The 63,512-nt window shown below is 32.0% G+C and overlaps 2 protein-coding genes across 2 annotated transcripts; both read right to left on the bottom strand.

The window, feature by feature from the left end:
- Positions 1-11,916: 11,916 nt before the first annotated feature.
- On the bottom strand, positions 11,917-27,526 carry LOC139517832 (acid-sensing ion channel 5-like). Its single transcript, XM_071309285.1, has 8 exons — positions 27,270-27,526; positions 26,455-26,998; positions 26,139-26,237; positions 24,787-24,931; positions 22,600-22,656; positions 21,304-21,460; positions 13,051-13,145; positions 11,917-12,538 (listed from the first exon to the last, which is right to left on the bottom strand). Exons 1-8 carry the CDS (start codon positions 27,449-27,451, stop codon positions 12,366-12,368), a joined length of 1,452 nt encoding a protein of 483 aa, XP_071165386.1. The 5' UTR covers positions 27,452-27,526; the 3' UTR covers positions 11,917-12,365.
- A 15,174-nt stretch (positions 27,527-42,700) lies between these two features.
- Positions 42,701-56,084, bottom strand: LOC139517831 (uncharacterized). Its single transcript, XM_071309283.1, has 4 exons — positions 55,600-56,084; positions 51,439-51,672; positions 47,945-48,079; positions 42,701-44,220 (listed from the first exon to the last, which is right to left on the bottom strand). Exons 1-4 carry the CDS (start codon positions 55,949-55,951, stop codon positions 43,706-43,708), a joined length of 1,236 nt encoding a protein of 411 aa, XP_071165384.1. The 5' UTR covers positions 55,952-56,084; the 3' UTR covers positions 42,701-43,705.
- Between the last annotated feature and the right edge of the window lie 7,428 nt (positions 56,085-63,512).

Here is a 63,512-nt window from a genome sequence, read left to right as displayed (position 1 = left end):
TCGATGATGTAAATACTCAAAAATTAAAAAACCTTTGTTTCCAAAAAGAAATATGTCTTCATTATAGAAAGGATAATATATTTAATTAATTTATTATATTTATCTTACACTTGAAATATCTTTTCTCAGAACTTAAAACCGTCCCTTTCGCAATAGTTGATACTCTTCATGTAAATAGTTCTATCTATTTTAGGACAATGATACAAAATACTGAACCAACCTTTTTCAATTTGCTTTTCTATAAGCTATTTTGATCTCTTGGTGTTTCGTTTATTACGTGAATTGACTAAATCTAGGATGATCGATTCATGAAATAAGAAGATTTGATATGATCGCCAATGTGAAAACTATCCACCAAAGTTCAAAGGATGAAAATGTAAGCAAATAAAGCCACCATACAGTCTTCAGAAAAAGGGAGAAGGTTTGGTACCATTAAAACGTTTAATCCCGCTGCAAATGTTTGCACCTATCCTAAGTCAGGAATCTGATGTACAGGAGTTGTCGTTTGTACGTGTTTCCCGATACTCGTTTTTTATACAGATTAGACCGTTGGTTTTCCCGTTTGAATGGTTTTACACTAGTAATTTTGGGACCATTTATAGCCTGTTGTTCGTCGTGAGCCAAGGCTCCGTGTTGAAGGCCGTAAATTGACCTATAATGGTTTACTTTTATAAATTGTTATTTGGATGGAGAGTTGTCTCATTGGCACTTACACTACATCTTCCTAATATATATTTAAAAATAAAAAGAAACCTTGTTGTATCAAAACTGATTAAAAACCTAGCAATAATTCAACTTTTGTGAAGTCGCGTGGAATTCCATTTCATTGACAACAGTTATAAAACGTATATTTCACAACTCTAACGTTGACAAAAACGCCCGGACGAAATGTAAAAATCGATAGACATGAACAAACGACAACTATTGAACTTAAGGCTTAATAACATGGGACAAATACATAGAGAATAAGACGGTATAAAGATACCAAAGGAAAATACCGACTCATTAATCAATAGAAACTGACAAGACCATGGAAAAAAACGGAAAAGAATCAAAAACAAACAACAGTATACAAAACACAACATATAAAAAAGAAGATGTGGTATGATTGCCAATGCGACAACTGTCCACAAGTGACCAAAAGTTAAAAATTTACATATTTAATATTTACATATAACCGGTGTTTTGGAAAACGTTCGAGTTGTGAAATATACATTTTATAACTGTTGTCAATAACATGGAATTCCAGGCGACTTCACAAAAGTTGAATTCTAGCTAGGTTTTTAATCATTTTTGATACACAAGGAAATACCTGTACAACACCAGGAATAGGGAAGTAGTTTTCCACTTGTTTGAGCTTTTGAATTTTGCCGTTTTATTAGGGACTCTCCGTTTTGAATTTCCTTGCAGTTTTGATATTTTTGTTAAATTACTTTTTATACACTTCATATAATGATTGGGAGCATTTAACGTACTTGATCGAGTATACTTAAAGGTATTCTTTACTTTCTAAACGAGATTAAAGAGTTCATCTAAGCGGGATTACGTGCACAATTCTAGATAATTCTTCGATTAGACATTCAAAATTATACATATACAATAGTTCTTACAAAGAAACTCGAAAACTAGAATAGGAAAATATAATTAAATCCTTTAAGACCAAAAATTATTCACTTCAATAAAATTGTCGTATTTAAATTTAAACACTTTATTGAAAGTACATTGTATCATTATATATATATTAGTAATCAATGTATTTAAAAAACATTATTAACTTGTCACCGGGTTGATTGGAAAGGAAATATATGTATAAGGATAAAACATTGGTTAAAGTTTAAAAGTTCAACGTTTTCAAATATTTCCTCAAAACACCGGTACCTTTTAATTATTTTTAATATATTTATCGAAATAGTTTAAGACAAATTTTATTGAGTAAATATTAATTAACAAGACTGCATGGTTACCACATTGGACTGCAAAATCGAAAATTGCATACAAAACAACAATGACAAGGTAAACTTTCACTATTTGATGCGTTATATGTATTCGTCAAGTTTGATGTATGAATAATCAAATAGAAACAGTCAAAGAACAACCTATTTTTTTTCTTATTATGACGTTTTAATGTTTTCACACAAGAAACAATACACAAAAGGGGGAACGAATATACGTTTAGTTGAAGAGAATAAACCGCATTATACCGCACAATACAAATTTTCACACAAAACCTGATACGAAATTTAAATCAAAACCAAGTTTGTCTCATATATTTCTGTATGTCATGAGTCACACAATACCACCGGTTGATCAAGATTTGTTTTTCTTTTTATATCCTACGTATGAGTGGCCGTTCGTGTCATTGGCGGTATGAACATACCATATGAAATATTCCACTCGTTGGTATTTACTTTCAACGCTGTAGTTTTTAATATCAACACGTTGGTTTTCATTATCAACACGTTGGTTTTTACTTTCAAAGCTTTGTTTTTACTATAAACGCGTTGGTTTTCACTTTCAACGCGTTGGTTTTTACTTTCAACGCGTTGATTCGTAAGTCATAAGTTTTGCACTTTTGTCAACCAATCATAATGTTTGTTACAAAATATTTTCTAACTATTCGGATAGCCTCCGGAATTTTCTTGAGATTGGCGGTAAAGTATAAATCCAACCCAGCACCCCAACTCCATAGAACACTAGGTGTTTCGAACATCCATTTATACCAAATAGAATTAACTAATTGAACATTGCAATGTCCATTTCTAGAAGCCCAAGGCATTGCATAGTGACACTTATTATAACAATACTGTTATGTTTATTAGAGGCTCGACACCTGCTGATCTGTTTGAACAAGCTTATGACAGTTTTGACAAATTCAACTTTAAATTGGATGCTCCGCCAATAAATGTATTAATATATCTATTGAGATTCATTTTAGAAAATAATGTATTTGAATTTGAAAAAAGAATATAAACAATTATTAGGTACGGTAATCGGTGCAGTACCTTCATTAGAAATCTGTGACAAATATGTACTTATGTTAGAAATAATGAATCAAATCATTTCTGCATTTCAACAGAAAAACAAAATAGTCTATCATGGCAGATATAGAGACAATGGATTTATGATATATGATGGAACATCAGATGAAATTATAGATTTGTGTCGTCTAGCAAATAAGTCCCTTTGTTTAAGTTCACCTATGAAATCTCAAACGATAAAATGTCGTTCTTAGATGTTGGTGGAATTAAAGGTCAAAGATTTACAAAAAATGGCATTCTTGACCTTAAACTACATCTAAACAAAATAAATCGTATATCTATCTGCACAGAAATAGCTATCACTCACTGCATGTATTCAGAGGAGTTTTTAGAGGTGAAGCAATACGGCAAATTAGAAATATAAGTGACCATAACAAATTAGTAAAACAATCTTACTAATTTCAAAAAGAAATTATTAGATAGGGGTTATGATAACAACGAAATAAATAATAGTATTACTGATGCTTTATTAATTGACCGTACTGAATTATTACAAGAAAACAAATCAAAAGAAAAACGACATATTCCGTTAGTTTTAATAACTAAGTATAACCCATATATACGTATTACTAAGATAAAGACACATATCAAGAAACACTGGCATTTATTACAGTGTGACGAAGATTGTGCAAAATTATTCGATGCATCACTAATAATTGCGTATAGCAAACATAAAAGTGTTGGAGATATACTTAGTAGATATAGGAAGATGTAGTATGAGTGCCAATGAGACAACTCTCTATCCAAAAAACAATTAGTCATAAGTTACCATACGGACCCCTGATGATGGCAGATCTGTCATAATAACTAGGTATATTGAGATAGAATTAACATCAATTCTCTGTATGCATCAACCAACAGCTGGCCACATAAAAAAAAAGAATGTGAAAGAAAAACTACCTCTAACATCAAAGTTAGTTGTATTATTCATAAAAATCAGTTTAAATCTTAATCATCCCAGTCCTTCTTGTCGGTTGCTAAGGAACATCAATTTCCTTAGCAACCAAGGAAAATATACCTCAAAATGACCAAATTTCAATTATGAACAGCTCATTTATTATGGCAGATAGCTTTACATAGTTTATCATTAAATGAACATTAAATGAACAACAGAATATGTTTTATAAAAAGTAAATCATATACGGTAAAATACAGTATAAAATATCAGAGCTAATAGCTATTTTAGGTACTGTGGATCTTAAGCAAAATGAGTAAAATTCGACCAAATTTGGATTTGCAGAAATATAGCCAAAAACATGACTCACTACACTTAAAGATTAGGTATTTAGCTAATCATTAATGAAAAAATATCTCTGGGTAAACATATTTTAAATCAATGGCGGATAACTCAAATTGGGTCATATTAGGGGTGTAAACTGTTCATGTAGGCCAATTTTTCATATGTTTGCTATCATACCAGACAATTTCAAACATATCAACCAACTTACATGTTATATTGATGTTGGTGTTTGTTGAATATGTTTGTTCAAATGACTGACATAAAAAAACTCCAAGAAAACCTTAAAAAAGAGAGAGAGGGGGGGGGGGGGTAGTGACAAATTATTATTATTTTTTTTTTTTTGCATTGGTATAAGAGACCATTTCAATCATTTAAACTGCTAACTGACACATTTTTCGAATAAAAACAGTTTTTTGTAAGAGGCACTTACATCAAAGAATTTTGGTATGGATACTTCAAATGATTTTCTTTAAATACAGAGATAAACAAAATGGGTTCATTACTAAGTTCGTTATATTTATGGAAAATTTGGGCTTTATGTTAAAAATTTGGGATTTTGAGAATCAATTTATTTTACAGGGTATACTTTGAGTAATTAAGTAAAAACTCTTTTGAAACAAGACTGAACATATAACTTGTTAATTTTTTTTCTTCAATTCAATTTAAAGTAAAGGTCAGAGGACAAAATACTACATCTTTGTTGAAAAACCGTAATTTTGGGATGAAGTGTACTTTAGGCAGATGCTAATTTGCTACTGGTGTTCTTTCGTATTCATACTTTATTTATTTTTAAAAGAAAAAAGGTTTTGGTATTTTCTTTTAAGTGTTTTTTTGTTTGTTATATATATAGACAATTGATAATTGCCTTTATAGATACTTATCGTCTTTGGCCAAACATGATAAGTTCCGCATGTATTCAAGTTATTTTTAATAAATGTGTTAACTTTAAATTGCTTGAACTTTAAATCATTTTGTATTGCAGGTTTGAGTCAATACCCATTTAGTTCCACATCAATATATGTATCATACACATGATACAGTTGTAAAAATATTCTTAAACAATATATTTTATAAACAAGAATAAGAACTAGAGGCTCTTAAGAGCCTGTTTCGCTCACCTTGTGTACATATCAAACAAAGGACACAGATGGATTCATGACAAAATTGTGTTTTGGTGATGGTGATGTGTTTGTAGATCTTACTTTACTGAACATTCTTGCTAGTTACAATTTTCTCCATCTATAATAAACTTGGCCCTTTAGTAACAGAGGAAAATATTTTGTAAAAATTTACAAAAATAGGTAGGGCCAATTTGTCCGGATTTTTTTTCACAGGAGGGCCAATTTCAAAAAGTGCCAACAGTAAAATTTACAATAAAAAAAAATGCTTTTTGATCAATATCTCGATATACATATATTATGATATGTGTGATAAATATTTAGTTTAACCCTCAAAAAGGATGAGAGTTCAATATGCGGAATTTAGGGTGTTTTTAGGTTGGAAAAACAGGGAATCCCCCAAGAAGAACATTTCAAACAAAAAAAAAACAGTAATTTTTTTCGTGACAATTTATACTACATTTTCTCTCAAACATGAAATTGGTTTAGTGTGTCCTTATTATATAAAAACAAACATAAAACACAAAAAAAACCAAAAAAACTTTCTAATGGAAAAAAATGTAACATCTCTAAATTGTATCGATATAGCTCCTTATTAAGAATATTATGGTCAAGTACCGCGGTGGCTCAATCAGTAGAGCATAGAAGTACAAATGAAAGATTGATTTCAAGCTAGGGTTCGAATCTAGTTAAGACATTTTGCATTTTTGTGTTGTTATATTAGATTTTAATCTTTCTTTAATTTTTTTCGGATGTTTGTTTAATTTATAGAGGCATTCTGGTTCATTTTGACTATATAGTATAAATCATTTTATTAAAAAAAAAAAACGCTTATTGCGTGCATTCCTATGACTGTCCATACTCTTGACTTAATTTATATTCATGTAGTTTAAACATATTAATTTATAGTGCATTGGGAAACAAGTTTTGCAACTTATATTAATCCCTTTCCACTTTAGATTCATGTGTTTACATTGATAACATATATGCAAAGAGCAACTGCAGAAGTACCCGTGCCTGTTCATAACCTTTCTTAATTCTTACTACCGTCCCTACACCGGTACCTAAGTCATCAGAAAATACGACAACACCACAGAACAAATCAATTACACTAAAAAATCGTGATTGCCAGTAGGTAAAACATCAAGAAGCTGTTGCATCTGTATTACAACGAAGGGGTCGATTTGTTAAAATGCCAGAAAAGGCCATGTAACAAGTGTTAGTAACAAGGATTTCTGCGTTTTCGGTAAAATCTGGTGTAAAAAATGCCAAAAATCGACAAAAATCGGCATGATTTTTGTGTTAAGTGGACCACCTTAAGAATCAAAAAACTGTTTTTATTCGAAAAATGTGTCAGTTAGCAGTTTAAATGATTGAAATGGTCTCTTATACCAATGCAAATAACAAAAAATGTTATGGTTTATCTTATTTTTACCATAAAATGAGATGTTAGCCATTTCTCCTTGCTATACTAATACATGCATATGATGTCACGTTGTTTCCATGGCAACCAGACTATACAGATTTTTTTTATTTATTTTTTTTCAATTTCACTGTTAGTTTGGACCATTTCAACTTATAAAAAAGTAATCGAAAACAAATAAACTGGCCATAATTTTTCATATTTGGTCGATTTTTACAGAGAATTGATGTTAAAATATAACTATATCAATATATGTACATACATGAATAATTTTCGTATTTGATGATACATAAAAATTATGCATCTGAAAATGACCATCCCAAGCATAACTGCATAAAATAGTGTCGGGTCCTATCATGCAATATGGCATGCGTGGGTGCAGTGGTGTTTCATAATAACAAAAAAAAATCACTCCCGGTCTCCCCTACGTGTAGCCATGTATCAAGTCAGTAAGTATCTTCAACATCGGCGACTATCTTTTCCCGCCAAACTTAACAACAATCTGAAGTCCGTCCGAATGGTTAATTAGATTGTACTTTGGTAAAAAGATTTTGATTGGTAGACATAAGGGAAAAACTAACGGTATAGAATTGAAAACCAACGCGTTGAAAGTAAAGACCAACGCGTTAAAATGAAAACCAACGCGTTAAAGTAAATCCAACGCGTTGAAAGTAAAAACACGCGTTGAATTTAAAAACCAACGCGTTATACGTGAAAACCAACTCGTTTTTAATTGAAACCAACGCTTTGACAATGAAAAAACATTGCGTTGAATAATTTCATACGGTATGTTCATACCGCCAATAACACGAACGGACACTCATGCATATGCTATAAAAAGAAAAACAAACTTGATCTACCAATAGTGTGGTGTGACTCACGACATACAGAACAAATGTTTGGTCAGAATTATGCCACACATATACATCTGATAAAAGCCAACGTCATTCTGATTGTGTCCATAACTAGTTAAGACTTCCAACTTACCCATTAAGTACTCCTCACTCACTTGCATTCTTGACTCTGTTAAACAAGGTTTGAAAATGACAACAAAATACAATTTCTTTCATTAGTTTCATTGATGAAATTTATAAAGAAAATTATGCAGGTCCGTGTTGACCTAATCATGTAAATAAACACATGAATAGGAATAGAGAGAAAAAACAATAAAAAGTCAAAAAACAAAAGAACCAAAATCAAGGTAAAATTCAGGTCCCTTTACAAATGGCAAAATCAAAAACTCAAACACATCAATCGATTATCTGGTTTCATAGGAAGCTATGTCCCTTGTATGACGGTGGCGTAAAATGGTATTATGTTGACAACAATGTGTAAGCAAAAAACACAGAGGTACAAATCTCAAACATTTTGGTACAGCATTCAGTATTCTGTTATTATCTTAAACACTATAAATCAAACACCTATGTCAACAAAGTAAAACAAAAAGGCATGTAGACACTTTTTGTACAAAGCACATAGACAAAAACGAAGGGAAAAGAATACAAAAATTACCAAAACACAATAATATGATATCGAGATGTAAAAATACCGAGCAACGCCAACAGGAAATCACCAAAAAATGGCGAGAGTAGTATACCGCTGTTCAAAAGTCATCAATCGATTTCGAGAACAAATCCAGTTTACAAACTAAAACCGAGGGAAACACAAGAACTATGAGAGAAAAAATGGAAAACAGGGACTACACTGAAGTTGAACAAAAAACAAAGCCAAAATTCATAGAAACAAACTATTTAATAACAAATGCCATATTTTTGACTTGGTACAGGACATTTTAAGAAAACAATAGGTGGACCGAATCTTGTTTTATGGCAAGCCGAACCTACCGCTTATATGGTAATGTTCAAACAAAATTCTAATATAACAATACTATCTGGCAGAAATACAGCATAAACAAACGCAAAGACAGAGAACAAAATATATTATGCTCAGCACAACAAACATAACTGTAAATAACACCTTCAATCAACGACTATAAACTATAAGACATAACAGATTATCCAACCGAAATCACAACAGAATCATTAATAATAAATACACAAATACTGGATGTTTGAAATACCGAAACATGTCGTATAGCAATTTCAAATTTAACTCTCGGTAAAACAGTCATATTCGGGAATAACTCACGTTCGGTAGCAGACATACGACAATAGACGTTAAATCACAAATGATGGACAGTACAGTCAAGGTAAAAAGTACACAAAGACAAATAAAATTAACACGTTACTGAGACGTTCAAGAATGTCAGTATCAATAATCTATACTTCAAGACTATCTCGTATTATTTGTAAAGCTGATGATGGATATTTGCCAACCATGTCTTAGAATCTTCCGGTGACTTAAAAAAAAGGGGCGATACGTTATTTGACGTAACCCCGGTTTATTTACTTTCTGTTCGGACAAAGGTGACATTTTGAAAAGTCTTAGTCGCTGCAACCACTTGAAAACTGGATCAGTTTGGACATATATATTTCATATGTAGGTGAAGTGTGTATATTGCTGCTTAAAGGCATACGTATAGCACAGCATATGTCACAATTGCATTAATTAAGCACTCATAAATGTTAAAACTTTAAAACATGAATATCTTAATGTTTCAATGTAACATCGGTTCTTCCCTTTCGTTTTTCATATTTTAAAAACAACTACGTTTACAACTTATTTCATAAAATTGAGAATGGAAATGGGGAATGTGTCAAAGAGACAACAACCCGACCAAATAAAAAACAACAGCAGAGGGTCACCAACAGGTCTTCAATGTAGCGAGAAATTCCCGCACCCGGAGGCGTCCTTCAGCTGGCCCCTAAACAAATATATACTAGTCCAGTGATAATGAACGCCATACTAATTTCCAAATTGTACACAAGAAACTAAAATTAAAATAATACAAGACTAACAAAGGCCAGAGGCTCTTGACTTGGGACAGGCGCAAAAATGCGGCGGGGTTAAACATGTTTGTGAGATCTCAACCCTCCCCCTATACCTCTAACCAATGTAGTAAAGTAAACGCATAACAATACGCACATTAAAATTCAGTTCAAGAGAAATCCGAGTCTGATGTCAGAAGATGTAACCAAAGAAAATAAACAAAATGACAATAATACATAAATAACAACAGACTACTAGCAGTTAACTGACATGCCAGCTCCAGACTTCAATTAAACTGACTGAAAGATTATGCTTTCATCATATGAACATCAGGAACAATCCTTCCCGTTAGGGGTTTAGTATCATACCATCATAACATATATGAGAAGAACATAATCCGTGTCATGCCAACAACTGTTTTTAAAAAATAATGTGTTTAGTTCCTATGCAAAGACCTTATCAGTGAATCAATATTAACGCCAAAATATGCAATCTTTAATTACTTGACAACAGTATCGTAATTATATCCCTTCTTAATAAGTCTATTCAAAGGTTTTGTAAGTTTCTGAGGTGAATACTGACACCTTTGTGCTTTATAAAGAATATTACCATAAAAAATTGGATGTGAAATACCTGAACGTATTAGAAGTCTGCATGTTGAGCTATATTTACGAATGATGTCTTTATACCGATGATAAAATTTAGTAAATGTTTTGACTAGTTTGTGATATCGAAAACCCTGGTGTAATATTCATGTACTTTTTTCAAATTTATTTTTCAGATATTTTTTCCCATTATTCCAAGTCATCTTAATTAATGTATGTAATGACGGTTATTGTCTATAACTTTTGGTGTTGGCTTGTGAGGAGTAGATAATGTATAAAGTGTAAGTATTCCTAGAAGAAATACAACCAAACAAAAAAATCCTACTCTTGAAAAGTTAAAATGCAATTAGTAAAATAGTCATTCACAAAGAAACTTTAATAATGTAAAGTATTTACTAAAAATGTTATAAAGGAAAATCCATAAGATCGTCTTATTTGTTTCATTGGGATAAGTAATTCAGTGTAAAATGTTGTTGTCCTAAGTTGTTTTACATCAAGCTTTTGTCTTGCTCGCATTTTTTACTAATGTGTGATTGTTTTATGTACAATATTGACATTATAATGCTAAGTTAACCACAATCAATATGGGGAAAATAAAAACAGAATTCTAATCTTTTTTTTAATCTATAGCGTTTGAATTAATGAGTATTTTGTTTTTAAGTTTTCGATTCTCTATTTATAACGTTAATCAGTCATGGAATAATTGAATTATTTTCCTTTTTATTGAGTTCAAATTCTGAAACGGAAATACATCAGTTCGTTTTCCATGTCATTTGTGTTTTAATTGAACCTACTATTTTACAATCCTCTTAATGTAAACATCATAAAATAATTGATACCTTGACAGATATTGTTCTGCATTAAACAAATTAATTGTTTTGAAAGCATAGTATTCCAGGATGTTATGGGTTTTAACTATTTAATTGATCCCCCTTTAAGGATTAGTCTCCAATCAATCTTGTCAAATCTTTTGTGTTTACCTGATTTTGCAGAAATGACCGATGTGTAGCATTCTAATTACCCTATCAATCGAAACAATAATAAATCAAAAAAACAACATGAGAATAAAGGGGAAATCAAAGTCAAAATAGGTCGTTAAAACGGAGTATCTGTTCTATTCATTAAAAGAATATGACCTTAACATAAATGGATTTATATACTTGGAACCTATGATAATTATTGGTAGTCTATGGCCATGGGCATTTGCGCTGATAATTGATGTCGGCGAAAAAAAGATAAAACGTGATTATTGTTCTTAGTATAACATTTTACTTTCACTGTTTTTTTAAACGAAAATCGTAGAAATGAATACATTTTCCGATCCATAACTGTACCAATACAAGCGTCATACCATTAAGGTTTTGGTTTTTAGGTAAATAAAAAGCGTTTGTTTTAGGAAGTTAAAATATTATTATTATTATTATTATTATTTTAATTTTTATTCCCAGGTATCTTAGTTAATAAAACAGATACAGCTTGCTATCCTTTGCTATCCATTTAAAAATATCACTTTTGAATCTAAGGGACATATCAACTAAATACATAAGTAAAAAAATACTTATAAAACATATAGCAGATAAAAAATATGTACTTCCAAATGTAATAGTAATAGAATAGATAAACTTTATTTTATAGTCTGATTTTATGTCGTACTGTAAACCACTGTCCCAAGTTTGTTGACGTGTTAGGTGTTAGCTGACATGCTAAGTCAATCACTTTTGTATGTGCCTCGCACTAGTCAGGATCCTTTAATGTAGAGCTTGTCGTTGTTTGCTGCATATCATATATTTTATTCGTTTATTGTTCCTGACATAAACCAGGCCTTTAGTTTTCTCCTTTGACTTGTTTCAAATTTGTCATTTGCAGATCTTTTAAACTTATTTGTATATTGATATAAAATATTTATAGAAGCAAACGCTTACTAATGTTGCATATTTTTGCACGGACAAATCCATGACATGATATACTTCTGCAAGTGTTGGCAAATTGTGTAAAGATGAATATTTGAACAAAACAAGTGACAATATGTCTTTTTAATATCATTTACTGAAATTAGTATTTGGTCTGTTTAAATTTTTCCACATTTGTTTTTCTTTGTTCATCTCTTCCTCTGTTCTTAACCCGATGAATGAAAGACCAAATAAGAAATATGATAAACTCCAAAAGTTCTGTAATTGTCAAAATACTGGCTCCAAGAAACAGTCCTAGTTGTCCTCCTAAGTTTGCTGCAAAAAAAATAATTAACATGATTTGAATTGATATCACAATATCTACTTTAAATCAGAACATCGTTTTTTTTTGTTTCTTTTTCAATAGTTTAGTTAAATAAGTAAATTGATAATTATCGAGAGTATCATCTGCTTCGAACCTACTGTTTTGACTTTTTACTCTTTTTAAATATTCAGAATTTGTATATTTAATAAAAAAAAATAGCTTTCATTTTTATGATTCACAATAATATTTTGTAATTAGATAATTCCGTTTCAAGTTATCATGTAAAACAAGAACAGCAAAAACGGAGGTACAACCAGCACTACTTACTACTTACTCAGCATCAGAATCAAACTCCAGCTCGAATTGCTCAGTCAGAATATTTCTGAGTATGTTTTTTTTCACCTTTTAGTCCTTTAATTTTTTGTCTTGTTTTATATATGTTTTATGTTGTCACATACACGGGAAGCAATGTCATTGCAATTTTTTAAGCCTTAAATGGTTCGAGGTATATCGTAGACCTTACCAAATATGTCTCCAGCATTTTCATATTTCGCAACCTGTTCATTGATTGTGATCGACAAATCTTTGAAATAAATCCGGATGAGTGCAAAATTTGTCCTGAAAGGAAAATCAATAGAAAATAATAATGCATAGACGAAGACAGAAAATCGGCTATCCAAAAAGGTATTGTACTGTCGGATTAATTCAAAGTATAACACAAAGAAAAACGATCCACTGGTAGCAAAGAAAAATGATGGACATGAAATCAACATTCCACACAATGTCCAGTTGTTGTTATATTTGGTAGATACAGATTTCACAGGAGGTTTACTACATGTAGTATAAAGTCTTTATTACAAACATATGCTGAAAACATATTATGAATAAATAATGCATTTTAAATATAGTTTCTTTCATGAATAAAACGTGTAGTTCACATTTATGTACATTTATCGATATTACGTTTGTTATTAGATGTTATAAAAGTAAGAAAATAATCGGATAACATAAAACAAAGATTCATGACACAAACAGTTATTATAATTATGTCAGGAAACCAGGAAAACAGGATGGTAAGAAATCATGGTAGTAAATGTTAAGTGCTACCGTCCACCTTATGTCATTGGTTGTATTAATGATATGGTTAGATAATTACAGCATTGGACTGAATAATCACAGATGCCTTGTCATTCTGTTTTGCAGCAAAACATGATGACATTCTATAAGAACACAACATCTATCAAATATATGTATCATTAAGAATTAATAATATTCATTGTAATAAATTGTTTGTAATTATACTGCTCTCTTAGGGCGTCCTTGATTGACAATACAAATATTGTATTGTATTTTATGTTCTAATTGTGACCAGGTGGAATAAGGCTCATATAAATCGAATTGCAGAAAGTTCAGATATTTTAATAAATATAATATAGAAGGCAACGACAGATCTGAAATATACAGATAATGACAAATAAATACAACTTTACATATAAATGCATATGAATATATCATTTTGTAGCAAATAATGAATATTATGTTTAATTACACAATTGCAAATAAATAATAATGCAAAACACAGTTAAATGACAACTCTGAATGTAAACAATTTGTTAATCAATGCTAATGAAAACTGTTCACTAAAGTAAGTTGACCATACTACTATATAAAATACTATATAACATTGAAAGTTAATTACAGGTATTAAAATAAGAAAATATAAAGTTTGAAATACAATTAGCAAAGTAAATGAAACTAAATAAAATATTTAAGTCAAAAACATTTAACCATAAACTAATTTGAAAAACCCTTAAATGTAAATACCTTATAATGCTGGCTACGGCTCTTGATGTTGTTTCTGGTGTTACTTATTCTGCATTGACAATATAGTTAAAAAGTACAATATATATAGTCAATAGGTGAACTGTTAAACTAGATAAAACCAGATAAAACAACTATTAAGTAAGGTAGTTTGTCCAATAGCCAGTGGTGAGTGAATATCAAAGAGTCCAAATAGAGTATTTTGGATTCATTGAACCATATAATACAAAATATGTTCAATATAGTAAGATCATTATAATATAGGGTAAAATAGATATAAACTAAGTACAAAGTTGGGAATAATATCAAATAGATAATATGTATATAAATGAACTTGTCCACATACTCCCCAGCTAAGTATTAATCGTCTCGATAATGCAAATATCTATATCCACATACTCCCTTTACTATCATAATAAGTAACACAAAAAATAAGTCACAAAAATAGGACACAAAAATTAGAGACAAAAATAAGACACACAAAATAAGGCATAACTATGTACAACAAATGTCCTGAATAAATTTACTTAGAAAAAATAGAATTTGGAAGTCTATTTGGATTTGTATGTTTCCCTGCAGTTGCCCTAGTTGTTCGTCTTGGTATAAACTTATCATCTGAACTGTCGGATTCACTGCTGTTATCATCCACAGATTGTTGTATATTGCATTTAATGACATCACGACGATTCAAAGTTCTTGAAACACCAGCGCCATCATTAGGTTCTACAGAGACGGTGTTTTCTGACAAACGCACTACACGATAAACAGTTGAGCTCCAAGTGTCTTGTATCTTATTTCTTCCATGTACACCACGGTTTCTAATATACACCTTGTCACTGACACAAATTTCAGGATTAAAACGTTGTTCATCATGTTTATTCTTGCGGTATTCAGCACGATCTTTTGTCTGCTCCCCAGCTTTTTCGTAAGCATATCGTAAACGATTCTGATGCGCAATAATCCATTCGTCTAACGATTGATCAGTTTCATCAGTCTGATTTGTTCCCAGTAAAAAGTCAATTGGCAATTTAGGACTACGACCAAACAATAAATAATAAGGACTATAACCTGTTGTTGAGTTCTGTGACACATTGTATGAAAAGACAAGTTCCGGTAAATACTTTGGCCAATGTTTCTTCTTATCTGGCGAAAGTGATTTCAGAAGATTGTGTAGTGTTCTATTAAAGCGTTCACATTGTGCGTTTCCTTCGGGATGATAAGGTGTAGTTCGAGATCTACTAATTTGGTACAGTTTACAAAGCTGACAGATAACATCAGATTCAAAGTTCCGACCTTGATCGGAGTGTAGACGCTCTGGTACTCCATACACACAAAACCATTCAGTCAACAATACATTCGTAACAGTGTCTGCTTTCTGATCTTTCGTAGGTACTGCACGAGTAAACTTTGTAAAAATATCCGTCATAACTAATACATTTTCTTTTCCGTGTGCTGGTTCAAGAACAGTAAAATCAATTGCAAGTATTTGTAACGGCCTGCTAGCTATCAAATGACCCATTGCTGGTCTTATGGCAGGTTGTGGCATCTTTGAAACAATGCAACGTTCACATGATTTACAATAATCCTTGATATGTCTAAACATTCCCGGCCAATAACACCTGATTCTTATACTACAGAAAGTGCGCTCAATTCCTTGATGCCCTAATTTATCATGACAGTTCTTCAATACTTTGTCCCGTAACACGGCTGGTAAAATTAATTGTTTCAATTGTCCCTGATTTGGATCAATGATTACCCTATAAACTAAACCATCTACAACTTCAATACGGTCCCACTGACGTAATAATGTTACTAACGGCCTATCAAATTTCCGTTGCTCCGATCTCAATGGTTTACGTTTAGTGTTCCATATTTCAATAAATTTACCGACCACTGTATCCCGTTCTTGTAAATCTTTAACTTCCTGTCTATCTAAAGTAGGTAATGTAACGAATGCTTCCTCTGTATAAACTGATTTCCTTGACACAGACTGTATATCTGATGCTAAGTCATTTGGTACAACAGTTCCTGCAGCAAATGTTTGAAGTAGATTTTTAACATCCTCAGATTTTGAAAGTTCAATTTTATCGTGCATACGTGATAACGCGTCGGCATTGTTATTATGTTTGGCTTGTCTATATTTTACCTCAAAATTAAAAACGGCTAATTTTGACAACCATCTCTGTTCATGTGCACTAAGTTTCGATGTTTGTAAATAGCACAACGGATTATTGTCTGTAAACACTGTAAATTTGGATCCAAGTAAATAATCTCTAAATTTTTCTGTAATTGCCCAAGTTAAAGCTAGGAGTTCTAATTTTCTGGAACTATAATTATCCATATTGCGCTCATTTGGCCTTAAAGCACGACTAGCATACGCAACAACACGCAATTGTCCATCGATATATTGTGATAAAACAGCACCTAATCCTTGCATACTTGCATCAGTTTCTAAAATAAACGGTTCATCAAACTTCGCATAACTCAATATTGGAGCAGTAACTAAGTGTTCTTTCAGAGTATCGAAAGCAGTCTGACAATCAGTAGTCCATTCCTTACCAAATAATTTTCGTGGATGAGGTGTAAATTTTTGAGCCAATTTGTGTAAAGGTCCTGCAATTTTACTAAATCCCTGTGTAAATCGACGGTAATATCCTGCTAAACCCAAGAAAGATTTTAACTTCTTAACGGTTGTAGGGATTTCAAAATCTTGAACTGCACTGATTTTATCTGGATCTGTATGAATTCCTTCATCTGAAACGACGTGACCCAAATAGCGAACTTCTCGTTTAAAAAAATGACATTTGGAAGGCTTCAGTTTTAAACCATGTTCTCGTAATCTCTTGAAAACAACTTCTAAACGCTTCAAATGTTCTTCAATATTTGCAGAATACACAATAATGTCATCTAAAAAGACTAACAAAATGTTAAAAATCTCATCTCGAAAACATTGTTGCATTAAACGTTGAAATGTTGCAGGTGCATTGCATAATCCGAACGGCATTCGTAGATATTCGTAAAGTCCAAACGGTGTTGTAAAAGCAGTTTTCTCTATATCATCTTCATGCATCGCCACGACATTGTAACCACTAGTTAAATCCATTGTTGAAAACAATTTAGCTCCACTCAAAGCATCGAAGGATTCCTCAACACGAGGTAATGGATAAGCATCTTTGTAAGACTTCTGGTTCATTTTTCTAAAGTCCACGCACATGCGCAGAGAATTGTCTTTCTTTCTCACTAGAACAATGGGTGAAGCGTATGGACTTGTGCTTTCACGAATAATCTTGTTTTCAACTAGCTTCTGTATATGTTGCTTGACCTCTTCATACTGGTTAGGCGGAATTCGTCTATACGGTTGAACAATCGGTTCATCATCTACTGTGCGAATTTTATGTTTTACTGTCTTTGTATATCCAACATCAGTATCACTTTTCGAAAAAATGTCACTATAGTTATAAAATAATGTTTTTATTTCATCTCTCTGCTTGCTTGTTGTTGACAAATGACTAATATCTACAGGCATTTCAAAATCTTCTATCTTTGACAAATTCACATCAGTTTCTGCACAATAAGCAATATCATGAATATAAATTTCCTCTGTATGTCCAGTTCGTATAAATTCAACATGTCCTTGATCATGGTTTTCTACATCACCTTTCAATAAAATACCAACTCTAGTTCTTGGAGCAAGCCATATATCATCATCTCCAATATTAGCAACTCTAAAAGTTAATCGTCCATTTCGAACAGTAACAAAAGTATGTACAACAATAAAAGTAGAAGGCAAGTGTCCACTAGTGTGTAAAGGTTCAACAACAGCATCATACAATCTTGGTAAATTCGGCCCAGTTCCATTTAAAATAATCACAGAATTTGCAGGAATACGAACTGGTGAATTAGAACAAAGTTTAACAAATCCAATAGTATTACAATGTTCATTTTTGTCACAAGCTTTAAAAAGTTCTCTAAGTTTAAAATTTTCGGCTATTTCGGTAACTTGTTCTGAATACTGGTTCCCATAATCTTCTTGCAAAAGTTTCTTACATAAGCTAATAACGTTCATTCCCAAAAGTCCAGGGACATTTTCTTTTCTTATACGGGTATAACTGTCAATAGGATCCTTCACAATCAAAACACCTCTGTTTGGCAAACGTTGGCCCATAATGTCAATATCAACTTCAACATATCCTATATACGGTATACAAGTTCCATTTGCACCTTTCAGATTAAACGTAATATCAGTTTGTAGATCAGTACACCTCTTTAGAAAACGGTTATAAAACGACTCTGTAACTGTTGTAACAGTTGACCCAGTATCTACTAGACAGTTAACTTTAAATCCTGCAACGTAAGCACTAACGGTTGGACATTTACCCACTAAACGGTCAGCTTGAATTGAGTCCATATGGTTATCATCTACAATGGGACTCTTCACAGTAGATTCTACCCGTTTCCCGACTTCTTGGAATTCACAACTGGACAGTCTGCAATCTTGTGACCTGGCTCATTGCATCTAAAACATAACAAAGTACGTCGTTGTGGCTCAAACCTATTGTATCTACTGTTATAACTTGTTGGCTGTTGCTTTGTATTAACGATCTTTGTTAATGTTTCAATCTGTTCACTTTGTTTTTGGACAATACCCAATAACTGATTGAATTTATCGGATTGTTCACTACTACTGTCAGTTTTATCCTTACTAGCGCAAACATCAGTTGTAGGTTCTTCTGGTACAGTATCGGTTGTTTCATTTTTCGTTTTTGTGTTGTATCTTTTATCTTTATATTCTTCCTCCTCGGACCACATAATAGCTTCTTCACGTAAATCCAAAAATGGTATATGAGATTGTGCACGAACTATTTGCTTCAGATGTTTTCTTAAGTAACTGTCTTGTACATTTTGTGAAAATTGGTCGCACAATGTTTTCTCTTTATTAGGCATCCAAGTAGAATCTTTATTTGTAATTTTACTCATTAAATCCATTAACACATACGAATATTCCCTGAGTGATTCATTTGGCTTTTGCACACGGTCCAAAAAATTCTTCTGTAGTTTAGTAATGTTATCCTTTACACCAAAGGCATCTTGTAAAATTTCTAAAATTTGATCTGGACTTTGTCGAACAAGATGAGAACGGTATTTCACTTCATCTTTGGCAGAACCTTCAAGTTGTAAATATATAAAATCCGCTCGTTCTTGACGGGACATCTCACGTGCATGTAACACAGTATTAACATCTTCAATCCAATCTTCAACTTGAAAATTATACCCAGTAAACTTTGGAACTTTTCTATCTTTCTGCACATATACAACATTCTTTTCGTTAGATGGTGGTCTTTTTACTTCATTTTCAACACTAGGTTTCCAAGATAGTTCTTTAATTCTATTCTGCAATTCAGTCACTTGCTTTTGTAAAGACTTACAAGTAGGATTACTTGCCATTATGAACTTTCAAAACTATTGAAAATTACCACAAAAATATATACAAAAATTGCAAAAATACACAATATATAACTCCACTCTATATTCACAAAAAGTGAATCAATGCATAATTATAATCCAGCATGAATAATACACATAATCCAAAATGAATAAATCACATAATCCAGATTGAAAAAATACTAAACATATTTCATCATATGTCACCATGTCTCACAATATCACATATATTCCAAAAACACATATATTCCAAATACAAAAAAACAGTTACTTCATTGGTAAACGGTTTCGGCACTGTTTTACATCTCCGTCAATGTTCGTCTTCAATCGTAAACTCAGACAATGTTCGGATAAGTCCGTATATATTCCGATAACACAAATAATCTCCGTCACTGGTCGGCTCTTCCCGTGGATTTCCGGTCTGGTAGAAACTCCGTCAAAGTTCGTTCATCTCCGTGGATAGTCCGATGACACACACATTAACTTCGTAAATGTTCGGCTTCCTCCGTGGATACCCCTCTCAGCCGTCTGGTGGAATGCCAGCAGTCATTGCCTTCTGGTTTGTCGACGACGCCATTTGTGACCAGGTGGAATAAGGCTCATATAAATCGAATTGCAGAAAGTTCAGATATTTTAATAAATATAATATAGAAGGCAACGACAGATCTGAAATATACAGATAATGACAAATAAATACAACTTTACATATAAATGCATATGAATATATCATTTTGTAGCAAATAATGAATATTATGTTTAATTACACAATTGCAAATAAATAATAATGCAAAACACAGTTAAATGACAACTCTGAATGTAAACAATTTGTTAATCAATGCTAATGAAAACTGTTCACTAAAGTAAGTTGACCATACTACTATATAAAATACTATATAACATTGAAAGTTAATTACAGGTATTAAAATAAGAAAATATAAAGTTTGAAATACAATTAGCAAAGTAAATGAAACTAAATAAAATATTTAAGTCAAAAACATTTAACCATAAACTAATTTGAAAAACCCTTAAATGTAAATACCTTATAATGCTGGCTACGGCTCTTGATGTTGTTTCTGGTGTTACTTATTCTGCATTGACAATATAGTTAAAAAGTACAATATATATAGTCAATAGGTGAACTGTTAAACTAGATAAAACCAGATAAAACAACTATTAAGTAAGGTAGTTTGTCCAATAGCCAGTGGTGAGTGAATATCAAAGAGTCCAAATAGAGTATTTTGGATTCATTGAACCATATAATACAAAATATGTTCAATATAGTAAGATCATTATAATATAGGGTAAAATAGATATAAACTAAGTACAAAGTTGGGAATAATATCAAATAGATAATATGTATATAAATGAACTTGTCCACATAATAAATTGTATTATCGAGTAGAATTACTTTAATGTTCAACATTTAAATTTATTTGTATAATCAAAAGATAATGAATTCTTTGACTTTTTGTATTGGACGGTTTGGATATTGTACTGGTTTGTAAATATCTACCTGATCAACCCTTCGGGGAAACCAGTTAGTGCAGAAAGTTGTGATACAAAGAATTCGGATGGATATGTTCCAGTTGAGAATGAATATTCATATGTTGTATAATGGCATACTTGGGGACAATCGCATGTTTCCTTATGGTATGTTAGCAGTAGGTGCCCTGAAAAAGTTGATTCAATGATACAATGAACACTATAAGATAGAAAACAGCTAGCCTCAGTGATTAATATATTTTATTTTAAATCGGTTGGGAATAAGCTTCTCTTATTGGATAAAAAGGGGCCACATGACATTCATTATTCTTCAGTAATAAATTCCATCGGTCATTAACAGAACAAAACGGACAAGAAATTATAGAGAACTTGATTTAGTATTCATATACTGAAAAATTGCACTAAAATGAATAGCAGTATTACTACGACTGGTCTTCACTATTTGCCATACAAATCTCGAGTTTGGACATTTTGAGTTTATGAGAATTTCAAAAAAATATGTTTCCTCAATGAAATATACATAATAGTTTTTGAAGAACTGGCCATAATCGTGATATAATGACTGCCCGTAGGACAGTGGTATTGACTCTGACAGCGATAATGACCTCGTGTTCGGCTCAGTCATTAACACTATCTTAGTCAATACCACTGTCCTGTGGGCAGTCCATATATTACGATCACGACCAGTTTTTCAAGAACTATTATGTAAATAAAACACTTGCATTGATAAGTTATCATTTAACATGTAGTATTTCCTCTTTCTGGTATTATTAACTTCTGGGTCTTTTTATATAAATTGTATTTTGTATAACAGGCCTGTTAACAGCATATTATTTTCCCCGTTGCACTTCAATTTTAGGAAAGTGTCTACTTTGACGATTCGGTTATGGCGATAACTATAGATTATCGTTGATTATCCCAACGAGATTGATTTTCTCGTTTGAGCCGGCCGTACAGCGAAAGTTGGAAAAGCAATCGAGTTGATATGACCAATGATAATTTGTTTATCTCTATTTTATCTATGACGATGTTGCCAATTTCATGTCAATTTCATTAGCAACGCCACGTGCTTCTTAGTTTTAACGATAATTATTCATATTACCCGACTCCGCTGAGAAAGGAAATCATGAGTCAGCAAGATCAAATGAGAATTTCGTAAAATAACGATAAACATAGATACATAGAAACTCGGGGGTACAGAGTTCATGGAGTAAAATAGAAGTAAAATGAATCGTTTAATGACATACATAAAAACGCAATGATACACATTAAATGGGTGATAAAACAAAGCAAAGTATTTACTTACAGAATGTAGGATTTGAGCATGTCTGGTAATCGTGGTAAGAACAATATGGGCCATTTCCTGTAAAATTTAATGATAACAGTATTGATCTAAAAGAGCGCTCAGTTTGACAAAATATAACCTGATTCATTACAGTTCTACTGATGGTGCAAGACAAATTAAATTATACATTAATGACAAATTAATGTTATTCGCAAATTCATATGTTTTGAAAAAAAGGCAATTTCTTGGCAATTGTTAAGACTGTATTTGAATGAATGCGATAAAGAACGTAGAATATCAATATTGTTTACTGCTTTGCTGTAATGTTGTAAAGTTTTGAAAAAATACTTGAAGACAAAAAAATATTTTTTTAAACGAGATAAAAAAAAAGAAATGTTAGCTTCTCCATACATTAACCAAAGACCAAAGTAGAGTGAATTTAAGTTTTAATGATTAGGATGCAACTAAAGAACATACATCCCATGATGTTATAACAAACACTAAAACACACAAGCTGGATAATATTTTGAGTCAAATTGATAAAAATCAAACGAATTAGAAGTCACACAAATTACCGTTCTAAAAAAAATAGATAATAACTTTCAGCTTATGCCTGCATTTTTATTTTAATCAAGAAGAAATTTTTCGTCTTTAATTTCATTTAAACGACGTTTTTATGCATAGTTAAGAAATTGTATTTGACATAAACGCATCTTATATATTCCGTTAAAGGGGCACTAGCAACGAGATAGATAAAAATAATCCAATGTATGACTTGTTATGTTCAATTATTAATGAAAGTGAAATTGTGAAATTATAAATCGTTTTTAGTAGTATTTTGTCAAATTAGACTGTTAAACATGTTTAATGAATTATTCACTTGCAAGTGAATAATTCGACGTATCTATGTGAACTTCAACTGAACCTCTCACATAGAGATGGATAAAGCATGTAGTGTAAGTGTTCGGCTATTTAAAGGAAAAGAATGTCATCATTGAAAGGTAAACAAAGGTAAATCATTTTATTGACGATTAGATCCACAAAAGAACATTATCATACAAGGAAAAACGATGATTGTTATATGATATCAATTTATAACAGGAAATTTAACAGACCTAGAAAAATCCAATTGCTTTGTTTTTATTTCTATATGTATGTCTATATCGCTTATATGACAATCAAAAATATTCGGAGGTCAACTCGATCCTTAATGAGATGGCGTTAGGAATAATATACACACGAACCGAAGTTACATATCAACGAGCCCATGCCCTGTAAATTAATTGTTTGAGACGTTTTGTAAATTGTATAAATGTTTTACATGGTTATAAATAATATATATATATATATAAATATAAATTGGTGAACATTAATTTGACAGCTAGTGCCCCTTTAATTCAATTTAATCTAATATACCGAAATGTATTGACTACGTAAACAAATATTCTCAAAAAGAGAAAAGTGTTATTAAAAGTTGAATCGGAGAAACGTGACTTAAATATCTTTTATTTCAATATTCATACTATCAAAAGATAACATTTACTTGCTGAGCTAAGTGTTTTTTTCTAATTCAAATCCGTTGTCGTATGCTAAATTAAATGACATTTTCCAATTCATATCCGTTCAAAATGTGGATGGTATTGCGCATATGGCACTTGAATGAAACATCTACATTTGTAAGATAAAGAACCGTAGTAACAACGCAATCTAGAATTCTTGAATTTCCAAAATTCTGTGCCATACTAAGTATTAGAGTCGTATACGCTGAAACGATAATACAGTTTAAAACCGAACATTGACTTGACTTTCGACGACTTAATAATTGTCGTCGATGGGACTGATATTCTAGAATGGTTAGCTTATCCTCCAGGTTTTGTATATCTTTTTGAGATCCTTTATCCATCAAGCACCATCAGTTTGTAAACTGTTTGAGATAGCTTTATGACATTTAGTGGATCTTAGATAATTCGTTGTACAGAAAATTTAGATTAAGATCTAGAAAAGAAGGTAATAAAAGATCCTTGATATTATTTTCAATTGACTGCACATTTAAAATATAAAACTCTGTTTGTACCAAAACCAAAATAGGACATTAACAAAAAAGCAAAGGTCAATCAAAAGTTAAATATTATTTAGTAGAAGTGCGCTCCGGACGCATAGAATTTAAGACGATTGTTATCAATATTTGTTTTGTACGGTTATGTTTACCTTTTGACAAAAAATCTGTGCATCCACATTTATGCTGAATTATTTCATTCCAACATGTCTGATAACATCTAGAGGAGCTGTAATCGGGTTTGTTCACGCATGTCTTGTTTCCAAAAGCCGTATATGGCGCAGGTAAAAACTTATACTTGAAACAAAGAAATCTGCATTATTCCTGACTTGACTTTTAATATAGAAATGAGGAAAATTATATAAATTTGAAGTATCCTCCTTACTGTAGTTCATTCTGAAAGTTTGTGTGCATATATATAGCTTTATCTTTTCCTAGAAGTTGGCACAAGTCATGTAAACTGTATTTTATGACAAACATTAAATTTTCAATAGTCAAATTATCATGCAAAGCTCAAATAATACACTGATTCAAGTTAAAAAAGCTCAGATTTCGGAATCAGGATTGTTCTCCTGATACAAAAACTGTTACTCTAAACACTTGTATTTGGTTTAAATGACAAATGTGTAGACTGATACGAGTGTTTCTTTTTGTCTCGTATTCCAAGAGCTTTGAATATCAGAATTATTCTGATCTGTAAATTATCCGATTTGTTTAATTTCATATTTCTGATTGTTGCATTTTGTCTGAATGTCGACTCGCATGGCGGTGGAGAAAAAATAGTAGGAGAGGTTTACCCTATTTAAGCATCTGTTTCTTTCGAATTTCATGCGATTTCATCAGTGTTTTTGTGTTACTCTGATTTGTATTTCATTGATGCATATGTGTGATTGCATACCGTTAAAATGGCGACAACTATTATTTAACCTTAATTGACTGTTAATATAAACCGTAGCAGTTAAGGATGCAAAAACCATGAATAACTGCGGTATGTTAAAAAACAAAAATAATCCATACCGTTTTTAAGCTATCAAATTCCCCCAAACATAGAATAGTTCTGTTTTAACCAAAATAAAGTGCGTCATAACAGAAATTCCTCTTTAAACTTTGTTATATAAATTTTTACAATAATTGTTTCTGGAAAATATGTTATCCATTTGTTATAACTATTATTTACGTTTTTAAGATTTGAAATTCTTTTTTCCGATTTTACAAGGTCGGCACTTTCCAATACTTAGATATTTATCAAAGCTCTATAAACGGATAACATTAAGCACATCGGAATTATCTCGGGCTGTTCAACAGATTATTTACAATGCAAACATGTTTGACATCGAGTGACTAATAGAATTGAGAATTGAACTGGAGAATGTGTCAAAGAGACAACAACCCGACCAAATACTTATTTACAATTGAAAGTTTTCATTTCTATGATTAAACTAAAAAATGTAATTCTACTTTGAAAAGCAATTATTAATCCTTTGTTATAATTAAATGTACACACATCTTTCCTTCGTATTTCAATGAAAGCTTCCGAAGCAGGTTTAATAACAAGTCCTTCATTTGTCATGATTGGTTCTACTCGATGGTCATGGACAGCTATCTAAACAATAAAGTATTTCTTATGTAACATATGTGATATAGAAATGGCTTACAAGTACCGATTCATATAATTGAAATTGCAGTTTTACTGAAAAATATATGTATGAATATCTGTTATTTTTCTTTTTTTTTAGATAAAATTCGTAGCCGCCTTTATCATTTCATTCATATAATATTCTGAAGTTTTATTCTTCGGTTTAAGTACTGAAATTACTTACCTTTACTCCTGATGAAAGGGAATGACTGAAATAGTCAAAATAAGTCATAACGTTAACGTACAATTGTAGGTTAAATATAGCTCCATACATAGCTGTGTATTGGGAACCATCCGAGTTGAATCTCAAACATAATCCCATGTCGGTGTACACAGGTGAAAATGCATCCTTCAGTTGTACATTGTCAAATAGTGAAAGGTAAACTGATTCCCATATATTTTTTGAGTGATTAAAAAGGTCTTCTTTGGTTTTTGCTTCAAAATATCCTTCCTCTTTATAGAATGGGTCGCTCCAGTTGACTTTTTGACTAAACGTATACAAAGCACTTGTAGTCATATAAAGGTTATTAGTTTTGACATCCTTTTTCATTCCTTCACTTGAACGCGGACTCATATTACAAATAGTTACCGTCGGGAAAGATAACTTTTCTTCAAGTTGAATGTAGGTATTTGAAATAGTTGGGTAGCTGTAGTAATTCTTCAGTTCCGCAATAACTGTGTAAATCAGAAATACAGCGCATATGAGCCAAACTATTATCCAACAAATACTGTAAAAAAAAAACCAACATTGAGTTTGCAATAAACGCACTTGATGTTTTAATAATTTTTTTTTTTAACTTATCAATTGTTTAGATCAGAGTATATATATAGACCCTATATAAAAGTTTATATATATCAGAATTTACTTGCAGTAAACCTCTAAAAGAAGATGATGTTCCTATGCTTAATCCTTGAATCATAAATATGCTCAAACATTTTACAATGCTAAACTTAACAATAAATACGAAACTTTTGAAATGAACTTAATTTCTTTGTTACCTTCGTATCAACTGTCGTGGGTTTTGTCGCTCAAAAGTAATCTTATTCAATCCATGAAATCCAGTTGTCTGTGTAAAGTTTGTCCATATGTCTTTTTCAGAACAAGAGTCTTCATCATTGTGTTTTTTGTCTTCTTTTCCCACCATTTGTGCACCTGTTTCGTTCATGATAGCTATTTTCATTTCAATTTGACTAATTTAGAAAAGTAATACTACGTCAAAATTGTTAATGAAATTAAGCTCTATAATCAAAGTAAGGTAAATAGAATGATGAATTGAATGCTTTCTCTATGTTAAAAAAAAGAGTTGTTTGATATTTGAGTATTTACGCTATCGATTCTGGTATCCCTATACAAATAGTTAGTATTGTTAGAACAATTATAGAATTCTTTCGTGTTTATTCTTTTTTTTCTTTCAAAATCGTTTCAATCATTTGATCAAAAGATTAATGTTTGTTATTGACTGGAGTAATTATTAGAATGATCAAGTTTGGCACTATTCTAGCATTTCAATTTCTACATTGGTGGCTATACTTTAAATTAGTCTGTCATTCAGGTTATTATTCATTTACAACTTTAAACTAGTATTACTTTTCTAGATTGTAGCCAAATTTAATTAGAAAAACATCCTACTAATGAAGATGTCAATAAACGAAGTTCATACTTAGGGTCAGAAACTGAATACATTTGACTAAACCTAGACCGATATGGATGAGAATCAGTGTCTCATTTAGTCGAATCTTATTTTATGGACAATAACTTCAATGAGAAGTCTTTGGTCAGTTTTGTATGTATATCACGTTATGTTGGTCATTTTGGCATTCGAACTTTCCTCTTTATCTATAGTATTTCAAGGTAATGGCGAAAAGTGTGAAATTATGTTAGAAATGTAGTGGCAGAATAAGTTTTGTTTGATTTCCCCGACAATTTCCAGGCTAGTGTTTTGATGTCAGTCTAGTCAGCCAAACATCTGTTTCGTCTATTTTTACACGTTGTAGTCATGTTTTTCATTTGTGAAAAAGAACACTAGGATAGTTTGTATAAGAGATGTGATTTATCATTTCTGTCAAGTTTCAAGTGTTTTGGGTATGTGCTTACAGAGAAGAATTCGCTAATAATTGTATATGTCCATAAGGATAATTTAACTTGTAAAAAGACATAATAACGGAATTTAAAATTTGAAAAAAAAACCAATGCAAAAAGGATTAAGAAGACCTCTACCCTGTACGCTTTATGCTTATTGAACCTGGACCAAAGAATCAGGGAGGTGAAACGAAATGGTGAAGTTTAAACCATTCCTTCGTATTTTACGGTTGATTGACCGTTATGGAATAACCGTTTAACAGATGATATCGGATATGTTCCTTATGTCGTAACTATAATCCACTTCCCATTTCACCACGAATTTGACCTACATAATTAGACGATTTACTGGGTATGCCACAACATGAGCAACACGACGGGTTTCACTTGTGGTGCAGGATCTGCTTACCCTTCCGGAACACCTAAGATCATCCCTGTTTTTGGTTAGGTTTGTGTTGTTTAGTATTTAGTTTCCTATGTCCTGTCTTTAGCACTATTATTTCTCTGTTTGTCTTTTTATTTTTTAGCCATGGCGTTATCAATCTATTTTCGATCTATGAGTTTGACTGTCCCTTGGGTATCTTTCGCTCCTCTCTTAGCATTTATTGTCATTGTCTCTAAAAATCAAAGAGCTGAAAGCTCTGAAGAAAAATGACGCCACTGTCTCTAATATTGGGATAGTTTTTATGCAAGTCTTGATTTCACATACCGGAATTAGTTTAACAATGCAACATGTATCGTAAGCATATAATTGATATTCGTATATGTGTGTGTGTGTGTGTGAAGTGAAGGTGACAACTGGCTGGTTTTTTTAAGACAAATGAATAGGTCAAAACTACCTGAATTGTACAAATAAATACCGTAGAAAGGCTTGTATATTTCTCACTGGTACATAGTCTGAATCCGGGTCCGTTCGCGCCCACTCATGTTCACCCCCTTTCACTTTCACACCCTACATGTTCGCATCCAATCTTAATTGGTTTTGTGTTTAATAACTCTGTAAGCAAGTGTTTTCTTATAAGTATAATTGTTGTCATTGTCTCAAAATAAAGTGAGACAGCATTTTTTTTGTGTTGAATAAATCTTAATCATGTTTTGCATAGCGTATTGTTAAAAATAATAATAATCCTTTCTAAATAAAGTGGTATTTTGTCAACGTTTTATTTTGTGTTGAATAACTCTTAATCATGTTTTGGTAAGTGTATTGCTATAACTTTGTTTCATTGACTTGTTTCAAAATGAAGTGAGATTCTGACTATGTTTTTTTCTGTGTGTTGAATAAATTTTATCATGTTTTGTTTATATTAGTGGATTGCTATATTTTGGTTTCTATGTTTTATTGTTTCGTTGTTTCAGATCAAAAAGGGACCAAGCTGATAAAAACAATTATCTTTTATGTTTTTCCTTTAAAATCTTCAATGTTTTACTCATACCAAGCTATAAATACATTCAGTATTTACACCAAAGCAATTTAAAACAACAACCATGATTTTCCAATTATTCAACTTGAATTTGAATTAAAATTGGGCGCGAATGAGTAGAGTGCGAACAGACCTTGGGTGCGAATGTGCGAACATGTAGGGTGCGAAAATGTATTGGGCGCAAACAGACCTGATACCACATAGTCTGAACCCCCTTCTCCCACAAAATATTAAGTAAATAATCTTTTTGTTACTGTTATCAAAGGTCTAATGAAACTCAGATAATTTCAGACATTTGTCAAAGAATTCTAGTCAAACCGGCACCTAGTTAAATTGGCACCTGGACAAATCAGCACCTGGTTAAAATCGACACCTGATACAGTCAATTCGTCACCCATGTTAAATATATATTTTTAACAGTATTTTAAGCAAAAAGAGTAAAAATAAGAAAGGGGTTGCCAGAATTTTTTCAGTATTTAAGCAAAAAGTGTTAAATACTAATTTTCACATTTTTGGGTGTTCATGTACATTTTGTATATATTTATTTTTCTCAACTAAATGACTTTTTTGGTGTATTTTTAATGATATATATATATATATATGAGTAGTCCAAATAATTATTACGTCTGGCAAGGCTTTTTTAATTTTATTCTGGAACACCTTCCTATGACCGCAAGGCTATGTTAATTTTTTTTCTGGGACGCCTTCCTACGAACGTCTTAGTAGTAGGAAGGCGTCCCAGAAAAAAAATTAAATAGCCTTGCCAGACGTCATAATTATTTGGAGTAATACATGAGATATTGGATATTTTTCTGCATTATTTTAACCAGTTGAGCATTTTACAGGATTGTTGGTTTAATGCTGTTTAAACTTTACTGAAAAAAAAACACCTTAAATTTGCTAATTATTTGGCATGAAAGTTTGATTTATTGAAAGGGACTCATAGTTTTCCATTTTATTTTAATAATTGTCTAATTGTTAAAACAACAGCTTTGGTAAGGACTTCGTTGTTTACCTTTATACACAACAACATATTCACTTTCGTTTCGTTGTTTACCTAAATACACAACAACATATTCACTATGTACTTGGTAACAGTAATTAACTAATTGAATAGAAAATATTATAACAAATATTATTGGATGCCGAATTGACGTCAAATAGGTGCCGATTTGACTAGATGCCAATTTAACCAGGTGCCGACTTGACTTGTACGTTTCAATTCCTCTGCGATCGTTTGCGGTATTTTCTTGAGAAAACCTATTTTCCATCATCAAAGAGAAGAAGAATCTGCTTTAAAATGATTCTGGAACGCTTCATGATTGTTAAAATAAGTTTAATTCACTCAAAAAACAATTTTAAAACTTGCGATGTTTAAACAGGAAGTTTCAAAAGCACGTGTAAAAGAAGAAATTAACCGGTGAGAGAGGAAATCCGTACATGACAGTTATCACTATCGTACGACTTTGAAAGTAAAACAGTTCAATCCTTTTGTAAAACAGTCTTTAATATACCTATCACATTAATGTTTGAAGGGTCTTAACCTTATTCAAACCATATAAGTCGGTACGAAACACCAAAACGAAATGAACAATAACCGATTACGTTTTGTAGTTTACAAATTCTAAACTGGTTCCCGTCAAACTACAACACTTTGTTCGAGTGTAGTGGAATACAAGCAGAAACCAGTTAGTTTGTAAAATAGTAAATATGAAACCGAGTGTAAACTGGTTCCTGGCTGATTACTACACAATGATCATGCATAATGATAACACAAGCAGATTCCAGTTTGTATGGAAAATAGTAAAAACGAAACCAAGCGCGGTAGGCAGAGAAATGTAATGAAGTTCAGGTCGGCAGTAATGGAACAATGACTGCGTCATTTTCCAAAAAACCTGTAAAATGTTGTTTTTTGGAGCATTTCCTCTCAAACATAGTTCTACAATTTTTCAACTCCTCTAATGATTATGTATTGACTTGATAAAACAAAATTACGGATGGAAGGTATGCAAAAGATGACTGGATGGATACTTTCAAATCATATTAAGGTATGATGTTTACAAACATCTCTTAATACAGCAATATTGCAGATGTTTATTTACAATGCAGTTCATTGAAATGATTAACATTTTACTAGACATAATTTGCTAAATGTGTGATCTAAGAATACGGCTTCAATAGTTGGTATAACAATTTCATATTGTTTTTAAAACAATGATAAGGTGTAATACTACCTTTGTTATAAGTAGTTTTTTTTAATTTGCAAGATAACCAATCAAATTTGCACCCCCTTTTGTCCTATGTACAGGCTGTAGTAACCATGTTACCTCAAGTTTCAAAATATTCCTTAGAAACCTCGATTGCGAGATATATGTTCATAATGTTTTTCTGCAATGAAATGTAGGAATAATTTCCAACAATTGTCACTTTCAATTGAATATTTTCCCGACCCTTTTTTTGTATTCAAATGAACGTGACGTACAAAGATTTGGTGGTATTATTACACCTTCAATATTTCCAGTTTAAAGTAAACATAACTTGTAACTCTTTTATTACAATGTATCCTGCAATCAGCCAACTATTGTACATGTAAATGTTTGCCTTGTTTGTACATGTCCAACTAAAAGTCTCCTGTTACCCGCTACATGTTGAGCAAGCCAGTAATATGGATATTTCTTATTGAGCATCAATTCATTTTGGAGACCTCTTCGCGGTACGCGTTTCATTTATGTCATTGTATTTGAAAAAATATTTGAATTTCAATAATTAACGCTCAATGTTTAGATTGCAGGCAATATAAGTACGTTGTCGGAAATATAAAATGTATTTGTAAAATTCAACATTGTTATGTCATTGACGATTATTTTATTGGTATTAATATTGATTAAGTTATCAGTAAATTAAAAGCAAACTAAATATTATTGTTATATACATATACACATTCATGGATCTACAAACTGTCGATACTTGTATCTTGGCATTGCACAAGGTCATGCATAAACTAAAGAATGATGAAAAGCCTAGGTGATACCAGGAGCTTCGGAAGATTGAGCAGATCCTGCTCCACAAGTGATGCTTGTCATGTTGAACATTGCAATTACACAATTTAGTGATGTAACATTTGGATAATTCGACGGTTTTGTGGTCACAAGTAAAAACAAAATATTGTGTTGATGCTGTTATTAAGCCACTTTTTAGCTTTGGATAGACGTTTAGTTATATAATTTTTCTTCATACAAGTTTCTATAAGACCATTCACAACTATGGATAAGTTATGAAGACTCTAAATGTCAACTAGTATTAACACACTTTTAACTGAAAAAAGGGACTTTCTATAGTCACAAAAAACAGACAGACAAACACAAGAATTGAAACATTGAATGTCATCTCAATTTTATTATTATACTTAATCATCAACAATTATTTTTTACTTTTTAAAAATGTTTGTGTCAGTCGTTTCAGCTCATGAAATTTAAAACAAAATGTTATTCTAATGTACGTCTGATAATCACAGTGAATGAAAATCACTGATGGTAAGGCCCAAAGAGTTGTTTGCATAGTTTAAAATCATATTCTCATGTGTCATTGGGGAAAATACAAGCTTGTCTCCTTTAATCGTCTTGCATGACTTGTAAATGGTTGCTTTTGGGAGTATTTCTATGTTTAAACATAAATGGATAAATATTAAATAACAAAAATACAAAACTCCTAGGAAATTAAACTCAAAATGGAAAGTCAGTAATCAAAATCTCAAACATATCAAACAAATGGATAACCACTGTCAGATTCCTGACTCTATACAGGCATGTTCTTATATAACAAATGGGGAATTAAATCTGGTTTTATAGCTAGCCAAACCTCTCACTTGTATGACAGTCGTATAAAATTCCATTATATTGACAACGATGTGTGAACAAAACAAACAGCATAATACATGAAAAACGTCAAAAATAGGAGTACAGCAGTCTAAATTGTGTTCTTATCTTAATCACTATAAAAACAAACAATTGAGTAACAAACAAAAAAAATCACAAAAAAACATATATAAAAAATTATAAAGCACAGTAGCGAAAACGAAAGACAAAACTACAAAAAATCACTATAGCGCAATAACACAATGTTTGGATTTAAAAGTACAGCGCAAATGCATATATGTAAAAATGAAACAAAAAAAGGCATATTTATACAAAGCATATTAGCAAAACTGAAAGACAAGAATACAATTATTTTACCCCCATAGAACAATAACACAATGACGGGATGTAAAAGTAAAAAGCCACGTCAATGGATATCACATAAAACAGACTAAACAATAAAAGTATCATTAAAAAAAAAAGAATATCATAACAAGTTATATAGATGATAAACAACGTCAGTACCCAGAATCTTTACTCCAAGACCATCATGTATTGTTTGTGAAGTTGGTACAGAATATTTACTAACAGGGTCTTGGTACCTTCCGAGAAAAAGTAATAAATGTTCTTTGACATACCATTGGTTCATCAAATTTCTACTCAGACACGGGTGAGATTTTAAAAAGTAGCAACTGCAATCTATATACCAGTTGAGAAAAATATATATCTCATATGCAGGTGAGGTTGGTGTATTGCTACTGAGGTGGTGGAAATTGAAAATTTGAAAATTAAAATCGTCTCGTTTGTCATAGATTATGGTATTGAGATAACCGCGTATGTCAAAATCGAGGTACAAGTCTAATAAAATTCTTCGCTGAGCTTCAGCATATGAAAAAATATATGAACCCCCTTAAAAATTTGGTACCCCTATACTTTTAACCCCCCCCCCCCCTTTTGGAGTAATTACCCCAAAACTCTATTTCAGCCTTCTCTTTGTTGTATGGAGCCTGATAGTGCAATTTTAGAGAGATTCATACTCATAACACTAGTTATCGTCCGGTAACGAGCAAAATGCTTGTGTTTTGCTCATAATTCCTTAACGTTTGGGGCAATCACCACCAAACTCAATTCCAGCTTTTCCTTTGTAATATGGTTCCTTGTGGTACATTTTCAGAGAGATCCATACACTTACACACAAGTTATTGTCCAGAAACTACAAACATGCTTGTTGTTGCCCCTAATTCCTAAACTGTTGGTACCATAACCCCCTAAAATCAATCCCAACCTTCCGTTTATGGTATCGGACCTTCTGGTAAAATATCTTAGAAATCAATTTACTTAAACTAGTTATTGTTCGAAAACTAAATGTGTCTTCAAACAACACCAACGCTGATGCCACCATCGACATCATGAAATTATACTACGCAAAATTGGTTTTTGTGGTTGTATGAAAATAAGGCACATGAAGCCGTGTCTGTTGTTTCTTTTATTTATAATCTTGAGGGATATATCAATGGCTGTACCAAATAAAGGCAACAGTAGTATACCGCTGTTCAAACTCATAAATCCATGGACAATAAACAAAATCGGGGTAACAAACTAAAACTGAGGGAAACGCATTAAATATAAGAGGACAACGACACAACACTGCAATGTAACACACACAGAAACGGACCAAGTCAGGAATATGACAGTTGTTATCCATTCGTTTGATGTGTTTGAGCTTTTGATTTTGCCATTTAATTAGGGACTTTTAGTTTTGAATTTTCATCGGAGTATTTTTGTGATTTAACTTTTTAATGGAATCCAATCAGAAAAGTTTGGATTGTTAATGGGAAGAACATCATCAATATACCTGAATGTGAAATTAAATTATCTGGCTTCCTTGATCTTCTTGTTTTTGACAAGCGTCTGACGGAACTAAGACTCATACGAAAATAAGAACAGGTCGGCAAGGAGAAGACAGTTCCAATAATTAGTTTAAAATATCTACCTCTAAATTCATTTAAGGTGGTATGGGTGTCTTCCTCCATCTTGGATTGTAAAAAACAGAGAATCAAAGGTCCAGATTTTCCATCAAGATAGCAAAATTTTATGCAGGAATGCAGATGTTTAATGTACATTTTCATTTAAAAGTACCAATTTATAAGAATATAACTTCTAAATATTGATATTTTTGCAAATGTTAATTATTTTTGGTTGTTTTTTGTTTTTTTTTTAAATTGACATTTTAACGGGAGGTAACTCTAAAAAAGTGCATTTTCTGAAGGATTCTGTATGGAATTTTCCTATTTTGTATTTTAGTCAGAAAAAACGTACGGTGACCCTATCTTTTCTTTTCATATTCTCAAAGCAGTGTCTGAAAGCTATCTTTTCCTGAAGTATTTAACAATTCTATCATTTTGCTTAGTTTCTAATCACAAAATGGTGTTTTTTCCTGTATAATCCATACAAAATGTGTCATTTTGTCCCGTCCTGTAGCTTGAGAAAATGCGCGGTGACCTATCATTTTTATTATATTTTTCAACATATATCAATAGATACAACGTTTTGGCAAAGTATGAACAAATTCTATCATTTTTATTTTAGACTCCCATACCACCTTAATATGTTGTCAACAAAAACCTCAAGCATACTGATCACTTGTTCCTCTGTATAAATGGTTTTACCTTTTGGTTCACTATTAACAAAATATGCCGCATTGTATCCCAAAATAATAAATTTATACTAAATAATATATATATGCTTCCATTTTTATGTCTTTTTCTATTTCATTTTAGGATAATTTGTCTATTTTTGATAAATAGTACAAAGTAAAATTACAAAAATACTTAACTTCGAGGAAAATCTAATCGGAAAGTCCATAATCACATGGCAAAATCAAAAAACAAAACACATCAAAAACGAATGGACAAGAACTGTCATATTCGTGACTTGATACAGGCATTTTCAAATGTAGAAACTTGTGGATTAAATCTGGTTTTATAGCACTAACCCTCTCACGTTGATGGCAGTCTCGGAAAATTCCGTTATATTTACAATGATGCGTGAACTAAACAGACATAATACATAGTCAAAATATGGGTACAGCAGTCATCATCGTGTAACAATTTTGAAAGGAACAATTTAACAGAACATAAAAACATCTATCTATAAACACATTCATTGATTCGCGTGTCTGACGTCAGAAAATTTTATACGTCACATATATTTGTCGTTCAATGTATATACAAATAATTTTACAATTTCACAAAGGCAATGTTAGCATACAGGGTTAAAAAATCAAAAGTATGAATTGACTATTTTTGATAAATAGTTTAAAGTAAAATCACAAAAATACTAAACTGAAATCTAATCGGATAGTCCATAAAAAGTATGACACTGAAGCTGAATGATTAAATCTTATTTCCATAACATTACAACAAAAAAAAAGATTGTATCCAGTTGTAAAGAGATGGAACATTTCTCAAAACTGATACAAATCGTTTTGAGCAATTCCAATTTTAAGAAGGGGCGCTAATTTTTAATATCTTCTTTTTTTCACTTAAATAATTTTGACATGATTGTGAACAGAAATCTTTTATATAAATAGTATTTATTAATTTTCGGAAAAATACATGTTCTTATATGTATGTTCAAATACCTTACACTATTAAATAGCAACATAATGTGGGAAACACAAATAAATAAGATACAAGAAAAACCCCGAATAATATTCATGTTCATTGTTACAAGCAAATTAATGATAATTATAACTTAAATTAAGCTAAAATATTGACTCTATCAGATGATAAAAACACAGATTTGACAAGTTAAAAAGGCCCCGCTTGCCTTTCTATACATAATGTGTTTTCTTTCCTGATCGTTGCAACCGTTTAATTCGAAATAGTTAATAATGAAGACATTATTTACGAAATAACTGCATTTAGTGTAGGTCAATTAAGGTTGGCATTTCCAATAAATACTCCCACCATTGAGTGATATATTGTTTATCATAATGTTATTGTATCAGTAGTTGTAATCTTACTTGTCAAAACTAAGGATTGGAATGAAAGCATTTAAATAAAGTGTAGGAACTGTGATATCAATACACATCTTGTACACAATGTTATTCAATAAGTTACACAGCATGAGATACTAATAAAATAATGTTCATATTGCAACCCGCTGCTTAAATTTAAAAATAACTTTTTCGCATTAATTTATGAATTTTAATAAATTTTGATTTGTAAAGGACATATTTGCAAGTGTATATGTAAAACAAAGTAGCTGTTCAAACTATCATTCTTAATTCAAGAGAAAATGACGAAAGTTGGCAGTTGGTGGTTTCTACAAGTCATTAAAACACATGATTAGTTTCCTGATAAGTCTTCAAATCAGTAGTGATCAAATAGATCCAGCATGGCTACATTAGGGACCCGTCGTCATCTATTAAAATACAAATGACTTGGATGTACCTTATTTCGAACGGGATAGCACATCCAAATTTTTAAGGTGATATTGATTTTGCTGTCAGTAAATATAATTCGTACCATAGAATAATTAAATATAAACCACAATTCCACATGGAAAATTGAAAACCTGTTTTCGTCCAAGTCTGCCACTTAGTTAATGCGGGGTTCACACATTGCCGATTATTGCTCCCGTTTGAGATCAGACAGCGATACGACACGAAAAGTGAAAAAGTCGGATTAGTATCCTCAATTATCTGGAATGTCCTATTATTGTCTGAACGCAGTCGTTTTAGTTCGTAACAGATTCCTACTGGTCGGGAAGGGTCCGAATAGTTCGGCAAAGCACCCCGACAGTTAGGTGCGTCCCGTAACATTCGGGGAAACTCAGCCGATTTTTTCTAGTCGGATTACAATCGTGCCTATGTCGTGACAGATTCTGCTGTATCGGATCGAATTCCTAACAATGTTCTGTGTATTCGGGACGGTGTCCTGTGGAACGGGAATGAACTGGAGAAGTCCCGACAATAACAGAATACAATACGACTGAGACCAGACAAAGCCGTTTGCAATGCCATAGAGCGGATCGTGATAGGATTACGTTCCGACAGTACCTGATCATCCCGATTATGCCGACAGTTTTCGAACGGATAACTTCCGTCAGCGTCGGTTCACTGTCTTGTCACTATCTGATCTCTGTCGGATTACATTCGGTAGAATCGGGACGCAGTCGTGACAGACTCGCTCGAATTTTACCTGGCAAAAGATACAAATCGAATTTCCATCCACGATTCACAGGATCTTGATCAGACTTTTGACAAATTTTAATCGGGAATGGTCCTGTCAAGGACGGCAGTAAAAATCGTGAATGTGTGACCCCAGCTTAAGCCAAGATATAAAAAAAGGTAAAAGACACATAAGGTCATTCAAACTGACAAGTTCAAAATTAACTGATAACGCCTGGTTAAAACAAATTCTGACAAGCAACATATGACACAAAACACAACATAGAAAACCAAAAATTTGGCAACAAGAACTTCAGTAAATCCCGGGAACGATCCCACGTTTTCTTGAACGGTAATCCGATCCTGCGTCAGATGTGGCACCGTTGAATTGATCATGTCAGTTCATACCTGGTGGCAAATATAATTCAGTAGGTCACATTTGGAAACTAGAGGCTCTAAAGAGCCTGTGTCGCTCACCTTGGTCTATGTGCATATTAAACAAAGGACACAAATGGATTCATGACAAAATTGTATTTTGGTGATGGTGATGTGTTTGAAGTTCTTACTTTACTGAATGATTTTGCTTCTTACAATTATATCTATAATGAACTTTGCTTATTAGTAACAGAGAACTATATTTGGTAAAAATTTACATAAATTTACCAAATTAATGAAAATTGTTAAAAATTGACTATCAAGGGCAATAACTCCTTAAGGGGTCAATTGACCATTTAGGTCATGTTGACTTATTTGTAGATCTTACTTTGCTGAACATTATTGCTGTTTACAGTTTATCGCTATCTATAATAGTATTCAAGATAACCAAAAACGGCAAAATTTCTTTAAAAATTACCAATTGGAGGGCAGCAACCCAACAACCAGTTGTCCAATTCATCTGAAAAATTCAGGGCAGATAGATATTGACTTGATTAACAATTTAACTTCTTGTCAGATTTGCTCTAGATGCTTTGGTTTCATAGTTATAAGCCAGAAACTGCATTTTACCCCTATGTTCTATTTTTAGCCGTGGCGGCCATCTTGGTTGAATGGCCAGGTCATCGGACACATTTTTCAAACTAGATACCCCAAAGATGATTGTGGCCTAGTAGTTTCAGTGGAGATTTTGTAAAAGATTACTTAGATTTATGAAAAATGGTTAAAAATTGACTATAAAGGGCAATAGCTCCTAAAGGGGTCAACTGACCATTTTGGTCATGTTGACTTATTTGTAGATCTTACTTTGCTGAACATTATTGCTGTTTACAATTTATCTCTATCTATAATAATATTCAAGATAATAACAAAAAACAGCAAAATTTCCTCAAAATTACCAATTCAGGGGCAGCAACCCAACAACCGATTGACCGATTCATCTGAAAATTTCAGGGCAGATGGATCTTGACCTGATAAACATTTATATCCCCATGTCAGATTTCCTCAAAATGCTTTGATTTTTGAGTTATAAGTCAAAAACTGCATTTTACCCCTATGTTCTATTTTTAGCGGTGGCGGCCATCTTGGTTGGTTGACCAGGTCACGCCACACATTTTTTAAACAAGATACGCCAAAGATGATTGTGGCCAAGTTTGAATTAATTTGGCCCAGTAGTTTCAGAGGAGAAGCTTTTTGTAAAAGATTACTTTAATTTACGAAAAATGGTTAAAAATTGACTATAAAGGGCAATAACTCCTAAACGGGTCAACTGACCATTTTGGTCATGTTGACTTATTTGTAGATCTTACTTTGCTGAACATTATTGCTGTTTACAGTTTATCTCTATCTATAATAATATTCAAGATAATAACCAAAAACAGCAAAATTTCCTCAAAATTACCAATTCAGGGGCAGCAACCCAACAACCCATTGACCGATTCATCTGAAAATTTCAGGGAAGATAGATCTTGACCTGATAAACATTTTTATCTCGTCAGATTTCCTCAAAATGCTTTGGTTTTTTAGTTATAAGCCAAAAACTGCATTTTACCCCTATGTTCTATTTTTAGCGGTGGCGGCCATCTTGGTTGGTTGACCAGGTCACGCCACACATTTTTTAAACTAGATACCCCAAAGATGATTGTGGCCTAGTTTGAATTAATTTGGCCCAGTAGTTTCAGAGGAGAAGATTTTTGTAAAAGATTACTTTAATTTATGAAAAATGGTTAAAAATTGACTATAAAGGGCAATAACTCCTAAACGGGTCAACTGACCATTTTGGTCATGTGACTTATTTGTAGATCTTACTTTGCTGAACATTATTGCTGTTTACAGTTTATCTCTATCTATAATAATATTCAAGATAATAACCAAAAACAGCAAAATTTCCTCAAAATTACCAATTCAGGGGCAGCAACCCAACAACCGATTGACCGATTCATCTGAAAATTTCACAGCAGATAGATCTTGACCTGATAAACATTTTTACCCCATGTCAGATTTGCTCTAAATGCTTTGGTTTTTGAGTTATAAGCCAAAAACTGCATTTTACCCCTATGTTCTATTTTTAGCCGTGGCGGCCATCTTGGTTGGTTGACCGGGTCACGCCACACATTTTTTAAACTAGATACCCCAATGATGATTGTGGCCAAGTTTGCTTTGATTTGGCCCAGTAGTTTCAGAGGAGAAGATTTTTGTAAAAGTTAACGACGACGACGACGGACGACGGACGACGGACGACGGACGACGGACGCCAAGTGATGAGAAAAGCTCACTTGGCCCTTCGGGCCAGGTGAGCTAAAAAGTGAACGGGATTGCAGTTACATTTGGAAGATATCCGTTGTCATCTGTGAAACGGATATTTTATAACGGTTATCCAACTCGTGATGACGTCTGTAAATTTTACGAAGGGAGCATTTCAACTTTACCACGTGGAACTCAGGTTTAATAACTAGGCTGACAAATATCTAAAATGGACTACTCACATCTAAAATGTAGCAAAGAGAGACAATTAGACGATCGGCTTTCTAAGAAGAAATCTAAGTTTCGGCCCAAAAGATTGTAAAAGGACCGCATATATATCATTAGTAAAATCGACGATGTAATATGGTGCCATAGTATGCAATCCGTATACACAACATGATGTACATCAATTGGAAAAGATACAACGTAGAGCAGCAAGATTCATAACAGGCGACTACAGGTCTAGAGAAGAGGGATCGGTCACTAAACTGCCAGCCGAGTTAGAACTAGACAATCTACAACCAAGAAGAACAAGTCAACGGGTGGTATTTCAATACAAAGTGGTTGCGTGTTTGGTCCCAGCTATTAATCCCGAAGATTTTCTGGTAAAAAGTAAACCAAAGAAAGAGAAAATCAAACCTAAAACATTTGATAATTTTGAAAGTGACTATATAGTGAAAAATTCAATGAAGAACAATACGAAGGCACCAGACACTATTCCTTAAAACATCGATCCATATAAAAACTCTTTCGATGTCAAGAGCATACTAAATTGGAACCATCTCGTTGAACTGGAAGACAGTATTGGATGCACAAATACAGTTGAGAGCTTCAAGACTGCTCTCCAACATCGTCAATCGGTGTATCTCTCTCCCGTTGAGTAAAAGTAAGAATTGCTATAGTCAACGTACTCATACAGATACAGAATAGCTCATGTAATATATCCCTGGATTATTGTATCAACTGGAGGATATATACTCCGTATGCAGGAGATGCTGGAATGTTGCTTCATAGAAACAGAAAATTCTCAATTGGGAAGTTGAACTCATCTCTTTTGTTGTAAAGTTTAGTTTTCAACCGAAAAACCCCACTTAAAACCTTATTCCTGATTTAATTCAAATAAGCAAGTATATTTTTTTAGTTTTACTGGCGTAATGTATGTAGACTTGTGTTTTGGACTGAAATAATAATCAAGTGTATTTTGGCAAGATAAAGTGAATAACTGAATTTTATATAATATAATGCTGAACAACAATTAAGTATTTTAATGATTGCGTGGGAACATGATAAATTCAAATGTGAAACTTCCGAATGTTTTATACAAGGATCCCACAATATTAAACTGCTCAATGCATGAAACATGTATATTGCAAACATTTTGTACATTGAACATGATAATTTTGAATGTTTAAAACAAGAACCACAATTATTTCATTCAACAAATGGTTTATACATTAAACAAACATACTTCAATTTTTTACTTACATCAGATTAACTCAATGTTTGTTTTTTCTAAGTAAAACATGAAAACTGCAAATGTAGAATATCTACTTCATACAAACTTCAAATGTTTTGAACATGAAGCATGCATATTTATTTGTTTTGCTCATTGTTAAAGGCTGTACAATAATCAATAGTTTTAAATGTCTGTGTCATTTGGTTTCTTGTGGAGAGTTGTCTCATTGGCAATCATACTATATCTTCTCATATTTTATGTTTAAATGTTGTGTAGGTTCATCACACAAGCTTCACCTGTCTTTACATGAAATATGCATTCTTCAAATGTTTTGTACAAGGAACAAACATACTGCAGGTGTTGTGTAGGTACAAAATATGACCATATAAAAAAAACTCAGAGGAAATTTCTGAACAGAATGTGAATATATCAATTTTTTTCTAAATGCAAGGTGTATTTTCCAAAGATATTGTACAAAATCGTCGTTTCTTCAAATGTTTATTTTTAGATATATCCTCCATAGGTAAAATGATTTATACAGGGAACCTACATCCTTAATATGTAGGTACATCCTTAATATGTAGGTACATGTACATAAATCCTACATATGTCAAAGTTCTGTACATGGATCCTGGTAATATACTCTTAGTGTTTTGTATACAAACATGTATACCTCAACTGTTTAGTTCAAAGAACTCAATAACCACGACCTTGGCATCAAGTAATAGCAGAGAAATAATGCATACACAATAATAAAAACGCTTAGCAATTCTTATTTTCTTAATTTCAACTTCGGAAAAACAAAGTCAACTTCACGAAGAGAATGTACAAGGTTTATATGTGGTGTTGCACCAAATGATTGAACTCCAATCTCTAACTTGTTCTTGTATATATCCAAATTTTCAATATCTAACTGGTTTGAAAAGTCTGCTTTTATTTCACTCACATCATCAAATAGTTCGTCAACTCCATTACAAAATAATTTGTAATGCAAAACCATCCAAAGTGCAATAATTGACACACCTTGTAATTTACAATCTGACTGAGATATCAATGGAAACTCTGAGGACCACACTAAAACATCATGAACAGGTTCATACATTACGATATAAAACTCATTTGGACTAATGATAATGTGTGGTATGAATCCTGTAGAACTTGGATTTGTTATCTGGTATGCTAAGGCAAACACAACTGTTTCTGCAGTGGCTTTATCCTGAACCTTATTTAAATACGATTCTAAAACGCAATCACATAAAATGTTGTCATCATCCTCTTCATTCCCATCTGTAATTTATAAATATGAATACATGTGAGTGCTACAATAGTTATAATGCACAAAACTAGTTGACTCAATTTTAATTATGCAGTTAAGCTGCATTGTGCGAGCACCCTAGATTTGTGTTCTACCCAATAAATCCTGAAATACTTGCCATTGTTATTATCTAGCTTGTTACTATGTTATATATAACTAATTGAACACTTTTTTAATACTTTTTATTCTGGATTACAAAAAAAATGACCAGAAAAACCTTAAATGATCGTCGATTTATCCAAAAGTTTTAAAGTTACACATAGGAAGTAGTGCTTATTAAAAATCCTTGTGTAGTTCATTATGACTCGTGCTTTTAGCTAAGATGTCAAAGAACAATTGTATGAAATATTTAATCGCCGAAAATCTCTTAAGACAAGCAGTTTAGATTTCCAAAATGACAAAAGTCGTAGGAATATTGTTTGTCATCAATACGTAGTACAACTACGTCAGTAGTCTATTATATAATTCAACTGTTCATGCTGTTGGCGGCAATTTCAAATTAGAAAAAGAAATTTTCGTAGCTTTTCAATTTGGAGGCAGGTGTGCAAATTAGCGGTGGTCCGAGACCTTCCACTTTTGCAAGCGGAATTTCGACTAGGATAGTTGGTTTCTAGCTACGCCCGACGTAGTCGCCTTACATTTGAAAGAAAATAAGAAATTACTTTGCAAACCTTTTCGGCACCATGTTCACCAAAGTCTCCAAATTAAACGAGCTAAAAACTTATTTTTATCATTATTATTCGTGACGGCGATGTTCATTTTCTTCAACCGCTAGCTTTATACAGAAAATCGCCGACAAATATTGTATAAATTCGAGTAAAATCGTATCTGATTGACAAAAACAACATTGTAAACACATAACAATGGCGGCCGTGAAGACAAAATTTTACAAAATCGGATCCGATTCCGGAAGCGGATAAGGATAATTCCGGGTTTGACGATCATTTACAAAATAAATCCAAGCAGGTGAAAAAATACATCTATGCATGGTAAATGAATATAAACACTAGTATTGTAAACCAAAAGATATATGTAAAAGAAAGAAAAAGCTAAAAAATATTTTATTCAGAAACTAAAAATTACTTTTTGATAAATTTTAATTTAAAATGATCCAATACAACGTGACAGCTGGGAACAGTATATCTAACAATATACATGTTCATGGTCACAGTCTAAATTTTCTTTATAAATGATAAATGATGATAATGCATGTGAGATGCTTTTAAAGTGTAAACATATTACTGCAATTTCGAGGGGTTATTTGTTTTTTCTCAATTTTGAAGGGTCAATTAAAGTAGCTGAAAGTTTTCACAAATAATGCAACTATATTATATATACCTTAATGTAAGTAAATCATATGATATATAGGTGTCATTCTTTGGGCCACTCTACCCCCTCCTGTTTGATAACTTGGAAACGGTCGAGCTCCCCACCCCTAAACCATATGAGGGGCAGATCCAGGATTTTAGGTAAGGAGGGGCGCAAACTTAAATTTTCGCCGAGCTGTTCACAGCTTATTAAAAAAAAATTGAGGTAAAATTATCGGAAATTTCTTTATTAAGCTGAGAACAACCCATGCTTGCAAATTTAAGGGGGGTGCAAGCCCGCAACCCCCCCTGTCCGAATCCGCCCCTGCATATATTCAAGTATAGGACAATATAATAAATAAAAAATGAAATATAGGGGGAGTCCCTGGAGATACCCCACCCCCTCCTGTTTGAGAACTTGGAAACGGTCGAGATCCACACCCCTTAACCATATATATTTATGTTTGTGACAATATGAAAAATCAAATGAAATATAGGAAGAGTCGCTAGGGGTCACCCCACCCCTCCTGTTTTAGAATTTAAAAATGGTCGAGATCCCCATCCCTAAACCATATATATTCATGTATGGGACAATATAACAAATCAGATGAAAGATAGGGGGAGTCCCTGAGGTCACTGTTCACCCTCCTGTTTGAGAACTTGGAAATGGTCAAGATCCTTACCCCTAAACCATATATATTACTCATGTATGGGACAATATAACAAATCAAATGAAATATAAGGGAAGTCCCTTGGGTCACCCTACCCTTCCTGTTTGAGAACTTGGAAACCAATGAGATCCCCACCCCTAAACCATATATATTCATGTATGGGACAATATAACAAATAACAAATGTAGGGGAAGTCCCTAGGGTCACCCTACCCCCAGTGGCGGATCAAGAAATTTTCATAAGTGGGGCCCGCTCCAGTCACGCTTCAGTGATTCCCTATATAAGCCCCCTTCCCCCTAAATCCCCTGCCTACCCCTACCTGTTTGAGAACTTGAAAACCGTTGAGATCCCCATCCCTAAATTATATATATTCATATGTATGGGACAAAATAACAAATCATTTACATTTACTATGGGCAAGTCAGTCAGACCTCATCTTTGATCCCTGTTGTAGTGAACATTTGTCTGATTCGTGTCTCATAACTTTTGTACTATAGAACACAAACTCAGTTTTCTTTCCAGGGAAACCAGTCCATTCATACTATTACATGTTCATACTACGTCAAATTGAACTTCTAGCAGTCAAATAAAACCAAGGTTAACTACCAAGTAGAACAACTGCAATCATTGGGAACTTGTACCACTGCAGACTCACCATAAAAAATATACATTGATATATGCATTGCTTTTGAAACCTTGATAACATATAAACTATTTGCCTTAATAAATACATCATTAGATAAACATGAATGTACTATACATGAATGTTTAATGTTGAGGCAACATTGCCACAGTTTTCATAATTACGGTTGTCTTGGTTTTTGGTTAACTGCCTTCAGCGCTTACAGCGCTTTGATTTATTGTTATTAGTAATGCAAGCATGAAAAGCCTGAGAAATATTATTTTATCTTACAATAATATAAATTGACAACAATTTATTTCATCTTATTCATAGATAAATTACAAAAATATGAAAATAGTTGACGAACCTATAAATCACTGTAAAGATAGATTTGAAGAAAATACCAATAAAAAGCCTTCTATATGTCGACCTATTAGTACATTGTTTATACCTTCCTTAGGACTCAGGATATGAATATTATAAATACCAGTGAAGAAATAAGCCATTACTTCTTAAACGTAAAATATATTTGGGCCAATCTTTTTTTTAAGTGGCTTTACTGTTAAGTTCGTGTTCACCTTAGAACATACTGTAAACGTTTATCCAATTATAAAAAGTCTTAAATAAACAATTTACAATGCATCTAGGTTTTATTATATGCATCAGCATTTCGTGTGTATTTTAGTCTAGGCGCTATCTTATTTACTATTGATATGACCTACCAAGACTACTGACAGTCACATAACCAGATATAAACATAAACATGATATTATCATGACTATAGATATAAATAGATAGTGAACTCTTGAAATAGGATTTTTCTAGGTCTTTTTTATTTCAAATTATAGGTTTAGGTAAAGTTTGGTTACATTTGGCCAAGTAGTTTCTGAGGAGCAGATTTTTGAAAAATTTAGCAAATAATGACAGACAATGGACGCAAATTGATGAGAAAAGCTCACTTGGTCCCTTTGGGCAAGGTGAGCTGAAAATGAGGTTTGTAAAATCAAAATGGTTTACCCTTGTCTCACTTTCAATTTTGACATTCTTTTCCTTTTAAGTCATGTCAGTGTGATCTTAAGTTTTAAAAAACTTTTACCTGAGATTTTCATTTTTTTATTCCGAGATGGTCCATCATCATTTAATGCCAAATATACACTGGCAGTTGATTCTGGTTTCTGATCTGAGAATGTCATCATAATGTCTATGAATCCATGCCATACATCTGCATGTCCTATAATAATAAAGTCATTTTAAATTCAACAACTATTTTTACGAATCAAGATAGATGGCAAGTAAAGGGGGAAAACTATTTTTGTAATTTGGAAAAAAAAACATTACACAGAAACAAAAATTCCGAAAACTTATTCTGGAGGACGAATCTGAAATAACAGATTCATGTATTATTAGAAATGAACAAAAACAATTTTATAAAAAAATTGTATACTAGTTCTAACTCATTGTTACTTGAATCTTACAGGAGCACATTTTTTCAGCATGACAATCCTTTTATTTCAAAACCTATCGAGGAAGAGATGGAATCATGTGAAGGCCCTTTATCAGTACAGAAATGTCTGTCTTCTCTTAAACATATGAAGAACTCTAAATCACCTGGTATAGATGGATTCACTGTTGAGTTTTATAAAAATATATTAAATATTAAATTACCACTAGTAAGATGTTTAAATGAGGCTTTAGAATATGGAAAGTTCTCTATCACTCAAAGACAGGGACTCATTACCTGTATACTAAAGGAGGGTAAGTGAAAATTTCATTTAAAGAACTGGCGACCTATCACACTGCTGTGTGTAGACTATAATATAGTATAAAGGTAAGCATATAGGTGAATGTACCAGATTTATTTATGATCTGATGGAAAAGATGGAAGAAGACAACATTCCTGGACTTTTACTTTCAATTTTGAAAAAGCTTTCAACACAGTCAAATGGTCTTTTATATATGAGGCTTTGCAGTTTTATGGCTTTTACCATACATTTATAAGTTGGATTAAGACATGCTACTGTGATGTCTCTAGTGCAGTGTTAAATAACGGTTATAATTCAGATTTCTTTTCATTAAAAAGGGGGGTCCGTCAAGGGGATCCTCTGTCTCCTTATCTATTTATTCTAGTGCTAGAATTACTAAGTGCAGCTATTAAAAATGACCCTGATGTTGCGCGTGTAACAATTAATTACTCTGAATTTTTGTTGAGTCAATATGCTGGTGATTCTTCCGTAGTCCTGGATGGTGACCCAAAATCCCTAAATCAGTGTTTATACTTGTTTGATAAATTTTCAGAATGTGCTGGACTTAGGTGTAATGTTGATAAAACCGAAGCCGTATGGATTGGGTCAAAAAAGGGTAGTATGGAAAAACTTTTGACAGAAAAAAACCTTGTTTGGAACCATTCTGGGAGGTTTAAACTATTAGGTATATGGTTTGAGCTTGCTAAAATGGATAAAACTCTATGTAATTTTACAGCCAAGATAAACAGTATCAAGGCATTACTCAATACTTTGGCATATAGAGAACTAACGTATATTGGAAGGGTTGTAGTTATTAAAAATTAAGCACTTCCCATTTTGGTTTAAGTTGACTGTCCTTCCTAATCCCCCAGGAGGGGTTTTGAAGGAGATTCAGAATATACTTTTTAACTTTTTATGAAAAGGTAAACCTGATAAAGTGAAAAGGGCAGTGATAATGTCCGAACACTGTGATGATGGTCTTAAGATGCCTAATATTTATTATTTTTGCTATAGTGTAAAAATGTCTTGGCTGTATAAATTATAAGATCCCCAAAATTACTCTCCTTGGAAAGTCTTGCTACTTAGTTATATACATACTTAAAAATTATGGCATTCTCCTGCCTTTCAGTGCAAAAGAAGTCATTTTAGGTGTGTCTGAGGATTTTGTTAACAGTAAAACAGTTAATAATATTTTGTTGTTACTGAAATATTATATATACAAATGTAGATGTAAGAACATATCCCCCCACAAAATATGGTGGGGTAGAATATTTAAAATATTGGATTAATATAGAAAAATACTCTGTATGTTTCTTAACCCCTGTACAAAAAGTAAAAATGGATCAGAAATAGCAATTGTTAGAAGCAGCTTTTATTTAATTTATTTGATTAATTAACAAAATATTTGTAATATTTATATCTATATCTAATTATATCTTTATGACTTCATTGATTTATCAAGTATAACTTTATTTTTTATATAAATGTGTATCGAATACTGTAGTATGTAATTTCACATATTTCATCATCAAAAATAAAATAATTACAAAAAAAAGATAGAACAAGCATTTTGTGAGTATTGCATGGCATTCCATAGTCCCCTACCGCTTAAAAATTCATTGAAATGGAACGAAGTTCTAACGTGATCTATAACTTTTCAGGGTGTAAACTACATAAAATAACAAACAAATCTACCACTTAATTCTTCAAATAAATAACTGAAGAAAAGAAAAAAATCCAAGATGTCAATTATCTTTTTATTACAATGTCTTTTACAAATGTTTTAAAAAATGATTATTTCCCTCTGAACATAAATCTTGTAATAAATTAATATTTCATTAAAATTTAATTCTAGGGAAAGTTTAAAAAAGAGTTATTTCCCTTTGAACATAAAAAATCTAGTAATTAATAAGTAGTTCATCAAAAATATAATTCTAGGGAAAGGGTTTTAAAAGAAAAAGGCTAACATTTGTGAAAAACTTGACCTGTAACTTGTCATGATAATACAATACACCAAATATCAATCAATATCTTCAAGCATGAAGAAAAAACAGTCTGGAAAACTGATTTGTCAAGACTGACAGATGGACAGACAAACAAAATGCAAACCTAAAGTCCCCTTTTACTTAACTTGTAGATAGGGGACTAAAAAAAACAGATACAAATACGTGTCCTCAAGTGCTTTCGATTGTTAATTTTGATCAGAAATTCTCAAAGAAATTCTCAAAGCCATTTCTAATTCACAAAGAAAGTTTTATGTTGAAAAGGGACCTAAAAAGAATAAAAACAAAAACATTGATTGAGACATTAAGTGAAGTAATGTGATGTTTGGTCATTGGATATTTCTTTCTATTAGAATTCTTCGATTAGATATAATCTTTTTTAGGCAAAACATTAAAGAACTCAGATTCTCAATGCTCTTCATGAAATGAAACACATGAAACATGAAAACTTAATTAAAAGCCTATTTCTACATATACAATATGTATTCAATGGCGTTGTACATAAATGACATATAAAATACAAAAATACTATACAAAAATACAATATGTATGTTCTATACCAAAAATTGAAAATATACACTGTGATACACAAGAAAAAAGTCAGAAAAGTTCAAAATAATTTTCGAAATACAATGTTTTCAACCGACATTTAAAAGTATCCAAAGATTTAGAATTTTTTACATTTGTACCTAGTTCATTCCACAATTTCCTACTTTGGCCTTTTTAAATTTTGTAATTCAAATCTCTGATGATTCTTTCCTGAAAGATATATGTGTCCAAGTACAATATGTATAGCCTGGTAGGGAATGAGTTTACAGAGAACTAGATGAAATGCTACTATTTACCTATTCCAGTGGCACCATAACAGATTTCTGTGTCACAGCCACACTTGCATTTGTTATTTATTTTTTCTTGACAATTGTTGTCTTTGTTTTTTATCGTTGAATCCACCACATATTGTTGTCCTGGAGAGAGCTTCCCAAACAAGTGTTCTGCTAATGCCTTTACCAGTACACTTTCTTTATTTTCTGTACTATTCATCTTTTCCAAAGCATTCTGTATGTTTTTCTCATGAATTTCTAGAAGCCAAAAGAAAGAAATATTCAGCTCAGTCAATACATTATTATCTCAGTAGGGAACAATTATGGTTCATAAATTTTATTCACGCCCTGTCCTGTCTGTCAAAATATCAACTGAATACTGATATTCTTACATGTATAAGATTGAGTTATTTATCAATCCTCTTACTGAAAAGCAACTTATTTTCGAGACTTTCACTAGTAGGATAATAACGCAAATTTAAAATCATAGAATGTATATATATGTAGGACTCTAAAGTGCGATGGTACTCTAAAGTGTGATGGTAACGCTAAAGTGCGATGGTCTACGCTAAAGTACGATGGTGTCTCACGCTAAAGTGCAATGGTTGTTTGTTTCTCTAAAGTACGATGGTATATCACGCCAAAGTTCGATGGACCAATAGGGTAAGGTTCTAGGGCTTTATAAAATAACGTTTAAGAACATTCAATGTAAAAATACATGTAGTCCTTTTGTATAATCTAGTATTATACGGTATACCATATGTGAAAGGCATTAAGTTTCAACAATAGTTTGAAGTGAATTATTCTAAAAGACTGACGTAATAATTGCTAAAAATCAAGGTTGGCAAAAAAGCGGTCAATACTAGTATTGACCATGCCAGTGGTAAATACCGGTATTTACCGGGAAATACTGGCAAATACTGGGAAATACCGGCAAATACTGGTCGATTGAAATTTTGAGTGGACATTACTATAAAAACCACTATCTACTTGGTCAATTATAATTACAATTAATAATTAATTTATATAGAAAGTGTTCAAACCATTTTTAATGCTTTCATTTCTAATTCTATTGTTAATTCAAACAGGTATCTACATTGATTAATGTGTACATAATATTATAGTAAAAGATAAAATCTTTTTGTTCATGCTTCAAATTTTCATTTCCAGCATGAAGAAGGTTTTTTTTTTTATCTCACAGTTAGATAGCTATAAACAGGAAATAATTTATTGTTTAAGGGAGTCTTCATATATCAATTTTATTACTTTCAACCCATGTACTGTCAACTTTTATTGGAGGCTGTTGTTTTAGTAATTAAATTTTCACACCTAGCAATGCCAGGTGATAGCTATAGGTAAAAAGACCCATGTAACTTCATTTACCTGTAGTTTTATTTACCTTTAATTTTAATTACCTGTAAAATCATACATTTTGAATAAAAATATATTGATTTAAACATGTTGAAATAAAATATAAATTTGTATATATATATATCTTAAGTATGCAATATCATAATTCTTAAAAACTTAATTTTAAATCAGAAGTAAGAATAAGTGTTATAAATGAATAAAACATATCAAATTCATTACCTTTATAAGCTGACACATTATATTTGACTTTTTATCAAGATTTTACTTCATTTAATAGTAGAAACAACCATGAAAATTTCAATTGACCAGTATTTGCCAGTATTGACCACTTGGGGAGTATTGTCCGGGGCGGTAAATACCGGTAAATACCACTGGTAAATACCGGGGGTGGTATTTACCGCCCAACCTTGCTAAAAATGTAATTTTAGGTGGCACAGAATGCTATATTTCTTGTACTAGTCAATGATTTTTTTTACAATTTGGGCATTTTTACAAATATTGTGATAATTGGTGTAGCTTGCCGTTCACACGTAGTCTATCACTTATTGGAACACCTCCCCTTACGATCGTCCTTATAGTTGAAGATACAAAATGTAATTATTATCAGAATATGTAACATTTATTTGTTTGATTTATGAGAGAGAAAGTGATGTTTGCCGAGCTCAATTTAAGCCTTTTTTGTAGCGACTACACATCCATGTTATATATTATCCTGCAATGTGCATGCTAATGTTTTAGCCGACAATTTATAATTAACACATGAAAACATGTCCCTTTATTTTGCCGACTTTGCTTTTCAATAAGAGTGACAACATTTTAACTGAGACCGCACAATAAACTGCAACTAAAACAATGATTTAAATGCATCCGTTCGCTTCCAATAAAAGCAGGATCGACAGGGAATATAGTAAAACGGTCGACAGCAGGATAAAAGTTCTTCTTCAAACCACCAAAATGAAACACCTTTGCTTTAGCCGACAAAGCACGGTTTGGTTTAAATTAATTTAAGTCATGACATTTGGTTTAAAAGTTGTCAATCAAATGTCTGTAGTTTATTGACCTTTATTTTCCGGTGTGTTCATTTTTAGTTTGTATAAACGACTGTTAACGTCATAATCCAACTACATTTCTAACGTCTTTACTTTCGCGGACCATCGCACTTTAGCGTATGGAAGCATCGCACTTTAGCAAATACCATCGCACTTTAGCGTGACCATCGTACTTTAGCATCCCCATCGCACTTTAGAGTCCTACATATATATGTAAAACCTGAATCTTTCCCCATCCAACTTATAATATCAACATGATCAATGATCAAGTGAATTAGAAATTCACGAAATTAAATAGCCGCATAGTCATGAAAGTGGACTAGAAAGGGTAAAACGTGAAATAAAGTATCCTTGAAATAAATTGGTTTACAGTATTTAGTAGATGTGACTATCTTTTCATTCTTTTCCAACTGATCTGGAAATTGTTATTCTAACTGCTTCTACACCATTGTACATTGTTGTACACTTAACAGTTATAACCTATAGATTTTGTATACTGACTAAGATGGTTAAGTATTTAAGTATTGTAAATTCAGAAATTATTGCGAAAAATCTGACATTTTTGTTTACTTTCTGATGCATTTTTAAATGAAATTACCTGCACCTACGATCATACATGTACTTGTCATACATTGGGCGCAAAACAAAAAAATCGGGAAAATCCAACATTTTCTTTACTTTCTGCAAATTAAAATGTACATGAATTATGGGGCTCTTTTAAATGAAATACTTAGAAGAAAATCATACGTGAGGCACAACAGCGACTTGTGCAAGCTTCCATTTCATTGGATAAAACTGTAACGTGATCAATTTCCAATATTAGTTCAAGGTCTTCAAGCTGTCAATCATTTTATTTATATTTACTATGTGTCTTACTCATTTACATATTTATCTAAAACAAACTCATTCTTCGGATTTGTTTGTTTAAATATGGTAACTTGTCATTCTCGTAAGAACCATGGTATATAAAGTACTTAATATTCAGAAATGCATTTGCATACAATTCGTTTGAGGTTACATGTAATACGTTTTACGAAAAAAAACCATAAATTTAATGAATACATGTATATTGTGAAAGATGATAATAAACTGCTTGGCTGAGCATAGCTGGATATTTTGCAGAGGTCAAACCCTGAATAGTTGGGCCAAAAATGGACACAATATTCAAGCTTGATACAGGTCTAAATTTAATATAATTATATGTGTACGAATTGAATTTGATGTGGTTCATTGGTGATTTTTTTTTATATAGACTAGACCATTTGAATGGATTTACACAATTGTACACTAGTCCCTTTTCAGGCTCTTTATAGCTTGCTGTTCCTGTTACCTAACTTGAAAAGGCTGCCTTTTGAAGATGGTCTTTTGACCTAAAATGTGGCCAAGTGGTCTGAGTGGTTACTACTGCAATCACTAGCCAGTCAACACTGAGGTTGTGAATTAGAACCCAATTTGTGTGGGTGTACTTGACTCCAATCTTAATTGACTAGGATTGTCAGTTTTCCTATCAAAGATAGGTGGTTTTCTCAGAGCACTCTGACTTCCTTCACCAATAAAAACTGGCCGTCACTATCTAGCCTAAATGCAGTGCTTAAAAGTGGTGTTTAAACACCAAAAATCAAAATTATTTAATTTATATTTATCTAGTCCTGATACAACATTTTACAAACTACTTAATAGAATATATAACTCACAAAAACATGGGTTGCTGAATAAACCAGGTGTTGAAGTGACTTGAATAAGACATACATTCATAGGTATCTACCTTTTTCAGCAAAGAATTTGATCAAGGTTTTCAGTGCTGTCATTCGTTCATCAACATGATCAAAACAAGTTGATTTTTTACTATCAAGTTTAGACTGCAGAAAACTGTATCCTGATTCAAATAGCTGAGACATCAATATTCCATACCACTGGCTTTCATTTTGGTCTACTTTCCTCTTTAGATCGCATGTTGCACCAGAAAAAGAATGGCATTCATTTCCATTACAGTTACTACCAAACTTGAAAAATCTAAAGAGAGTGGATTTCGAAAGAAACTGTTGAAACGGAACTTTATCAAAAAGAAATTGCTCTTTCTTGTTGCTGCATGAAGGCTTTGATGTTTTATGAGCCATTTGTAAATTTTGTTCAGATTCAAAAAATCTTGCTTCACGAAGGGGGTTACAAGTAAGGGGAATGTTTACACCAATATTATGCTGGAAATATGTTCTTTCTTCTATATCTTCCTCCAATTGATGGAGAATGAAGTAAGACAACTCGCCCCAGAGACGAATCGCCCTACACCAAATCGACTGATTTATGAAAAGGGTAAAATTTCGATGTCTTTATCATGTTCATAATAAAAGTCTGCCAACTCGCCCCACTTACGAGAAAAATATCTATTGTAAGCCATATTACATAATAATATTTGTGTATTCATGGTTTGTTGTTGTTCTTCTTCTATACGTAAATCCTTCCAATTATGGAACACCTCCTGAGAACGGATATCATCCAGACGGGAGTTAATTAAAATTTATACACTAAAAAGTTTCCCCAAATAACTTAAAAATTTTAAATTCACTGTACACGGATAAAATCTAAAATATTTAAGGACTGATAAAATAATTTACGCAATAAAAGGTAAAAATATCTAGGCCCTATCAATAATTGTTTCTATTACTGGCATTTTATCTAGTACATTTTGTCCGAGACTACTATAACACATGTGTTATAGTACAGTAGTCTCAGTTTTTGTGTAGTCATATCAGTGTTTGTCATAATTGTAATTTGACTTATTATGCAAACCGAGCATCTGAGAATAAAATTATGTAAACACCCTCTATTCTTGACTTATCTTGTAAAACAGTAATTATATTTACCACAGAAAAAGGCGCCATAAACAGTTACTATAGTCTGGGTTTTCTGCTATTCATAAAATCATACTTCACAGAAATGTTAATACTTACTTCTTTCTGATTTAAAAAAAAAGAAAAGAGTTAAAAAACAAAATTCAATTCTAAGGTTTTCATAAGTATTAATTTTAATCATAAGTGGGGCGAGTTGTTAGTCTTTTATTAAGTACAGACCAAATAACGACTCTCCCTCTTTTTATAATAAAGTAAAAGATTTTTTTTGTAACTACACACAGGTTATTCTTATCTATCTAAATATAAATAATCCACGAGCAAGAGAAAAGGTCTTTGATCCCTTTCGAGAATACTACCAAGACATCTTATATCTCAGAGTTTCTATCAAAATGTAAAAGAAGTAGAAATCCAAAACAGCTACACATGCTACAGATCTGATCATTCACCAATAGTTTTATACTTAAAAATAACTTGATTTCAATATATTGGGAAGGACTTGTGGAAATTTAATAATAGTTTATTGTATGGTATAGAATATGTTAAATCTGTTAAAGAAAAATAGAACAAGTAAACGATCAATATGCAACTTTGGTACCAATAGAGACTCACTATACCAGGAAGGGTAGGTTGCTTAGAAATTCAATTCACAATATATGATCACTTGTTCTTAAAAACATTAATGACATAAATTAGGTGTAAAACAATTTCCTTGGCCTCATACAAAAAGAAAGAAAAATAGATAAATTGGAAAATGCTTAAGTAAACGAAATTCAAAAATAAGAAGAAAGTTTTCTAACAACAGAAGCTCTTGAAGATCTAAATCAAACGGAATCTGAATTACAAATTTTAAGACAAGAAAAAATGCGTGGTCATTATGTACGCTCAAAAATACAATGGGTAGAAGAACTTGTGGAGAAAGATTTTTCACAACTTAGAAACTAAGAACTTTGTTAATTCAATAATGAAGGCTGTTTAATAAACAATCAAGAATATATTTTACTGGAAGCTAAATACTTATATAACGATTTATTTAAAAAAAAAAGAAAAGAAAAGAAACAATAGACAATTTTGATCTCAATAAGGAAATTCATTTTCAGATGATCCTAAGTTAACAACTGAAATGAGGAATACCCTTGAGGGAAAAAAATCCTATTCAGAATTAAGGTAGATGGAGTGTCTAAATTATAACCCAAAGAATCTTTTTATTAATTTGCCAAAATGTAGTTCACAAATGGTTTATATCCTGCTTGTTTAAGAAAATTAATAAAAAGAATGGGTCACGGGACTTATTTTCACACTACAGGTTGTGCAAAATTGTCAGATTTTGTATAGATTATGCATGGAAAACCCAATTTTCCGCCATAAAACGAAAACTACACCATAGAATTTTGAGATAAAATATGAGAAGATAGCTCCAATATTATGCTTTCAGATAAGAAAAAGAAAAAAACGAGGTCATCGGGCTTGTTTTCTTGCTACATAATAAAATGGGTAAATTCCTAACGCACTCTATTGTAAAAGTAACACTTTTTGAATTATCTGCCCTTGCATTTGAGTTGCCTCCCCTTTTTTGGCAAAGTCGGAAAAAGTTGAATCAAACAAAAGTATTAGTTGTTTTGTAAAATACAACCATAAATATAATAAAATATGGCATTTTTTATATTAGAATGAAAATTTTAACACATGAGTTACCTACTACTCTCAAAATTTGCACATCGTATCAAAGAACTACCTTGTTTTCTGGTATTTCAAAATCCAAGATGGAGGAAGACACCCTATCTACCTTAACAGCAGCTATTACAAGAATGAAAAGTAACAAAAGTCCAGGATCGGATGGATACACCAGTGAGTTTTTTTTTAAATTCTTTTGGATAGATATAGGTAAATTTGTTTTAAGGTCAATCAACTATGAGTATAATATGGGCGAAATGTCAGTATCTCAAGAAAGAGGGATAATTACTTGTACAGGAAAGGTAAATAAACCAAGACAATATACGAAAAACTGGCGACCAATAAGTGATCATAAGTCTTTTAAACACAATATATTAATAAACTTTGGGTCTAGCTGATTTGCAGAGTAGTTGGAGTCTATTTTATCACTTTTAATAAATAATGATCAAACTGGGTTCATTCCTGGAAGATATATTATTGAAAATACTAGACTAATTTATGATATTTTATTTTATACCGATACTGAAAAGAAAATGATTAACATGATATTCTCCTCATTATTGATTTTGGAAAGGTGTTTGACTCAATTTCTTGGAGTTTTATTAAAAGTGTATTGGACTTTTTTTAATTTCTGACCATCTATCAAACATTGTATCACTACTTTTTATACCAAAAGTCAATCTGCAGTAACTCATAATTGCCATCTCTCAGATTTTTTTTTAGATTAAGAGGGTCTGCCGACAAGGAGATACCCTGTCACCATATATATTTTAAAGATACTTGATAAAGATGACGTCCATTATCACTGTACTAGTATACATATTTTTTAAGGGACCAGCTGAAGGACGCCAAAGGGTGCGGGAGTTTCTCGCTACATTGAAGACATTGAAGACCCATTGGTGGCCTTCGGCTTTTGTCTGCTCTATATGGTCGGGTTGTTGTCGCTTTGACACATTCCCCATTTCCTTTCTCAATTTTATTGGTATACTTATACGAAATAATGACAAAGTTAAAGGAATCACTATAGATGACTCATAGTATCTCATTTCACAATATGCAGATGATACTTCTCTTATACTTGATGGATCACCAGCATCGTTGAATGTATCTCTCCGTACTCGAGATAAATATGAAGATTTATCAGGTCTTAATATAAATTTAAACAAGACCAAGGTTGTCATAAAAAAACACCAATAGACACCACATATATTGTATATATATATTTCATATCCAAACAGCCTTAGTTTTAAAATCATATTCTGCAATGTACCAAACTATAACAGCTTCGTCTATCAAATATATTATATATCTTCTGTTTATTGTATGTATAACTGTTGGTTGTGCATTAAAGTGTGTATAACTTATTATGTTCATTTGAAAATAAAAAAAAACCCAAATTCCTTATTAAATAAGTATAGTTTAATTCTTTTATTCATAAGTTTGACGAGTTTGCAGACCTATATTCAACGTCAATGCATCTTTTTCATAATTTGGACGAGAGGTAAATTCTTATCAAAATATAGATCTCTGATTTCGTTATACTACATATGCGTATAACGAAATCAGAGATTTATAATAGTTTCATTAGATTGGACGAGATGGCATGAAATTCTGCGTGATTAATCTTTGTTTATAATAGCGTGATATACTCCTTTTCATAAGTGGGAGGAGTTGGAATATGCTCTTTCCTTTACGGACAGTGTTTTGGGTTTCGCTTAAGGAAGTCACGAACTCTTGCTGCTTTCATTGATGTTTTGCAAAAGGAAATCACGAATTCACCAACATTCAAACTGAGGCAATTTTTGGAAAACGACATTTGTTATAAACATTAACTTTAAGCTACCTCTTTACAAGCAGAACAAATTACAATGAAAGTTCCAACTATGTATTGACTTCCGAAGCTACACAAAACACCTTACAAAGTATAGATTTATTTCGTCTTCAAGCCATTGTTCCACTACTAAATTATCTATTCTACTTACTAGTACATTTTGTACAATTATGGAAGTATTATATTGACGTATATATGTCATTTTATATTTTAATATTTTATGACGTATTTAAATGAGTAGTTATTGTTGCAAACTCCATTATCAATTTGAATTGAGATTATTTTTGGAATAAGGGAAATGGTAGGGGGGAAATATAATACTTCCATGGAACAATCAAAAACGATAATAGATTGTTCAAATAAGGCATTTGAAAACAGTGTAATAAATAACTTTTGGAGTGTGAAAAATTTGTTGGAAGCACTTGATAAATTGCATGCTTATATTTGTGATTTTGAATCAGTTTAAAGTTTTGATTTTTCTATCCTATATACCCCTTTGCCTCATATTTGTATTAAGTACAAGTTCACATACCTAATAAAATGGGCATTTTAAAAGTCAGATCGCGAATACATATGTTCGAACTCATTTAGGTAATTTTGTAAGTAACAACAAACAAAAGAACTATGTCAATTGGACATTGGACTTTGATACTATAACTGCCTTTGAAATTTTACTAGAAAACATTTTTGTTCGTTTTGGAGATTCTGTATATCGTCAAGCTATCAGAATTCCAATTGGGACTGACTGTGCACTACTTATTGCGGACCTGTTTCTGCATTGTTATGAATTACAATTTATGACTAAAATCAGCAAAGACCCATCGAAACAACATCTGATACAAAAACATCACAATATTTTTAGATATTTGGATGCTATACTGGCTCTCAATAATGGCGACTTCAGTATGTATACTAAAGAAATTTATCCTGTTGAACTTACTTTAAATAAAGCTAATACTAACAATGATCACTGCCCTTTCATCGATCTTGATATCTATATCATTAACAGAAAGCTTTATACTAAAATATATGATTAAAGAGATGATTTTTCATTTCCTATCGTTAATTATCCATTTTTAGATGGTGACGTTCCTTTGTCACCATCTTACGGTGTTTATATAGCTCAACTTGTACCATTCGCTCGTGTATGTAACAATGTTTTAGATTTTAACGAGAGAAATTTATGTATTACTGAAAAATTATTACACCAGGGGTTTCAATATCACAAACTAGCTAAAACATTTACTGATAAAATCATCGGTATAAGGAGATCATTCGTAAATATAGCTCATCATGCAGACTTCTTATACGTTCAGGTATTTTACATCCAATTCTTTATGGAAACATTCTTTATAAAAAAAAAGGTAAAATCACAAAAATACTGAACTTAGAGGAAAATCCAATTAGAATGACAAATGACAAAACACACCAAAAACGAATTGAAAAGAACTGTCATATTCCTGACTTGGTTGTAGTCTGTTGTTATTTATGTATTATTGTCTTTTTGTTTATTTGCTTTGGTTACATCTTCTGACACCAGACTAGGATTTCTCTTGAACTGAATTTTAATGTGCGTATTGTTTTGCGTTAACTTTTCTACATTGGCTAGAGGTATAGAGGAGGGTTGAGATCTCATTAACATGTTTAACCCCGCCGCATTTTTGCACCTGTCCCAAGTCAGGAGCCTCTAGCCTTTGTAAGTCTTGTATTATTTTTAATTTTAGTTTCTTGTGTACAATTTGGAGTTTACTGTGGCGTTCATAGTCACTGAACTAGTATATATATTTTTTAGGGGCCAGACGAAGGACGCCTCCAGGTGCGGGAATTTCTCGCAGCTTTGAAGACCTGTTGGTGACCTTCTGCTGTGGTCTGTTCTATGGTCGGGTTGTTGTCTCTTTGACACATTCACCATTTCCTTTCTCAATTTTAAAGAAATTTCTCCTATTGTACTAACTTTAAATAAAGCTAATACTGATAATGAACACTGCCCTTTCATCGATCTTGATATCGATATCATAAACGAGAAACTTAATACCATTGTTGTATTATATTTATGGCCATTGCTATATTATAGTTAGTTTCTGTGTGTGTTACATTGTAATGTTGTGTTTCTGCTGTGTCGTAGTTCTCCTCTTATGTTTGATTTGTTTCCCTAAGTTATTGTTTGTAACCCGGATTTGTTTTTTTTCTCAATCGATTTATGAATTTCGAACAGCGGTATACTCCTGTTGCCTTTTTTTAATACCAAAATTTATGAAAAAAAGAGATGTTTTTCATTTTATATCGCTATCGTTAATCATCCATATTTGGAAAGATTGGAACTTAATATCCTAAATCTTTCCTTAGGCACTGGCCTCCCTAACAACACGACAGTTAGCTACCATTACTACATGTATTCACACTAAAGTATATTCCCTTTAGTTCTCATGTATGTGCACATAATACACATATAAATTGTGGTAAATGGGTATATTTTTGGAGCAGTTCTTTCAAGAATGTATGTAATTAAGGTGTGTTGTTGTGCAGGCTTTTTTTTTAAAGCATTTTGATTAGGTAGTTGAGTATTGATACAACACTAGTATGATTGACAACTGTCATTATCACCAAACAATCAGGGACAAGGTGGACATAAAATTACAATGCCCCACCTCCTAAACTGTCAATCAAATTGACCACATTACAAATCAACATCAGTGTTACATAATTGTACAGACCCAATACACATCTCAATACACAAATATTTGACCTCATGATTGAATACACAAATGTTTATTTTAGATGCTTGATATATAAGGATGATAGATTTATTTATTGTCTATTACTTTTGATCTATATTACATAAAGTGATTCTGTAAATTATGTCTGAAAGATAAATGATTAATTAAGGGTTGACACAATCTTATAAAGAAAAATGAAATATAAATATAAATATGAATATATAAAAGTGATAGGTTCAGGTATTTTACATCCAAATTTTTTATGGTAATATTCTCTACAAAGCACAACAATGTCGGCATTCACCTCAAAAGCTAACAATACCTTTAAACATACTTTTTAAGAAGGGATATAGTTACGATACTGTGAGTTTGACTGTCCCTCTGGTATCTTTCGTCCCTCTTTTGTCACATTTGTTCTAAAACCAGTTGTTGGCATGATACGGATTATGTTCATCTCAAATATTTTATGATGGTATAATACCTAACCCCTAACGGGAGGGATTGAACTTGATATTCATATGATGAAGACATAATCTTTCAATCAATTTAATTGAGATCTGGAGATGCTCGTAGTCCTTTGTGAATTTATGTTTAATTGTCATTTTGTTTA

This window comes from Mytilus edulis, chromosome 3, assembly GCF_963676685.1.
Source record: "Mytilus edulis chromosome 3, xbMytEdul2.2, whole genome shotgun sequence".
NCBI classification, from domain to species: Eukaryota; Metazoa; Mollusca; class Bivalvia; order Mytilida; family Mytilidae; genus Mytilus; species Mytilus edulis.
This window is presented reverse-complemented; position numbering and strand designations above follow the sequence as displayed.

Coding starts and splice junctions, on each gene's coding strand:
- LOC139517832 (XM_071309285.1), bottom strand. CDS start 27,451: ATGAAAATAGCTATCATGAACGAAACAGGTGCACAAATGGTGGGAAAA. Junction 24,932..26,138: donor TTGAAATACGAAGGAAAGAT/GTGTGTACATTT, acceptor CTTTGTTTCAAG/TATAAGTTTTTACCTGCGCC. Junction 12,539..13,050: donor AAATGCTGGAGACATATTTG/GTAAGGTCTACG, acceptor TTTTTTTTGCAG/CAAACTTAGGAGGACAACTA.
- LOC139517831 (XM_071309283.1), bottom strand. CDS start 55,951: ATGGCTCATAAAACATCAAAGCCTTCATGCAGCAACAAGAAAGAGCAA. Junction 51,673..55,599: donor CAAATTCTTTGCTGAAAAAG/GTAGATACCTAT, acceptor TTTGGCTTCTAG/AAATTCATGAGAAAAACATA. Junction 48,080..51,438: donor TTATGGTGCCACTGGAATAG/GTAAATAGTAGC, acceptor TTATTATTATAG/GACATGCAGATGTATGGCAT.